Below are 67,051 nucleotides of genomic sequence, written 5' to 3'. Positions count from 1 at the left end.
GGAGGGGAAGAAGAAAATACGATTCGCCCTGACTGTCTGCCCACTTCCAGCATTCCTGGCATACTTTTTGCTGCCTTTTCCCCTCTGATGAGAGAGATACTTTTGCTAATGACACAACACGTTTGTCTAAAACCGATTATTTTGACTCTTTTTAAAAAAGGCCTGGCTTACACGTATGAGGATCCTAAAGAGGCTCCTGTCAACCTGAGGAGCTCACTGGCGCTGAGGTATCTGACTCACTGCGTCGGCCTTGTACTTTGTGTTCCTGGGATAAAGCAGTGTATAATGTGGATTTTGCTCTTGCCAGTATCTGTTTGTTTTGAGCGGGCCACGTGAGTTCAGTAAAAAATAGAGTTGGTCAGTTTTATGCCTTAAAGGACAGGGCTGGTTGTGTGGTAGTTGGTGAAACTAAAACGGGCGCATTTTTAGGACTATTAGGCAGTTAAACTGGTCAGAGTGCTCAAAAGATTTGGGTGAGGAAGCTGGACAGAAAAGGGTGTTGTCTATTAAGAAGGAAAAGCTAACCACTGCTAATATAAAACAATGCTAGCTATAGCTGTGAGTCCACATTTTAACATCGTTGTGGGTGACTAGAGAAATTTTCAATTCACTGCTCTTGGCCTACCTGAACGTTAGCACTCTAGCCTGCTATAACTTTCTATTCCAAGAACAAAAGAAAGACAGTACATTTACTTTAAAAAATAATGTGATCTGCCTCTATGCACTAGTCATCAATAGTCCTTTCGGTTTTGCCCTTTATTTTGTTTTCAATTTGCCAGATCTTAGAGAAGTGGAAAGGCCTGCTATCATGCAAGCAGGACCCTTGGGGAGCAAAATATTTAGAAGAGCTGAGGATTTGTTTGAGTGGCTGGAAGAAACAGAAGTGTGGGGAAAGTCACATTTCTCTTTCTGAGCAGGCCCCCAGAAACATGATAGTCAGTTGCTGGGATTCATTATACTCTAGCAAATAGTTGCAAGTTTCTGAGTAGTCTGTTCCTACGTAATTCTGTGTGAAACAGTTTTATTGGAAGTGGTAATCCTGTAAATCTAATTCATTTCAAAGTTGGATTTCCTTTTTTCCTCTTTTTCTTCATCTAATGATCTTTGCTGTTTATCTTAACACAAATCTAGTCAATGGGTTAACCAGTCTGGCAGCATGCACAACTAAAAGTTGAATGTCAAGTGCTGCAACTAGCATTCCAAATACGTGGACTAATATATTGAAAAGTCACCCATCTGGTATGGAAAGCCTAGCTTAAATTTTATAAAGCATATTGAAATAAATAACAACAACAAAAAAACCCTGGAGGTCGTCTTATTTGAAAAGAGCCCAGATTGGAAAGGACTGTCATGAAAGATCCATGTTCACAGATGCTAACATCTGTCAGAATGTTTTTTGTGGCTGACTTAAATCTGTTTACAGCATTCCATTTGTTTTTTGTGTTTTTTCAACAAAACATTTTAAATGGAATGGTCATAAATGCAAGTTTTTAAAAATTACATTATGTTTCTGGGATGTGATTTTTTCAAGTGGGAAATAAACAGGAAATAGGTAACTGAAGTGCAGTAGAGAGTACTCCATAAGCTAGAAGTTTTCTCTGATTTCCCCTTTTCAGATTCTTCTCAGAAGTGAAGATACGTGCTTTTAATATTCTTGCAAAGTAGTCTAATTGCTACTTGACAGACTTGTAATAGTTCTCCTAACAGCTGTGGTTCAAGGTCTAGTAACCTGCTTCTGCTTTGAAGTCTCTCTTTTTTTTTTTTTTTTTTTTATTCACGGTTAAGACTCCCTGACACTTGGATTATTCCCTTTTGCCTCCACCCTGCTCTATTTTAATTCTCAAACTGTAGCCACCAAAACAGAGAGTAAGGACAAAAGACTGTTGGAAAAACAGCTTTGGTATCACATTGTCCAGCTGAGACATTAAATTGTATTATATATTTAACACTGTAGCTTCCCCGTGCTGTTCCCCAGATAGCCCTTAAAGTCTGTTTTCCCTGTTGCTGATGCTGCAGACGGATAGATGGAACTTGGGCTTCTTCCAGTGCCACTGTAGTACAACAATTTGTTAATTTGACATTACCGTTTATTTTTCAGTGCTAAATATTTACATAATCTTATTCTGTCCAAGGGCAAGGTGAAAGCACTGTTATCTGATATACTCTGTACAAAGGAAAAAAAAGGACCCCTCAACATACACCACTGTTTTTCGGCCCTGTACCGGGAATAGGCGATTAAACAATTTGCCATTGTTCTAAAATATGTCAGGGCAGTGGGAAAAGCTGCTGATATAGAAAAGAGTCTCAAGAAGACAGTAGCCAGCATAGACCACACGTGTGACAGGGATTCAGTCTCTTTGGAAAGCAAATGGGCAGGAACAGAAACCAACTGTCAGATGGCCAACACCGTGTGTGCAGGCTCCTGTATGCGTCTAGCAAAAAGGAGACACTGGTGGCTAGCTTGTATTTCCTCCATGCTCAAGTGCTTAGACTGATCAGTAAAGTGCCCATATTTTCACAGAAGGTAGCCACACCCACCCCAAGCCTTTTGTTGGTCAAGAAGGAGGAGTAGCTCTACCTACTGATGTATTCCCCATGACAGAGAAATTGCAGACATATGTAAATAATATAGAGAGACAGACAAATGGTATGGAAGCATCATTATGTAGAGTTGTGTATTCACCACCGCTTACCTTGTAACCATACCTTTTCATACCCCCCACATCTGATGATTGCATACAGGGCTTTAGAAAGCTGGGGAAGCTTTATTGCACCTGAACACCTCATTTCCCACTGCTGTCTGTTTTATGGCTGTATCCACCCAATTGATTGTTTTTAAGGGAATATGTAAATGGGGGGAATGGGAAGAGCGATGTGGTCCCCTGTATGTTATCCTATAGTGGAGACCAATCCAGGGAGTAGAAAGTGAACAATTTGAAAAGGTAATTTTCCAGCCCTAGAGCCACAATCAAGGATTGTGCTATTGTACGTTGTCTGGTTTAAACCAGGAATAGTAATTTTCCAGCACCTGTTACTTGTCAAGAATTATTCTAAGATGTCCTATGTAAAAGGTATGGAATCTTTCCCTTGGTTTTGACCTTTCTTCCCCTTGACTTTTTGTATCTCTGAAAGTTATGTGGTTGACAGAACTGAGAGCAGAAATCCTCCATGTGTGTTTTACGCCTCTACCTTTCACTGACTACATGACTTCAGTCCTGACCTGCAGGAAGTGTTAAAGACGTGCTGGAGCTCTCTGAAACTTTTATGAAAGCCTGATTGTGTCTCTGGGATTTGTTTTCCTTCTACCACGGTACAGAAGGCAAGGTCCATGAGCAGTGATAAATGTTATAAATGCCTAGATGGACACACGCTGAGCTAACAGTTGGGAGAGAAATTTAACCAACCAAATCTTGCACGTAATTTCTGCACAACTTGGGCAGGTAAACATTCTTTGTACGCACAGCCTTAAGTATCTGCATAGATCAGCGGATGTGCAAAGAAACGTCAGCGTAGATTTAATACAATAGCAGGTTTCCGAAAAGGAAGATTCTTAGAAATAACTTTTTGTCAACAGCTTTGTAAAGCTTCTGTCTGGATATAACAAATCAATACTCCTTGGAAAGGTGTTATGAACATACTCTTACTCTTTTGGGAAGAAGGAGGTCTTTTGTCCCAAAGAGTACAGAGTCAAGAATGTACTGTCCTATGTGGTTTTAAAATTATGGGCACACTCTAGTAATTAAGACAAGACTTTGAAAGGGACAATATTGCTGGGACATTGGCCTATACATCTGTATCTTAAGCTTTTATACACTGTCTTTTATAGAATACAAAAGATTAAGATACAGCAAACAATACGAATAAAATAAAGCTCCTCAGAGAAGACAATCTTAATTAGTTCTTTCAGTAAGCATTGTGGTTTAAAATGGTTATGTAACTTATAAATGCACTTAACGAAGTTACCTTGTGCTCACGTGCCAGTCCTGACTGGCTGCAGTGCCTGCTGTTTTTGTTCCATTTCTCGCAGCCAAGAGCAGTCAGCAACATCATACAGGGTAGGGATCCGCTACAGGCTGTGCTAAAATCCTCAAACTCATTTCAGTTAATGCCTCAACCCCCTTTTTGACTGAAGGGGGCTTCACAGGGTTTGGAGAAGTACATACTCGTCAAACGAGAAAAGTGATGAGCAAAGGCCTGGGATGAACTTACTGTGTATTACACTTCACAGTATAAGGACTGGAGTGGAATGGTAGTTAAGAGAGATTTAGTTATTTTTGTAATTTTAGTCCTACAGTAAGAAAAAAGGAAATGATTCACCTGATACATACTGCCCGATATATGTTCGAAATGGTTTTATAACTCACTGAATTTAGATACTTTATTTGAGGCCTGTGTTTGGGTGCCATGTGAGGTCCTCTGGACAACCTGCTTTACAAGTGCTTAAGGCTAGGACTGAATGCACACTATATTTCAGAAAGGTTTTAACATTTAAATGGACCAAGAATGATGTCATGAAGCTGCAGAGTGTAATTTTTGGTCATGTTTGTGGGCTGTGTTTCATTCAATATCACATGATAATAGGATTTTATATACGTATTTTAAAAATTATTTCTCTGTATCAGTGGTTTCCTGACTCTGGCACTCTTACTTTTGGTGGTATGCCAGTCATTGAGAAGGATCTCACAGAAGCAGCTCCAGATCCTGCCCTTCTGAAGGTGCTAATCTGAGCCATCAGGCCGTTACCACTGGCCAACTGTAAATATCTTTGTGCAGCTGCTTACTCCAGCTCAGAGGCGCTTACTGATCTGTGCAACTAGAGGTGCAAGGGCTACATCTGAAAGCTGACTTCATATGGCCACCTGAGCGTGGGGTGAGGGTATTGATTGCTCCCAGTAGCCTTTCCTGTGTCTGCAGCAGTGGAAGGAAGGAGGCAAAGGTGGAAGCAAAAGCAGCAGGCAGGCTCTCCCTGGCTTTGTGCTGGGTCCTCTGCCCAGGAAGTTGTTGTCCGCTGTCTTTCACGTACACACGAGTGTAGATGGCAGGTAGGAGCAAAGTTCCAGTGCAAGACGCTGCGAAGTCTCTACAGTGTTTCCGCTTTCCGTGCGTTTGTGCTGCAATTTGACACTTGGAACTTGTGCTGTCACTGCATGATCTCATCTTGTCTTCTCCTGTACAGCAGCATCATCCTTACCTAGGAAGATGGCTTTAAGGATATTATTATAAAACTATAAAATTATTCCGTATTTCGCATTAGTTTCCCAACTATTCTAGATCAAGGGCAGCCACGTACTTAAAAGTGCCTGCCTGGCAGGTGGGGTATGGTCCCTTCCGCAGCTGTGCAGTCGTGGTCCCAATTCAGCACGTGCTGCAGGAACTCCACCAGCAAGGAGATATTCACTCCTGTTTCTGACTGAGTGATCAGGGGAACTGCAAAGAACGCACCATTAGTGAGGTGGGATAAGAGTTTGCACTGGAGTCCCAGCTTCACAGGGGTGGGAAGTGTAGTTGGGATCATGGAAGCAGAGTCCCAGGCGAGGGAGTGCATGGTAGGTTGTGGGAGAAGGAAGTAATGCGTGGAGCTGAGGTCCTCACATGAGGAATATGAGAGTGGTCATAAGGTATTAAAATACCATTTTGTGCAAGTTACCTTTCTGTCTGCCCATTAATTTCACTTGAGCCTATGTAGTTCCTGCTATGGATTTCCTCTCTGAGGCAGCAACTTTCCCCGCTATTGAACTCAAATGTGATCTAGTCATGACAGTTACAGATGTTCTTGTCTTTGTCCTGTAACGATGGGATTATGCATTTTCCCCTGCCTCTGAACAAATGCCAAAATTTGTAAATTCTGCTTGACATGAGGAAAAATGTGCAAGGAAATTAATTTGATTGGAACAACAAGTTATGTCACATCTTCTATATAGAGCTATAAATTAACTGACCATACTAACATAATGTAAATGGGAAGTGGAAGAACTTGTTAGCAAAAACATTCAGTGCCTAATCTTTGCAAAAGTGTTTTTAATTTCTTTGTTTCTATTTAATTGTAAGTGCGTATCTCCTTCGCAGGGGAGCTGAAAACTTTCTTGCAGCCTGGGCTGTGTAGTCATGATTAAAAATATCTGCGATAGGAGCTCATCTATACCTTGGTGCTTCTGTGTATCTGAGTCATCATCTGTGTTTGGACTGCCAGGGTTTGGGGGAGAATTGTAGCAATAACATCCCGAGAAAACAGGCATTTGAAGTCGATGCCTCAACAGTAAGGAAAGTCAGTGGCTCTCAGACTGTTTGCACTTCAGAAGTAAGTGGGCAGGGACTCTGCTAAGGTTATGGATTTGTAAGAAATGAGTTGGAAATGGGTTATACGCACCAAGTAGAAGGGGGAGAACTCAAAGCAAAAAGAGATGCCACCTCAGATTTGGAGGTTGTAACTTCAGTGAATCAACAAACTGCAATCGGCTAATTTGTTTTTAAATGCTTGCAAAAGGTTACACCATGTTGGATAACATCTGTATGTTAGATTTAGGAAACTCCTGCGCAGCCAAATAGATTATATTCTAACCGTTTGATCCCCGTTAAATACGTGGAAGCTGGATTGGGGGGTGACTGACATGGCTACGGTTGCTGTTTGGGTAGTGCAAATCAGGAAATTAAAAAAATAATGCATTGGACAAAATAATGAGAATGAAGAATCATGATACTTGGAAATAAGAATTTTTTTAAATGTACTTTTGAGTGTTTCTAAGCTTTTTGGGTGAAGAACCCAAAATTTCATCAGCCTCGTGTAAAGGATTTCCTCTATAAAAATGGAAAAGAAAAAAAGCTGGGTATGATTCTTACTTACTGGTGGGACTTCGGAAGCTGAGGTTTTAAGATACACATCCAGTATTTTGAAAAGGAAAATAAATCTGAAAACAGACAGTACTGTTATATGCTCTATATGCTTCTGAAAGAAGGCTCCCCTTTTTCCTGTAAGGTGGACTAATGTTCAGGCAACGCTGGCTTGCGACAATTGTTAGGACCAGCAAACACAGGTCTGGAAGGAATTGTGTTCAGCCTAGCGGAGTGGATAGCAAGCCAGCGTGCCTGGCCTCCCAGCAAAGACCTGAAGGGTTTATCTCTGTCTGAGGTCACCTGCTGAAGAAATGCATAGAAACAGACAGTGACAAAGTAACTGTTTTCAGGACAAAACTAACTATTTTAAAGTAGCGGATAAACAGTCCAATAGAATAAGAAAGAATGTGTGTGTGCGCAGCATGGTTGAATAAAAATTGGTGAGTGTTGTAGCACTTCAGTATCCTCATGTTTCTGTCTGAATTTGTAACCCTGGAGTTGCATGCATCCTCTTTTCCATTAAATAGATTTTTTTCCTTTTCTGTATGCATACTGGATAAACCTGAGTCTCTTTCTTTTTTCTGCAATTTTGTTTTATATTTGACACAATGAAAATATAAATCCTGTAGTACATTTTGAGAGCGCGCAGAACTCTAAAGGATGAAGTGTCATTTCTCTGCTCTGTGTATGTCACTGCATGCATTATTTATTATAACCGGATTCATAAAAGCAGTCCAGCAAAGCAAAGTAATATTACAGCAAAACACAGTAATATATTGTAAGAATCGGGCTGTGTTCAGCTTCAGCGCAGACTGACATTTTTATGTCCGTAGGTCAGTCCCTTGGTTAATAGATATTTCCTTCCTTTATCCAAGCCGTCACTAAAAGCCCAGGGCTCCGGGTTGCGGGAGGATTTGCTGGGCGAGCCCGGCAGCCACGTGGTTTGTCTCTCCCCCTGCGTCCCCCATGCTCAGTGTGTCCCTGCACACGCTGTTCGGTAAACAAACTTTGGAGAACCAGAGCGAGCTGGTTCAGAGCAGCCAGTTCATTCACACAGACCACTTGGAAAGTGATGCCTTTGCGCAGCCCTGACGTACGGGCTGAGGGAAGTGGAGAAGTTAGTATTTATGTTTTCATTAATGCTTTTTATAGCTGCGAGCCAGCTGTAGCTAGTTAGCATTAGCCTAGGACATCTATTAGTGTGCAGACCTCTTACGCAGGATAAAGGGCTTCTGATGGAAACAGAGTTGTTACTCACGGTACTCATGGCTGTGTGTTTACATGAAGGCTGTTTGTGCTGACATAGGATATATATTAGAACAGCATGCACCTTTTTAATGAACAAATTTTCCAGGATTCAAGAGGATTTTCTGTAAAAACTTTTAGCGTAGCAAATCATAAGATTTGCATCTTTAAATGGTTTATTGCTTGTTTAAAAGCTATTCTTTTTAAATAATGCTTTGCAGCTACACAGATACAAAAAGTATTTTCTGTTTAGCTCTTAGGATGAGTCGGGAATAAGCAGTATTCCTGCAAGTCTTGAACACACCAGTTTGGACTGCTAAATTTTTTGCTATGAATGATGTAAGTGGCTGGCAGTAGCACAGGATGAATTGGACCTAAGGGTTTGGCCCAGAGGAACTGATGGCTCAGCTATCCTTGTCTGGTTTCTCCCAGTTCTTGCTTTTTCTTTTTTTTTCCTTCTTCTTCTGGAAGATAGTTAGTCAGAAGGGTATTTAAAAATAAATAACAAAAGCAACTGCAAAACAGAGAATGAGGAAGGCACAAGAAGTGCTGTTTTTAGAGCTCCAGTATGACAAGCACCATGGTCTCTGGTATTTGCGTCAATACGACACTTTCCTTTCCTGGTCAGTCAGTGTTCCCCAAACAATTCTGACAGCTCCACTCGTCCAGGCAACGGCAGAGGCGCCTAAAGAAGAACTAGGAAATTTTGTCTATCCTCTGGTTTGCATTTCTGTAGAAGGTGTGAAATGAGCTTATTGCTTTCTCACACCTAATTTAGTCATTTAATAGTTAAAGCTTTGGAATGGAAAGTTTCAGGACTGGCTTCCCTCTCAAGTTTTTTTCTTCTGAGGAAGGTAAATTGCACTGAAGACCATCATTGCTATTCCTCTTCTTCCCAGGTCTTTTGCCTCTACTTGCAGTGTGTTTTACAGAGACCGGGGAAGATTCCTGAGCCATTGTAAAACGGTCTCAGCATGAATTTCCATTCCTCTTATCTTTGTCTCAGTCCCACCGATTGTCAGTGATGAACTCTTCAAGTCGAGGGGAATTCAAAAAGTTAATTGTAAAAAACTTTAGTTTGCCTTGTTAAGCCTAGCCTCCTCATGAAAACGTTGATTACATCAGCCATCATCATGTCAGAATTATACCTTTATGGTTCGCAAAGAGAAGCTTTATAATGCTATTCTTCTTCATGTGCACAACAGTATCTGTATGTGAAACTGCTGGGTAGCGCCAGATGCCAGTGTCAACTCACATGGTTGAACTATAGTCTTACCAAGACAAAAAGTCAGGTTATCTCCCAAAATTGAATCACTTCTAATCTCCTGTTCAGATAAATTTCCTCCACCCATCCATTTAGGTACACCACCCTTAATGATCCACTTGAAAAGAATGTGACAAGCTCTTGAAAGCCCTGTGAGACTGTGGAAGCACAGCTCATGAATTATGCGTGTTCAGTGCCTACAGCTGTACCCTCGAAATACAGGTGGGAAAACTTGTATCAGCAGTGTCTAGACTTCCCTACAGAGCTGTGTTCTGTGATTTGGCTCCATATTACCTTTACAAATGTGGGTCAAGGCTCAGTTCATTCCAATTTCGAAGTCAGCTAGTCTTTTGAGGGCCAGAAGAATAATTTCTTACTCAGGCAAATTCAAGCTTTGATGTGCTCACATTCTTCCTTTTAATGCAAACCAGCAAAATTGTGCTGGAATGTTTTGCACCATTTGGTAAATCTGCTGGAGACTTTTCTTCATTGTGATCTGATAGAAAACATTTTTGTTCGTATTTACCATTCTCCTAAATGTTTCATAAGCAGTTTTTATTATGTACATGGAAATGACCTATATGGTGTCATCACGTGCTGGCCCTTGGGCTTGTTTTGAATTGACTGTTCTGCCATTCAGGGTCCTTTCTCATTTGTTCCTCATGCTCTTGTGACTGAAATTAAAACCTCTGTGCAAGAACTTAGCTGGAGGAATGTGGAGAATTGGGAAAAGCAGTTTTATCCAACAGAATTTTCCCACAAAGATGGCTAGGACAATCAGCATTGTGCTGCTGGCTTTGGATATTGTGGACATAGATCAGTGTATCAGATAGTGTATTACAGGACCATGTAGCCTAAAAAGCAATGTCTTTCTCCTCCAAACATTTGGCAAAGGTGTTTTTAGTGTTTTCCCAAAGTCCATGCTTCTGTGACATCTAATTTAATACAGCCAAATTTAACATAGCCAGATCTTGACTGACCAATCCCTTCCCTGAGTCAGTTGTCTGTTCTCTTTAATTTATGGGTCTTGCTAGTTTTTCCAACATGCAAAGAACATGTGTTTGGAGGTAAGGAGACATTTTTGACTCTGGCAGGGCACCTGGTTACAGCATGGATTTTGCCATTCCTCAAATGCTGTGATAGTGTAGGACAGTACATAATTATGCTCTGCAACCAAGCAAAATCTTTTTGACCAAATCTGGCAGGAGTTTTTCCCTAATTTTTTTGATGGCTTTTTCTAATGGCTTGAGGATGGTCTTTTTCTTGTGCGTTCTGTCCATAGCATCCTAATGAGGCACATGATATGTGGGAGGCATGGATAGGAGAGAGATAAAGCTGCAGTTTCTGTCATCAGGCAGTACTAGGTTGACAACTACTAATTTTATCTAATCTATTCACCACATACCTTACTCCTTATTCTGAGTAATTGCCAGAAAACTCCCTTCTCTTGGCACCTTTGCAAAATAGCTTCATGCATCTTTTCTCTCTCTGTATATATATGTATTATGTTAGTATATTTCAATCTCAGAAATAATCGTGTTGCCTGCTTAAAAAAAAAAAGATGGTTGTCTTGGGGTACAGATGTACAAATGAAATAGATGCCGAAGAAGAGGGAGCTTTAAGGAGATACTGGAATCAGAGACCTTGTTGGTGTGGTTGGGAAAGCCATCCAATCACACTACAACATTAATAAAGATAAGAGACAGCAGAAAAAATTAACACTGATTTCTGTAGATTATTTACATGGCCTATTGTTCTTCCCCCCCTCCCCCCATTTGTTTCATCCATCTGTTAAAATTTACTAAAGCATGTGAGCAGTCTAAGCAAACTGCTGTGTATCTTGTGCCTAGTCTGGTGGGGCATGAACCTGATGAAGGTTTCTAGACATTTCTGTGATAATTAGCATGTGTACCTTATGGCACGAGAGTGAAAAAAAAATCTTTATTATTATTCATATGGTGCCATTTACCAATAACATTTTTTCATTTCTATTTCTATTTGGAAATGCTGATCTGAGTTAAGCTTCCAGACTAATCTGAATTGATGGTCTCTGCTAAAATGTAAGTTACAGTGTCTCTAAACAAATTGTCACTTCATGTTGAGCACTGAAAACTATCAAATGAATACAGTCTTTATATACCAGTGACTTTGACAATCTCTTAATTACTCCTTTTTCTCCCCGGTTATCAGTGACCTTTAACTACCAGTTTCCTCCACCAGTCAAGTCCCATTTTCTCAATCCCCACATTTAAAATCTAAAAACTCAGATGTTTTGTTCTCAGAAGTACCTCTTCTAGTGTATTTGAGTGTGTTCTTGCAATTAGTCAAACTCACAGGTTTTCTTTATCCTGTTGTGAAGAAAGTGTTGGCTGACCAGGCTTTTCTAAGTGGGGAAGGAGAAAGGAAGGTAAGATTGGAGGTGTGTTGCCATACTGGGCACTTTAGGTGAAGGATGAATGTACAGAAAGGTGTTGAAATCTTGGGAGAAGCTGCAGGCAGTAAGTGAGAGTGATGGTCTTGTTGGGCAGCTTCCCTGGGAGTTGGCAGGATGGTGATATGTGAAAGATGTGGTAGGGTTAATTCTTTTAATGAGCAAGTGCTCAGTTACGCTTCCAGTCACCAGTTCTTCTGGCTTGTGTCTGCTAAACTGTCCAGTAGGGGAGTGGGAAAATAAAAAAGAAATCCAAAGCAAGCTCTTTTTGTTATGAAATTATGTCAATTTTGGTTTTCAACATAATGAGTTGCTCTGAAAATTCAGAGCCTTCAACCCATGCCGTCCACTCCCTTCCTCCACTGCCCCAGCAATGCAGAAAAATGCAGATAATCATAGTTTCCCTCTTTGCTGAAGGCTTACCTGTATGCAGAATTCACAGGGAGATGAATGCGTGGGGTGCACATTTAAACTCTATTAATTTCCCACAGTAAAAAATATTTTGTTGTGCACATCTGAAGGGATTTTAGTATAGCTAAGAGTTAGTGCCAGAAAGTTGTTCAGCAATAGTTTGTCCAGTATTTTTCCCACTAAATGCTTCTTGAGTCACCTTCCATCTTCTGGGCTTGGTCTAGGGACTAAGAGTTCAGTATTCATCTTCATAGCAGCAGCGCTCAAACTGGGTATCACAGACTTCCTGCCAACCCCTCTGCTTCTGAGGGGCAGGAGAGAGGGAAGACCACTGGAGTGTGCTTGTGGAGGAGGCAGGGATGCCAATGCCTTAGAGGAGTGGAATGGAGGGTACGTTTAGGTGGCAGAGGCCAGGGTGGCCACGGGGGGACGTGACCCCATGGGAGACTGCTGCGCTTACAGGGTTGGGCGTATGCACAGGCGGAGAGCAGGAGCCCAGAAAACATGTGGCTCCTGCTGTTGCTAATCCCATCTGCCAATTCTCCATGGAGGCTTCTAGTATAGGTTCAGTAGCTCCTGACAGCCAAGGGCTCTCTGCATTGCTCCTTTGTCCTTTGGCTAGAGCTTGCGAAGTACAGCTCCATCAACAGCTTATCACATGCTCTGCTCTTCTCCCTGAAGCTCTCCAGTAGCACATGCCCTTTCTCCTTTCCCCTACTTTGTGCAGTGCTTAATTTGTGAACTGCTATTTCAGAACACCCTACAGTTTGCTTGGCTTCTTACCGTATGTAAGTGCATTCCCTTCCCAAAGAACTAAAAATGTATTATTTTTAAGACCTGACAATTAAGGCGATTACAAAATGGCTAGAGGGAGGATGAATTTGAGTTACATCACTGGGACCATGCAATATCTCAGCAAAGACTAGTTCAGCTCAAAATGAAGTGTATTTGCAAGCATGTGTAGTGTTGTTTGAGCTGGAAGCAACCTCTGCCTGTAGGTAGTCTGATATTTTCCATTATGAAAAATTCTTGTGACCTTTTATTTGCAAAGCTGTTTCAACTCCATTGTTTGCTGTAGACTTTTGATGTTCAAAGGGGAATGCCCTCAAGGTAGGAAAATTCCTTGTTTTCTTTGGCAGCAGCTACAGCTGGCTCTACCATGGAAACAGTTGGGGTTGGAAAGGGAGAAGGGGGAGAGAGATAAGAGGTAGACTTTCCTCCTCCAGCCCAAGAGGTTCATGCCAGCCGGGGCAGGAAATATTTCACGATGAGAGACAGAGAGCTGAAGTAAAGCTGTTCCTGAACCATCCTCCCAGTTAGGGCATAGACCACACTGGTCCAGCTACCTCTCGAGGGGCATCACATGATACTTTCCATATGTGTGAAGCAGCACCTTGGGTGGCACTTACCTATGCCCAGGACTCATAGCTTTCCTCTTACCCAGCAGTGGGACTCAAATGTCCCCTAATTCAAATGGTAACAGACTGTTCAAGCTACAGACCCTGCTAATACAAATAGATATTCTTTAACCATATGTTGAGAAGCGCAGGTGCAAAATACTCAAAAGAGATGTAATACCAGATTTCTTTCCTACAGTGCAGAATATGTATACTAAAAACTGAATGTGTCATCTGTTGATTTCAGAGTACTTAACCTTGCTACCTTCAGATTCCTAATGCAGGAAGGTTTAGTAAGTTTTATTTATATTTGCCTCATAGATTTAAAAAAAAAAAAGAATGTGTGGGTTTTATATGTATATTTATGTGTATGAATGATACATACAAGCTGTGTGTTTATCCTTTCTAGACCCGTGTTTTCTCCCAGAGCAGCACAGCCTCTTGCAGTTCTGATTTTTGGATCAGGCTGCTCTTTCCATTTTCTGCTGTTTTGTCAGCCATGGATTTCTGTTCTCACAGCACAAACTTGAGATTTCTATACTAGTTAGTTTGCAGTCAATATACTATTTATCCATGGATTTTAAAGTCTTATCTTTCTCTCTTTCTCTCCCCAGTTCAGTATTATACAATAGAAAGAGATGAATATTGCTAAATAGTCACTACTTGTTTGCAAAAATTGATGTGGCATGTAAAGCAAATAATTGCACATACAAATAGTACTGGTGCTCACAGCTATTTCTCTTACATACGCAAATAAGGGATTTACACACTTGTAAGGTCATATTTTGCTTACATAAATGATCTTATCTTCTTGCACCCTGTGTAGTGTGGTATTCCAAACATTGTGGAGAACATAAAAAATGTCAACACTATATACAAATCATTTTGGCATATGGCATACAGTATATACCGCTTACAAAGCACGTGGAATAGGGCAGTACAGTGATTAGAATTTTATTCAGGAATTTGTATTTCTTTTGACTGTTTCATGTTTAAAGCAGTTTGTTCATTCGGGGTGAATAAAAGTTTTCTCTGAACAAATGAACTGAACTGGGCTAAAGAGCTGCTTCTCTGAAAGGAGCTGAGAGATCAAAAAGAACCCCAAAAAGTAGCATTGGAGGAAGAAGGAGAGTCACGGGATGTTGGGCAATGTGGGACCACTTTTTGAGGAGTTCTGCTAGAACTGAAACACTGCAGCAGTCACTGACACTCTTCCAAAAGGTGAGAGCAGAATACTCTGTGCGGAGGGTAGGCTTGGGACCAGCATCTCCTATTCGCCCTATATCGAAAAGGTGTAGAGGACTCTCAAGTTCTTGGATCTGATACAGGAAAATAAATCCCAGACTGTTAATCTGGGGGGAGTGGAAAAGGGAGGAGGAGAAGGAGAATGTGGGGAAAGGAGAAGAGGAGATGAACATTCTTCTTTTTTTTGTTGTGGTTTGAAAGGTGTGCCTAGGATTAATTGATGGGGATTGGGTTAAGTGGTAATTGAGTAACAATTTATTAATCAGATAATCATTAATTCTGACCAGATAATGAGGGAGGGTAGGAGAAACTGTGTGTTTAAACAAGCCTGGTTTTGGTTGAGAGCAACTATCTATTACTTAGGGGGGCTGGAGGGAGGGGACTACTGGACATTGCAGTTTTGCTTTGTTTGTCAAGGAATTCTTCAAACCCCAATTTAGCCGTTTTTCACGGTGGATTGACCTGAGATTTGACCTTGCTTCCTTTTTGTCCCCTCATCTGCTCTCTCAGAGGTTGTGTGCACCTTCGTTCCTGTGTCTGTGGGTTGCTGGGATTTCCCCATTTGAAAAACACATCTCTCCATGTTGTTCTTTTAAGTTGATACAAACCACTGGCCAAGTATGAGTAATTCTTTATGAGTAACTGAAGAAACCCTCTTTTGAATAAAAGAATGCTTCTAAGCTTATATAGGTTTGTTATGATTCTAAGGGAAAGGAAAGGTGAAGTGACCCCTATGTGAAGATACTTTCCTCTTATTAAAAAAAAAAACAAAACAAACCCTTCATCACGTAGGGCTTTTAAAGTCTTGATTACATTGTCAGGGTCTTTTTACTTTCTTCATCTTTCCAGTTTTGTAATTCTGCTAACAATTCCTGATGTTACTGATAGAGTGACAAAATACAGGAATTGAGGTAATTGCATTAAGGAAACACTAAAAAAAAAAAAAAACCCTTATAATTCATTTTTCCCTGCCATAAAGACTTATAGCTACGTTCTTGCTTTAAACTAGCATAATGATAGTAATATTAAGCATTTCTGATGGTATTTAAAACTGTCTGGTGAATGTTTTAAACAGGTTAAGAAAAATTTCAGCTTGCCATTAGCTTGTTAGTATAGTCTTAGGTTGGCTATGTAAAAGAGGTTAGGTAAGAAACTGAGGAAAGATGTTGCTATTCAAATACTTGAAGTAATGATTCATTTCACGCTTTAAATAAATAAGGAATTTTTAACTAGCATACGTTTATTTAGGTCCAGATTATCATTTATGAGTTGCTTGACATTCCGAAAACCAGGGAACAAAAGACTCCTTATACATAATTTTAAAAGGTGTGGCAATCAGGTAGGATTATCTGTTTCACCGTGTCATAATATCTTGATGTTTTGTTAGGGCATTTTACCCTTTTATTGTTTCCTAGAAGAAATATAGTAAGTCACATGCAAATAAGTTTTCATTTTTTTTAAAAAGACTTCATTTTGGCTATATTTTAGATATATTTGGTAACAGTTAGCTGAGTTCTGAAATCCCCAGTAAGCTGGAGTGCAGCATTTTATCATTCATCAGTAAGAAGCTGCAATAATTGCACCAACTTTTTTAACAAATATGATTCATGTTTGAAGTTATGTGACTAATAATACCATCTAATTAATACTCCCAGTTTCCCTGAGAAGCAGGCAACAGTTTGACTAGTGGAACAGTCAAACAAGTTGAGAAGGATCAGTCATTTGGTATAGTTCAGTTCCCAGGAAAAAATAGTTTATTTTCCTTCTGTCAGTTCTGTTTTTTAATTACTTTGTGCTCTCCTCAAAGGCCAGGCTGTATGACATCTTTGCACATAGCTATGGTGGCACACCGTGCTGTGAAACTAATTCTGCCATACATTTCTTCTCTATTCTTTGGGAAGGTTAAATATTTGGCATATTGTTCCATTGGACATCTGAGGAGCAAAATTTGCTTTATTGTTACAGACTTTTCCTTTTCGGGTATGACACCATTATGGTGGTACCACAAAGAGAAATGTTCTAGGTGTTTGCCTAACATTTCAGGAAGACATACACCCTAGGTTTTGCTACACTGACGGTGCCCCGGAATTATTTTTGAGCTACATTGGGGAGTTTATAGGAAATTGCATCAAATATTGGAAGTACTAATAACACCTTGGCCCTACGACAATCATGATAAAATTCAGAAAAGCTGCCTTGTCTTTGCAGCCTGACTGGAAGGAGCTCCCAGGTTGCTCTCGGAGATTTGCCTGTTTACTTGCAAACTCTTTTGACTTCAGTCTTGACAAATAGAGAGAGATCAGGAGAGGAGCACCCTTCCTAAGGAGCCAGAGAAGAGCAATTATTATTTGCTGCTGGGGAAAGCAACGTACTCTCTGGTGTACCCATGCACTTTACATTCAGGAACCGCTCCTGGGTTAACTGCACGTTTGGAGTTGGTTGGTTTCGTGGAGGTCTTACCCTACAGTTGTTGAAGTCAGGAGGTGTAAATGGTGCAGGTCTAATCCTGGAATAATAATGTGAAAGCCATTAATTTAGTGATAATGCAATCCACCTGCATGCCCAGGAAAGCAGGACATGACATTTGGTCTCTCTTAGCTCAGGAGCCATTTGGCATGCATAATTTTGTAGATATAAGGAAGAGGAGGAGACGATCTTTTATTTTTTTTAATAGTTAAAAATCACATACACTTTAAAGTGCAGCAGGGGTGGTGTGCGTGCATTTGAATTTTCTGTAGAGAAAGTTTGTGTCTTAACTTTGGTCAGAGGAGGAAGAGAGCTTTGATATCCCCGATCCATATACAGTCAGGCCAACATGTTCCTGCTTGTAGTTAGAGTAGGGTTCTGCTCTCTGTACACACTGATTAAAACACATCTGATATATGTTCTTAGGTGTTCCTGTAGATTTCTCAAACTTACCTCAGACAAATGAGTGGTAGCGCCGAGGGCTAAAACCAGGAGAAAAACCTGTATTCTGCCTTTCGTTACAACTGTTCATATTGTCCTCTTGAGCCTCAGACCCATCTGCAGGATGACTTCTTTCACTGGGGTGAATAAACCGTGTTTTGTATTTGTTTAAAATTCTGACATCTTCTGCAAGCAGAACACGTTTCATATTTAGAGAGAAAACCTTCAGATGGGCTTCATCTTTGAAGAGTCTTTTGGAGTAAGAACATTTAAAACATTGTGTCATGAACTGAATTGCAACAAACAGCTCTCAAAGGCTACTGGAGTTCAGTGAGAGGTTTGGGAAGTGACCAGTAGTTATGTATTACATCAGGTGGTGTAATAAGTATCATTACCCTTGTAAGTATTTTCACTTCCTCTGTAATGGCTAAATCTAAGTGCAAGTGTACATAGGACCCAGATAATTACTATTATCTCCATATGATGGAGCAGCCTATTTGGTATGCATATTCACATATGGATAATGCTGTCCCTATCTGAAAATAAACATCATACGAGTTCGTGAAGGATAAACGGTGGAGGGAAGATTAGTCTCCCAATAATAAAAGCTCCAAGTGCCTGTCAGAAAGGAGCATAGATACCTCATCTGCCATGCTGAATTTTGATAGTTAAAGACCACCTTTAGCATTTTGTGGAGGGGTTGTTTTTGTTTTTATTTTGCCTGCTACCTTTGTGAAAGGAAATATTTAATAATTTTTTCCCATAAATGTTTATCCGTAGCTCTCCCGAATTAAGAATGTCTCACTCTACAGGAATGTGAACTAAAAACCAAATAAAGCTTGTAGGCTTCACAACACAGTCATTCGTGCCAATGCTCTGGCCTATGCTTAGTGATGACCCAGAGTCTGACAATTTATATCCATTTAGTTCTTTAAAAACAGCAAACATGATTTCTTTTCTTTTTTTCCTCCTTAAATCAGCAAGAAAGATGTTGCTGGTTTTGTCACTATCTCCTGATTGCAAAATGTTCAAATAGGTAGTATTTTGCTTATTATGAAAAAATAAAATAAAAATTTAACTGTCTGTAATTTTTGCAACTACAAAGTGATAAATTAAAGGAAACGGTGTTTGCAACAGTCGCATTTACCAGCTGACCTGCCTCCGTCTGAGAAAAGGAAATGCTACACTTAATACATTCATTTGAACACAATAATTTTTCACTCTAATATATCTCAACAGTTGCAGATATCACTAGAGGATTTTTAAACACATTTTTTATAAAATTGATTTATAAATAAATTAGAAAGTCAGTAAAGCAGACCATTAAATAGCATCCTAAATGAAGTTTTAGGTAAGTTGAACAAATTCAGTAAACTATACAGAAGATACATCAGAAGAAATACAAGTCAGAAGTATAGTGGCTGGCACTTGGACACAAATTGAAATTTGAGTTTGAAAGCCTGGACTTCACTTTTGAAGACTGTGTTTTAAATATTCAGTGTTAGTGAACTAATTCTGCTAGGGGAAATTAGGCTATGTGTTTGTGTGTTTTTGTAGTGTATAGCTGTAAATGCACATTGGCACACTGAAAAGATGAAATGAACTTTAAAATATGCAAAAAAGTAAACTTTTTGTAGGGTTTTTGACACGTTTTCCATTAGACTGGCTTTCAGTGCTTTTGAAGTGTTCCTGCTGTTCCTTTTAGGTAGCTTACACTTTTAAATTGGTCTGTCTCTTCTGCAGTTATAAAATTAAAATGTGATGTTGTTTCTAATGTTACGTTGTATGCTATCATTTATGTAAATATTTTGTGTAAAAATTATTCTTACCAGATGCAGGGATTCAGACCAACGTTTCCATCAAAACCAAGTCAAAGGACAAACACTTGAGGCAGGAGAGTAGTGAGGGACCTTTAGCCAGTGGCAGAAGGCCCATTTGTTTTTCTGCTTCATCTCGGGTATGGCTGAAGCTTTGACTGAAGTATGACCTTCCGTTGAGGAAGTCCGTGATAAATTATTCTCTCTCTCTCTAAACTGGCTTAAAGTTAGACTCACTCCACATCCATCTCCCCACCTCTCCTCGCCCTGGTGAGCTCTCTTGTCACCATTACGTGCTAGGGTGTCCATTCATTTGAGCTGGAACAGCTGTTTGTGATGCTAAGTCAGCAAACTGATGCAAAAGAAAAATAGAATCATAGAATGGTTTGGGTCAGAACAGACCCTTAAAGGTCATCTAGTCCAACCCTCCTGCTGTGAGCAGGGACATCTTCAACTAGATCAGGTTGCTCAGAGCCCCGTCCAACCTGACCTTGAATGTTTCCAGGAATGGGGCATCTACCACCTCTCTGGGCAACCTGTTCCAGTGTTTCACCACTCCCACTTCTTCCTTTTCTCTAGTCTAAATCTACCCTCTTTCAGTTTAAAACCATTACCCCTTGTCCTGTCACAACAGGCCCTGCTAAAAAGTTTGTCCCCATCTTTCTTATAAGCCCCCTCTATGTATTGAAGGACCTCAATAAGGTCTCCCTGGAGCCTTCTCTTCTCCAGGCTGAACAACCCCAACTCTCTCAGCCTTCCCTCATAGGAGAGGTGTTCTATCCTTTTCATCATTTTTGTGGCCCTCCTCTGGATCTACTCCAACCGGTCCATGTCTTTCTTGTACTGAGGACTCCAGAGCTGGATGTAGTACTCCAGGTAAATAACTTTATTTTTGCATCTGAGATTTGTTTGTTAAAGCCAAGTCAGTTCCCTGATCTGATTTTTTGTGCTGCCTCAGCCTGTTTTGCCATCACAGTTATGAGGGAGGAGGGGGGACAGTGTACTACAGTTTAGGAGTGGGGAATCAATTGTGTAGGGCAGATACACCTTCATCTGGTATCTCCACTGAATACTTCCTGATGTGAAACTGTTTTTTAGTTTGTGGATACTAAATTTGTGGAATTTTTAGTTTGTGGATGCTAAATGTTGATACTGCCTGACAAATAATATTTTTACTCTGCAGGTTTGATGTGGAGATATATATATGCATGGATGTGTGTATATATATACATTTGCATATGGAAAAAATGTTTAGTTTAAAACCTTGCTGTTCTTGCAGAGCATGAAAAATACAGAATTTTATGATTTGACAGAAAATCCTTCAGTGAATATGATTTCGAGTCATAGTTAAGAAGACACACTACAGAAAACACAAACGATCTTGAAATCTACAGAGCACTCAAATGCACGTCATGAGAAGCTGGACATTTTCCTAGCTGAATATGGTCATTAAAAAGTTTAGTTTGTGGGGAAGTGTAGGTGGAGATGTTAATATTTCTTTCATTACTCAACTAGAAATTTGAAAACAACGTAAAAAAAGACACAACGTTTGCTGTGTCCTGAGATTGCCTATGTTAAATTTCAGTCCAGAACTACTTTTAATATCACAAATCTTATACAAAGCAAGTTGAACATGGAAGGCAAATTTGTCTATTTCTAGGCAAACCAAGTATTCTGACCCTGCGCATTGCAAATTCTGATTTCTGTTTTGGTTGGGCAGTTTTACGTAGATTAATACAGCCTTATATCATCAGAGATAGTAGATGTCTAGTTCTTTTCACATGGCATTCTTCTGTGTCTTACCCACATACTGCAAACTGGCCTCATCACAGGTCATTGTATTTTGATTTTATTATACCGAGATGCTGGAAAGGATTTGAAAAGACAATGGAAAGGCATTCCTTGCCTTCTGCTGTCATGGTTGTATCTCGGGAAAACTTCTGACTAAAACAAGTGCAAAGCTTGTGTGGAAGTTTCTTCTCTACACTAAAATGCTGCTGCAGTGCTGAAAGATAATATTCTTGCTTTCTGGGAGTGTCGCTTTGTGAGCAGCCATGACAAGATTCTAAGTCATTCTTGTGTGATTTGTAAATATGTGGTACTTCATCTCTGCCCGGTGTAGGCTTCAGATAAATTATTTTGAAGTCTCGGTTTACGTGATGTAAGTTACGTGAGAGCTGGAACTGTAAGAAGTATTTCTGTAGTGGAACCATCTCTTTACCTGTATACCAACACACAAAGTAAGGAAAGCATGGAGATTGTTGTGATGAATTTTGGAAGTGATGGTCTGCTGGCAATGCACAGCTTTGTTGGCTACCCAATAACCATTCTTGTATAATTTTTATAAACCACAATTTACCATTTCTAATTTTTCCAGCTAGGTCGTACACATGTAGAACTATGTAATGAGGTAATTTAAATATATGCCAAATGATTTCTAGCAGATTTTATTTTAGGTATTTAAAGTATCAAAGGTAACCTTTAATGTCTTTGGAGATTTTATGGCCACTGAAGGAGAAGTAAATAGGTAAAGAACATCTCTTAAGATTCTGATGTAAATGCAGTCTATTTTAATATTAATTATTCCTCCCAAATTGTGCAGTCTGGTCCCTTTTTGCACAGTGGACTGGACAGATGAGATATAGTCCATTGGCACTTCAGTTGTTTTCCAACTTAATCTTAGTCAGGTGACCCTACAGGTGAAAAACCTAGAAAGGATGTAAAATCCAGACAATCCATTCCCCTTTACTCCATTTCACCCAGCATGATGCTGAAATCGTGCAACCCATTCCACAACTGCAAATAGCCAAAGTTTGAACCGCTTCATAACTCTTAACGCAGTAGTCAGGGTTAGGCAATTTTCTCTGGCAACTTCAATAAACTGAGTCAGTAGAACAAGAAGATCAGTGTGGTAATTATCATAATTTAACAGTTAAAACAGTAGCTTCCATTTGTGTGTTTCTAAACCTGAATAAATAACACCTTATAAGCGCTGTTGAAGTAGATGAATTGTCACCGTTGTTCTTCAGGTAGGCAAAAATACGGGTGGTGAGGACAGTGCTTCTCCCAAGTGTGTATCCTTCCAGGCCAGCATCAGCACCCTCTATGTAGGTGTTGAAGTAGTTGTTCAGAAGTGATAAGCTGTTCCTACGACCTCATTTTGGAATAACTGCAGACAGCGTTTCTCTCTGGCACCTGATGGCTGCTTGCTTTCTTACTGATGCTTATAAGCACTGATGCTAGAGCAGTTAACCAGAGTCCCAAGACAAATCTCTATTGATGCTTTAAGATTTCTAGTACTCTGCTTCTGACTCACACATGTAAAACAGCAATAAGTTCTGTTTGCTTTCAGGTTCTTCTCCTAGTCACCATAATCTTTTGTTAACTGGTGTATTTTAGCTAGAAAATTCCCCACTAGGGAAATATTACTGACTTCTACAAAACATTCTTCCCACTTCATCAATTAGATGATGTTAGTATAGCTGTATTTACAGAGTTGATTTGCCCCAGGTCCCTATCACGTAATAATAATAACTTAATTAAAAATTATAATATAAAATAGACAAAGAATACACTGTTTATATAAGTGCTGTAATACGTTAACATCCCAGCTGTAGCATTAAAACTAGTGTCCACACTATGGAATGAAAAAATGAGGAATACTGGGAATCTTTCATTGATAGCTAATATTGAAATTTGGGGTCAGTATGCACACAGAGGTCAGTATATACAGCACTGAAAAACACATGTAGTATGGCAGATTGGGGAGAAAGGGGAAATGGATGAGGGAAGACAGTATATACAGCACTGAAAAACACATGTATGTATGGCAGATTGCGGAGAAAGGGGAAATGGATGAGGGAAGGCAGGGAGAGTTATGAATTCAAGTTAAAAAACTGTAGCATGAAATTAAATGTTCTCGTCCCAAATCAGATGATATCACATTTGCTTGCCCTACAAGAACATAAATCTTTGTCTGTGCTGTAGAAAAATAACTTTTTGGAGTATAAAAATTTAATTCTTAAAAGAACATTGAATATGCAGTATACAATTTTCAGGATTGATTTGGCAGGCAACTGGGAAAGCGTTAGCCTTTCTACAGAAAGTCAGTTCTTCCTACTGTCTTATTCTGCTACCTTTCGATGCTTTCTCAATCTTCAAGCTTTTTCTTGGGCATCCTGTCTTGTCATATCAGGTCAAGCTAAGCTGGGAACGTACTCTTGAAGCAGAATGCTTTTTTGTGCCTTTGCAATTACATATTTGGTTTAACACTATATGAAAAAAATACATCTTTTTATACATGTATATTTGTTTACAACTAACTGTGCTTAAAGAAATGTCTTTCGGTAAAGAAAGGAAAGTTTGTGGTGAATTTCACTTCCGTGCAAATTTTAAAAAATCCAAAATCTAGTTCTATGTGTGGAACATTTTTATCATATTTTGTGGGACAGTCATTAAAAGAACCTATTTGGGTAACGGACTTAAAAAGAGCAGTGAAATACGGTTTATGCCTGTTGCTATTTCGGAATTAAAATTAGTGATAAAGACACATCCAAATGGGGTTAGGTACAGGTTGTAGTTATCACCTTTTCTCCAAGAAAATTCTCATGAGTGTTCCTCCCTTTTTTCTTTGGAAATGCACATAAACCACTTTTGAAATCCATAGGTGCAGTTAAACTGTAAAATCCAGATCAGATCCTGCAGTTGCTGTTGGGAGTCAGCACTGCTTCATGCCTGGCAGAGAGTCCGGGTAAGGTAAGGCAGTGGAGGAGGTTGGAATAAGCCCTTTTTCTTAGCGAGGTTCAGGATCCTCACGGGGCTTCTCCACCGGCTGCCCCCAAATACCCCAAGTTGCATTCAGGCAGGCTGCTTTCCCACACGGAGCCCAGGACCTTCGTTTCAGGTGCATCCAAAGTCTGTTCTCATGTTACTTTTTTTCAGGATCAGGGCCTGGGCCCAATCCTGGTAGCCCCCCAGGAGCACAGCCATAGCCACGTTGGACCTCCAGGGATGGCGCTGGCAGTCTCAACCTCTTGGTTTTCTGTAGAGGACCCAGGCTTTTTTATTTTTGCTTTCTAAATTTAAAAATTACCTTTTTTCCACTAGGCTTCTACTTTTCCTAAGCTTTAATAGGCTATTTTTAACAACCAGGAAGAGATGTAAGCACGGAAATGTACTTCTATTTTGTGTAAGTTCTGTAACTTAAAATTTGCACGCAAGAGTGGTTTTCTTCTAGCTTTCCCTATAGTTTTGCTTCTGCATGAAAAGAAGTTATATGTTCAAACATATTTCTACATCTATTGCGAGAGGAAGGGGGGGGCGAGAAATATATATTGCATTTCCATCTCTCACCATTCAGCATTGCTTCTATGTACAGCCATACTGGGTAATTATTCTTTGGTATTCTGGATAATTATGTTTTGTCAAAACAAAGCCTTGAAAATTAATGAATAGTTACTGCATTACAGTTTTGAAAAATATTTCTAGGAAAAATGGTTGGGAATTTTTCAAAGAAATAATTTTCTGTCAGATCATCTTGTAAAAAATGAAAACTTTCTTACGAAAAGCTTGTACAAGCAATTGAAAAATTGTGAAATTGCTGAAATGCTCTGTTTTGAAACAATGCCATTTTTCTACTCTAAAACCACTTGTTTAGAAATTCTATTTCAGTTATGATTTTTTAACTTAGTTTTTTATAATGGTAAAACAAAATGCTTAGATTGATCCAAGTGGGATTCACTTACTGTGTTTTCATTTATTGTATTTTTATCTTGTTGATATTTTCACACTTCTTGCAGTGGTGGAGTTGGGAAACGTGTTTGAAAAATGGCTGGTCAGAAAGCATTTTATCTCCTATTCATGAGAATGTCATTTTGGAGGCTTTGTCTGTATTTGTTTTAGAGTATTCCCATTTTTAAAATTTAGGCTCTTTTTATGCTTCACCTTAGGAGTACATGAGTTACGCGGTGTCATAAGAGCCAAAATCAAGGGTGTCTGACATTACCTGGCAGTGGAGATAACAGCATGAACAGTGTGTCCCATGACAACAAACAGTGCTTGAAAATGTGGTCTATATTTATGTAAAATATCATCGTTTCTATATGCTGGTGGTTCTCTGTGTCTTATATTACACGTCCAGTAGGAAGGAGCCCCCTTGAACCAACCTTCAGACCTCCCTCTGATGGTTCCTGAATGCTTTGTTCTGGAGATGGGGGTGAAGTTAGGCTGGAGGAGCAGTCTAGGAGCTTGCTTTGAGACCCTTCGATGCAAAGAGATCCTCCTTAGTGGAGAGGCTGAGAGGGAAAAATGCAACTGCTAAGATGCTGACAGTACCTGAAAATACAAATACTAGCCCTATTGCTTGTTGTCAAGAAGGATAAGCAGCAGCGACTGATGTTTAAATGGCTATGCCAGAACTTTGATCTGGTTTTGTGACACAGATACTCCCATGAGGATCAAGGCTTGTACCCTGTATCAGATGCTCTACAGGCATGCAGGAGTCATCCCTGTCCTAATGCTTCCTCAGTGCAGTTCAGTGAAGTCTCAATTAGAGAAGGTATGTGTGACAGGAAAAAGAGGATGAGACAAGTGTGACAATACAGAATACTATCAACAGGAAACTGCATGTTTTAAAGACAAAAGGTATCTTGTTATCTTGGCTGTGATGTTATATCTCCTGCTGGCCTGCAATGGGTGACAGCTCAGGAAAATCCAAACTGTGTTGAGCAGTGCCTCTCCCTTCAAGTCTCTGCTGAATCACATCAGAGGCTGTAACACCAGCATGGTGGTAGGAGAACAATGTGCTATTGTTGATATTCTTTTGGATAAGACACAAAACCAGAATCTTAACCACAGAATATTAAATCACCTCTTTTGGCATGAATAGATAGGTTTACTAAGGGCCTAATCCAGTTCTAATTTACATGATTATCTTTTGTCTCTCTAAACTCTTCCTGTAGATTTGGTCCTCTTTTTTTCTTTCCCTTGGAATATAAATAACGAGAACAGACTATGCTGTACTGATATTTGAACAGATTCTTACTTTCAGGACTGTTTTCTTTTTATAGGGGGAGGGAAAATCAGAATCAAGTATACCACAGATATAGTTTCTCAGTATTTAACCGGAGTTGTTATATTAAATCCAGTGTAATGACTGATTGTGTCATTACAATGAAATAGTATTCCACATGCATGAGATATAAAATAAAGACTATCATCTGTACAGAGTAATTGTGATTAAGATGTTGTAGTAGAGATTTTTTCTTTCAGGACACTTCCCACTAGCGCACATAATTTTTGAAATCTCCATATGCATCCGAAGATAACCAAAGTGATGACAGAAGTGAGAGATTTTCTATGCATGTCTTAAGATTACCCAATTAAATGCAAAAAAAAAAAAAAAAAAAAAATCAGAATATGGCAGATTTAAGATTCTTTTTTATGTACTGTGTGCTGTGTTCCAAGTAATTCTGGTCCTGCTAAAAATGATTCCTAGAAATTACAGGAAATTTTAAGTGTGATGTTTATAAAATTACTTCAGTTTATGATCCTTGATTAGTGTTCAGTTTAGATAGTTTTAAAAGGCGAAACATGGAATTTGCATGAATGATTGCATGAAATCAAGGTAGAGGAATGTTACTGGTGCTGCCCAGGTGTTTTCTCTACCTGCTATTCGGCATGAAGTGAAGCTCATTGAAATCAATGGAAATTGAGTGAGATTTGGATAACGGCTCAAACCTGCTGCTTACTTAAAAGTCATTTATGAAGCTTTACTTGACCTATAATGGAAAATGGGATTTCTCATTTTGGAAAGTTCGAATGGAAGCTTAAAAGGGTAACAAAACTTTGTTTTTTATTTTCAAACCAGAAAACTGCTGCTATCTGCACTTCCCTTTCAGCAGCGCTTGTTGTGTCCATAATTTCTGATATAAAAAATCCAAACATGTCTGGGGAAAGTTCTCCATCAATAATGCTCGTAGATCATCCACAGGGTTATACTAGTGTTGCCACAGACCGGCATTTTTTCTCCTAATCTCTAACTACCAGAGACATGGAGAACAGCAAGGTGTAAGAAAGGAAGTGGAAAAGAGGTAATATCAGGGAGCATTTCCTCCTGATCTTTGTTTTCTTCACCTTCCACATTTTCCTCCTGCTGTTGCTTCATCTCCTAACGATCTCCCATCGATTCACCTCTCATTGGCATTCCTCTCAGCTGATACATTCCCTCCTGACGTAGGGCGTGATGGTGGCCAGCCACCAGGGGCTCAAAACTCGGGGAGCCAAAGGGAGTCCTCTTTTGTACATGGATTATAACTGCACCCTAAATGATTTAGGTTTATTGCTTTTTTTCTCCTTTGCCCAGGAGTTTCTCCAACAAGCAGAGACTGTAGCACCACCACATTCTCCTCTGGCTTCCCGAGAGAGAGGTTTTACCAAAGTATATTGCTTCTTCCCTGCAGTCCTGCAGCTAATAACCGCTCTGCTCAGGGCTGCAGCACCTCGGCATAAGTTGGGTCCTTCATAGATAGCGCTGTGGACTGTCCCATCAATCTGGGGACAAATTTGGTGGGCCAAACCCACGATCATAAGAGAGCAACCATGCATTTCTTGTGCAGGTGCAGCACTGGGAGGGAGGGGGTTAGATGACAGGGTGCACTGTCATTTTAGCAAGATTAAGTGTTCACAGCAGACCTGTCCTGCCAACACTGGCTCTTCCAGTCTTGACTGGAGGCTGTGGTGGGCAAGGTGGTGGACTGGGGGGGATAGTCCTGAGGCCGCTCCTCTGGGGTTCTGGCCCTGGCCCGCTGATAGCTGCCTCCCCAGCCCAGTTTCTGTAACGGGAAATAGCGCTGCTTTGTCCTGCTCTGTCACTTTAGAGCTCGTGAGAGCAATGTAAATTCAGCAACTGCTGCAAAAGATTTAAAAATAAATGCAAAGTAAATTAAGATCTCAAGGCAGAAAAAGCATAAAAAATATAAAAGTTTTACATGTAAAATATTTTTAAAAAATGAAATCTGAAAATCATACTTTCATTCCCAGACCTGAACTTACATTTTTGCACTTGATGACATCGGTTGCACAGAAAACCCAGAATCTTAGAGCTTGCAAGATGACTAAAAATAAAACAGGGAAATATTTTCCTTCTCCTCTTTCAGTTTTGCAAATCATGTATTTTTATGATTATAAATAGCTAAATCAACAAACTTTTACTGACTGGGGATGTTAAGCACACTTTCGTTGTTGACTTTCAGAGCTATTTAAACTCCCGAGTGCTAAAAATTAGAATTCCCTTTGGAAAAGCTTGTAGCTTTCAGTGGACTCGGTTAGAGTCCCCAGTAAGAAGTAGTTAATAGGTAGGCTGTGGTGACTCCAGCAAAACAAGATAATCAATTCCATCTGCTTTTCTAATTAATCACCCTTAATATTGAAAGTCAGGGACATCATGAATTTGCGCACTAAGCATACATTTTGGAAAAGAGAATAATAGTTTGTTCCTTCATTTGCACTTGGTTAGTCTGACTCTCTTCACCTCCCAGAGAAAACCTGGGAACAGCCACCCCCCCGCTCAGTAGCTAATGTGTACTCCCCGGGCACCTTGTACTCAGGCTGCAGGGACACCACGCATCCTGATTTTTTTTGTTGTTTTAACCAGTTTTGCTTGTTCTTGTCAGAAAAGAAATCGTTAAAAGGGATGAATAGAACACTCTGTTTGGGGCTTCAGTTTTCCAAAATAAAGTATGTAAGTGAGGGAAAGGTTTCATTCAGTTTTGGCGTCGCTTTGTTAAGTCAGTTTAAGCCAAGGAAGATTGTTATTCCACGCTGTTTGACGATAGTAGAAAGTTTACATATCAAATTGATTTTTTTTTTTTCTTGAAGGAAGAGAAAATCAGTACGAATTTAAGGGACAGATCTCTTATTTGCTTTGCAGAAGAGATTGTTCTGTTAACAACTCATCAAGAAAGAAAGAAAAAAAAAAGATAAACAGGATTAACTGTTTACTTTAAGTGAGCCGAAGTCTGGTTGTTTTTCCGAAGAAGAACACAATGTACTGTTGTATCTGGTTTCCAGAGTGGTGTTTATCATAATTCCTCCTGCGGTGGTTGGTAGAGTGCTGGGAAGGCTCTCCGCCCACTCGCAGCTCGCTCCCTTTCCCTCTCCCATTGAGGCCTCCGGCCAGGACTGCGAGATGGAGCGAGCTGTCCTGTGTGATCTTTACTGCCTGACATGAGCTGACATTGACCCAGAATAAAATAACAGGGGCTGTTTCCTAGAACTCTCCGTGGACTGCTGAGAACTGCTACCATAACTCTTGTAAACACGCGACGTACACACACAAACACACTCCCTCTCCCTCATTTAGAAACACACCTAGGAAAGGCAGCCACTAAAGCAGAGTAAAGAAAAACAGCATGAGTGAAAAACAGAAACGGCGCACCAGAGCGGAATACTGCCTTTCTGCCAGGGAAGGAGCCCCAACATGATTTCACTTCTGCTTTTCTTCTTTGCTCTTTATTCTGCCTTTTATTTCAATGAATATTACATTTTTGTGCTAGTTCAGTGGGTTGATGTGGCATTGAAACAGCAGAATGTCTTATTGAATACAGACGCAGCTCCGTAAGAAATCCCGCAGTGTTATTATATTTCATTTACCTTTCACATGCACTTGGGAAGCGCATGTGCAGTGCTGTACTACCAAGAATGCATTTTAGGATGTTCTGTGCCTGCTGAAATGGGCAGTTATTTTTTCCAATACTCACTTCATGTTGGGTTTGTTTTTTGTTTTTTTAAATAAAATCTTCTAGGATCCCATTCATGGTCTATGTGGTTCAGAAGTAAATCTGGTGAACCCACAAGTAAAATGGTCTTGAAAGATAAGCGATCCCAGTACTGCTGCTACAGTGTTCTTGCTTCATTCCAGACGCTGTAATTCTGTAAAGCCCTCGTCGTGGGTTTTGCAGGGGGAGTTGAGAGTTCTCTAAGCCCTGTAGCGTGGAAGAAATGGGTTGATATTGCAAGGAAGCCCTCTCTCTATATATGTATACATACATGTATATAGCCTCCTCCCCCAACTGAAATGGCATCTAGCACACAGAATGGACCTGCCCTCCTAGGTACCGCCGTATTATTCAGCTATTGTTTTCAGATCACCCTTTGAAGACAGGGCTTTTATTCTGATTTTTACGTATAAGGAACTGAGGCGTGGAGGAAACATAGCGTGGCAAAGTTGATGTGAAATGTTTCCAGAACCAGCAACTGAATGCTGATTTTCTTGGAAAGGAGGGTGCTGAGCACCTTGCAGGAGAAGATCTTTTGGCAGCGCCTCGCCAACTGTTGGAATTCTTGGATGCCAAAACAATAATTACAAAGTCTTAAGATTAAAAAAATAAACAAAGAACCCCTCCTCAGATTCATAGATAAGTACTTTAAATGACTGAGTGGTAATTACACGTTATATTTGGAACATGATTTTTCTATTGGAGATCATCCATAAGAAAGACTTGCAGTTTTCATCTGAGTCTGTAAGTTTCTTAAATGTACATTTTTACTCTTGATTAGTAAATCATGACGTACAGGAAAATAATATTATTTTCTCTGAATTGTATACTGAAATAACCAAGGCATTGTAAGGGGATTCCATGCTGAAGTAATGGTACACTGAGGAGCCTGAGGAGTGTGTGCATCATTTTTTTTTTTACCAACTACAATTAACAGCATAGTGAGTCCGAAACAAGCTGGGATGATCTGATGTGCTTGCTTTTTTGTTACCACCCAAAATTGTTTTTGTTTATGTAACAAGCTGTATGCAATGGATCTTAGCAGAAGGACCATAAATTACGTGCAGTGGAGTGTTGTATGGGGGAGATGCCTGGGGGATCTGGAGGGGATCTGGTTTCTTGCGGCTGAACCTTTGTACAAACTTTTAGGCAGTACTTGGGAAGTTATTTTTCCTTACCTTTCTGTGTCTTCCAAACCAACCATCACCGTACATTTTTACTTCCATGGTATAATTACTTTGGATTTAAACTATTAATATAGAACAACTTCAATATTCTTTTATGAATCTGAGATAAGTGAAGCTATCGGCTGATGCTGAAAATATTTCTCAAATGCAACTCTGTAACTGTTTGAAATTATAGCTTAGGCTCCATATTGTGATTGAGTGGATGTCAGGAATGTCTTTTTATGGTTTTAAATGTTTTGTTTACTTTTGAGTAAAATTCTGTGTACAAATAAAACACACACATCAGCAGTTTAATTTGAAAGTGCACTTAGAGACAGTGTCAGATGGGGAGTTTAAAAAGCTCATTTGGTGCCGCATGAAAACTTCATAGAAGAAGTGGTTTATGCTGAAAAAATTGTCGCATGTGAAGCTGTGGTTGTCACTGCAAGTATGAAAAGCTGTCTGGTTCCCAAGAAGTTGTATGTAGTTCCCACCAGGAAGGCGATGTTCCATGTTTTGAGTGGGAACATACACAGTGCTGTGGAGCTCCATTCTCTACATGCATGTTCTGCATTAAAAAGCTAGCCCTGCTGATATATTTGGCTCGTACAGGTCTCTTCCTACGCAAAAAAGCCATTTCCCACAGAAGGGCTGCTTCTTCAGGTCATAGACAGAAAATAGTAGGTGGAAGGATTAACTTGAATGAAGAAATGGAAAAAGCAATCAGCAGGCGGGGGAAAGACCTTGTGGAAGTTGCATTTGAGTTTCCAGTTTGTATTGAAGTAAGTGACTATTCAAGGAAGTGAATAAAAATAAGCAAGTTACTTTATAACCTCCCTCATTCTTTTTCATTTTTTTTAACATATGCATAAAAATGTAAGGAAAACCAAGGAAAATCCAAAATGATGGGCTTGGTATAGTTACTGTAGTGAGTTATTTGCAAAGTGTATTATATAAATACTCTATTTCACACATGCTAAGAACTGCCTGCAAAGAAAAGATTCCTTTCCTGAGACCAGAGAGGCCTCTGCTACATATTTTCTATTTGAGATGCTGAGATAAGACTTGCTCATTGCTCTGGTGATACTCCTGTCACATGTGCAGTTTCCACCAATACTTCTGCAAGGACAGCCCGTCTCTTGCTGGAGGGAACTGGTGTTAACCGTGTGCGCTATTCCCGCTCTGCCAAGTCTGGCACTCCTGAGCTGCCTTCTCCTTTCTTTCCTTCTGGGTCCTTCCACAATTACCGAATAAAAATGTACGTGATCACAAACTCTGCTTTTCAGTAATTTTAAACCTCCAGTCTTCAAAGCAAATGATTGCTACTTTGGTCATCTCAGTGCTTCAAACCAGAGCACCAGCCTGGGTGCTAGAAATGGCTATACTTGGAGGGAGTTATAACCAGGATTCCCCTTATAAACTGGAAGCAGTGGTGCTTGTGTTTTCCTCTGTATCTGTGTACCTCTGCAGCCTATGCATAGAAGGGGCTAGTCATCATCATCATTAATTTTTATTTGTACCATTCAATCCATAGTTATGCTCTGTAGAGCCTCACTCACTATTTAGTGACAGCAAATGGCATGGATTTAAAGGAGAAAACTCTGAATCTTGTGTCTCCCTAAAGAAGGCTACAGTGGATAGGTACTTTTCAGAAGGGAACGTGAAGCAGTTTGTGATCAGGTGAATACAGTGCTTTTAAAAGGAAAATCCTACTGGTGTTATGAGGGGGTGGGGGAGATGGATGGTTTTCCCTGTGTTTAGACCTATGCCCTGAGCTTTGATTTTTCAGAGATAATATGGTATGGTGAATGCAAGGTGTGCGTAAGGTAGGGATAAATTAAATCCCGGTAGGGTGGTGTCCTGCAGGTTACAATTTGAATCTGAGCCATGTTAGCAGGAGTTAATCAGCTCCACCTTGAGACTTGACCAGACAAGTTGCTGAATTGGAGTTGTGTAGGTAGTGATGTGCCTCTGGTGATTAAGGGAGAGGGGGGTTTTGTTTATGTGTGTTTATGTACGTGTGCTTTATGCCTCTGCTAGGACCGCACCTCAAAGAGATAAGTCCTTCTGACAAACAAAGCAGCAGCAGCTGTCTCTTGGATGGTTAAGATAAATGAGCAAATATCAGAGCTAATACAATTCAATTAGTTTTCAGGCATTTCCCCATTCTCCCCTTTCCCTCCCTTCCAACAAAAGAGTAATTAATGAAGTCCCTGCTGAGCTCTGCGAAGGTGGTAGCATTTGCCTGGCTGTCTGCTCCTCATGCCGTACTGCACAGCTTAGCTATGCATGGAGAAAAGCTGCTGTGGGCCACATGGTTGTCCTCCTACCCTAGGGTAAAACAATTATTTGTTAGTTAAGATCTGTTCATGACAAATTTCTGCTGCTTGTTTTCACAAGACTCAGTAAAGGCAATATCTGTGTCATCAGTCAGTTCTGGCCTTCATGCACTCTCATCTCCTCCACAGGCAGATCTCCTTTTTCGTATTCTTTTCCACTAGCCGCTGAGGAGGCTGGAGGTGACCAAAGCTGAAGAATGTTTTTGTCACTATTACCTCTCCAGAAAGTCTGTTGCCCAATACAAAGCAGCAGTATGGAGAGATACGATTTTTCATACATAAAAAAGTAATAGTAAAAGAAGGCTTTACCCTTTACCCATGAGGAGTGACTAACTAGGAGAAGAGCATGGCAGAGTAATCCTGTAATCCTCTCCAGATTTCTACTGGGAGACATTTTGTCCTAAAGATCAGCACAGTTGTAGAAATAATGCAGAGTAATCAGTCTCATCTTCCCCCAGCCCCCATCCTTGCTCCTGGCTATTAGCAAATTAACAAAATCTTCCCAAGCTTTTGCATGAGACTTACTGTGTCATTACTTTAAAAAAAAAAAAAAAAAAAAAGGAAGGAAAAAAAGGCTAATCTCTGCCTCACTTCTTATCAGTCCCTATCTTCGCCCCCTTTGTTATTACCAATGAGTCATACTTCACCTTTTCCTTAGTCTGCATCTCCCACACTCACTCCTCTACTGGCTTTCCTGCCACCCCTCTGCTCCTTTGCATGAGAAATTTCAGTTTCCAAAACCATATTTTAAATTCAGGTCTTACACAGGGTTGCCTCCTATTGTCCCAAAAATAAAGCTGGTCCTTATTTCCTCCCTACATGAGCACCGCTGATAAAAATGGTGATCTTGCCCTTTTTTTTAACCGTTCACTACTATGCATTCTGACAAGGCATTGGTAAAGGTATGTTTTAGCTGATTAACTGATTCATTACAAACACTGCATTTTATGGAAAAAAAGTATTTGTGGTAGATATGCACAAAATATAAACGCTGAATTCCTGGGAGCAAATACTCATTTTGGATTTGCAGCTTGTCTCATAATTTAGATGTGGGTTTTCATCCTGGTAGTGAGCTTCAAAGGGGAGAAGAATCATGGGACAAGATGTTGCTTTAATCACAGTTAGACTTGCTGCTAAAACTTAATTTGCAAGAACATTTGCTGCAATATGAGAGCAATGCTGTAACATGGGAAAATAATATAAATGCACTTTACTGGGAATAAAGGGAAATCAAGGAAAAAAACAATGCTGGTGTGGAAGTTAAGGCCATGAATCAACAGCCTCTGAAAGCAATGAAACTACTGTTAGTGATGCTAATAGCATGTGCAAAATCCGTAAGAACAGAACCGGTTTCAGAGAACATGAAAATAGTTCTCCAAATGCATCTCTGAGTCTGTTGTGGGATTCAGCTGATTTCATGATAGTCGTTAAGTACGAAAATCAGTTGTCACTCATCATTAAATACCTATAGCATTACTTACTAAATCAGTGTGAGACAGATCAAATTATGTTGAGAATATTTCGAGTTTTTGTCATCATTCATTCATGCTGTTTTAAAAGTGTGCTGAAGCAGGGAACATGCGTTTGTGAAGTTCTCTTCATAGCGTTAGTTTGGGATATTTCTCTCTTTTAGTCTGAAATTGGGCATCTGAAGATTATTTCTGAAATTCTGTTTTCCAAGTGAGTGAATATATACATTTCATTTTAAATGCATGTTGCAGAGAAATCGTAACTACCTTTTGGATACCGTTAGAACAAGTGTAGTATAGTGGATGTCTGCTCACACGTACGGTCCTAATAGAGCAAGAGTACTTGGGGTCTGGTGCAAGAGGTTCTCCTGCTCTGTGTTTCTTCATGATGCCAATAATCATGAACGCGTTACTAGTCTGATTGGGAACATTAGTGATATAAGCCTCAAGTTACACAGTTCTTCCTTCTGTATATCGAGCTTGGTCATATGATGACCGTTCTCCCATCATATGACCTGGGATGTTGTGCTACATACACTAGACAGCTGGAGTGGGAGCTTTAGCCTCCTAATCCTGCCTGGAAAATACATCCTTGTCTAGAAGTAGTACTCCATGCAAATAGGAGTTTACTTGTACAGAGTTAATTTTCAAGGAGCTGATCTGATGACGGTGGTGATGATGATGATTATTTGGGTACAGCATTTGTTTTGGTCAGATCAGTTTCCTATCCTAGCCATTTATGCTGCCACCACAAAGGGATGGAAATATGCGGCCAGGGATGCGGAGAGTTGAAAGTCCCATGTCTGACAGCAGCCATCTCTTTGCTTGGCTTAAAAGGACTGGGAAAATGCACTTTTAGTGACTGATGTCTTCAGCACCAACCAAGCTAATTTTACTTGGGCAATTAACATGTCCCAGAGGACTTAATATGAGCCTGGTGCCAGCTAGTCTGAGACTTACTTGCGTTCAGTTATGTCTCACTAAAGATATGAGAAATTCCAGTGATCAGTTAAGAGACTGCTGAACTGATCAGATCTGAGACGCTAACTCTGTTGGCCCTTGCTTGCTCCAAGATATGGAGGCCTAATTTTTCACAATTAACAGTCACTGAATGTTTTGTTAACATAGACAAAACTGTTTGCTTTGTTTTTCTTGTTCCCCTCAATCTGATTTTCAGAAACGTCCAGAGCATATTAGCTCTGCTTTTCCAAACAAGACAATAGCATGAGGAGTTTCAGTCCAATCAGTTAAAACTCGGGAGAGTTTTTAACCAATTGCAAGGTCCTAACATGGAAAGTGACTGGCAACCATAGTTTTTCTGCTTCTGGGCTGTCATGTTCATAGCACATCAGTCTTTGTTCTGTTGAGTTGGAGATGATCTTGTGGTACAAATCCAGAAGGCATCTCACGGATTGTTTTACACAGAAAATTAAAAAAGTGACAGAGCTGTTGAAGACACGGGTTTGTATTGTTAGGACAGTCACCCGCCTTCTAGGCTGGCAACACCACTCATCCCAGAGATAAGGGTATGTATCTTTCCAGCCTACACGTCACAACAGCGTTTGGTTTCCTCCTATGTGTCGTTGCTCTGGGTAGAAGCAGTGTTTCGTGGCTCTAAAGGACTTCTTAACCTTGGCAGGCTGTGGAGGAATTGTACCTAAGCTTTCTTTGCCTGGTGAAGACTCTGTTTCAGTGGGACCCTTGTAGCTAGAGATACGGGGAAAATACGGGAGCCTTCATTTGTGTTCAGTCCTACCACTCCCTGCTCCTCAAAACCAGCACCAGAATCTGAAAAATGAGGACTCTCAGCTGATGCTTACACAGCTGCTGATGTCTGAAAGGCTTTGGAGTCATATCCTATGTCGAACATCGTATACAGCCCTCTCAAGGGTGTAAGCCAAAGTTAGACAGTTCATAATGAACAAGAAAACTGTGATTAATGATCTTCCATGTGCCTAAGCTTCCCTGCGAAGAAATACATGGATTTCTTCCAGAGAAATGTAGGAGCTCATTTCATTTAAAATGTGTTTTATAAAGATATAATGACTACTGTAGAATGTGTTCAGGATGCATATAAGATGTTGTATGATGTCCTCCAAAAGCAGTTGGAGTCAGCTTGCTGTGAACAATGGTACTGCTCTGGAGAAGGTAGTTTGGGCATGTACCTTTGAAATGAAGTGAATTCTGCTGCCTAGTGCACCCCTGAGTTTTATTTAGAAATAAAGAAGTGTGTGCTATCCTCAAAGGTAATTTTTGTCTCCCTTTGAAAAGTTTCCATGCTTAACTGTCTCTTTCTGGGGCAATTAAACCAATCTTGTAGACAGCAGCCTCCTTCCTCCAGCACTGCATGACTCATGCTATCGTGGCTGCTCATCTCAGGTGCAGAATCTTGTGAAATGCATTTTTGACTATCTAAATGTATGACATCCACTGATTTTGCCTTATCTGCTCTGACAGTAATATCTTCTCGAAATGCCAGCAAGTTGGTTAAGCAATCCTTCCCAGACCTACAGCCCCTACTTCCACAGATTACTTTAATCAAATTGTTTGTTTAGCAGGTTCTTTAATTACCTCCTTAAAATAGTTCCTGTGGGCTTCTTCATACCCAATATTGAAAGTACTAATCTGTAGTTTCATGTTGGATTTTTGTTTGTTTGTTTGTTTGTTTTAAAGAAAAATTGACATTTCACTTTTCTTTGCATCTTCAGGACTCTTAAAAAAAGTTATAGAAAATGTAATGCTTGCTTTGCCAGTTTCAATGTTGGTGATTATTACTTGTGAAATATGTTGCTTTGTTTACTTCTAAGCAGAATTTTTATATTTATACACACACACACATATACGTTTTCATCATTGCTCTGTCTGCACTGCAGAATTCACTTCAAGTTAGGCAAAAACTCAACCTTCTTTCTTTATAGGTACACAAACCACATAGTGCGTCACCATTAGTTGATCTAATCCCCAGAGCAAGCCCTTTACACTTTTTTTCAGTCATGCTTCTCTATTTCATGGCCCTGTTAGCTCCTGCAAAATATACATGAGAAAACCTTTAACAATAATGGTTTTGTTTATTGATACAGGTATTCGTTATTTGGTAGGAATTCTCAAGATATTGTAGAGGATAAGCCCTATTTTGAAGCTTGTAATGTAATTTTCAGAAATTTGCTAACTAGTTTGTTATGAACAGGAGCCAATGAGTAACAGAGGAATATTTTGCAGGTTATGCCTCCTTGTCCAGGATGCCTATGGTATGTTCAGTGAAGTGCAGTTGCAGTCTCTGAGTTCTGCAGATGACATTGAGCAGTACTGCAGGAGATGGGAAGGAAAATTCTGCTGCCTAGCTGGAATGAAAATTTTGCAAAGAACTACAAGAGGAAGGTGAGGACAATTCATGGGAGAATGTACTGCATGCTGTGGCAGGCAGAGATGATCTGCCTTTTTATTTCTGTGATCGATGTTCTTTGGAACAACTGAATCGGGCTTTGTTCAATTAAATGTCCTCATTGCCATTTTTGGGGTGTCCAATAGTACTTGAGCCAACCATACTCCAAAATGAGCATAAATAAACTAACACACAAATACACACTTAGCAGAGCCAAGGGATAGAGAAGAATTACTGTATGCAATGTTTCATAAAATATGAGTGTTTTCTTCCTCTTAAGTAGATTCAAAGACTTAAAAACATTAGTCCACCTCCCTTTCATTGCAGAACTGTTTATTACAGTATGTTTTTCTACAGTGCTGCCCAGCCTGGGTTGAAGATTCAAGCATAGACTTTCCCTTAGTATATGAGAGCTTAATTCAGTTAAGCCTATATGGTTTTGGAAGCACGGTTTAAGTTTCTTTAAAAAGAAAAAAACCTCACAAATCGTAAAGCCATTCTTATTTTGGAATAAGGTTTATAGAAAAATCCCCCCAGACAAGTAACAAATTGACGTATGGTACCTCTCAGATTTTGCTTATTCTGTGATTCCTTTTACATTCTTTGAATAAAATGAAATATCTTTAATCAAGAAAAAAAAACCTTTAAATAAATCCATTATCTTATGGAGTATCTTTCTAAGGAAAGTCGTATGGTGTTCACATGGGGACCTGTATAAATATAATTAGATTGGTTCAATTCTCAACATAATTTATGCGTACAAGCATCCGATCTAGATAAGCCTTTGGTATTAGAATGGCTATGATATTTCTGCTGACACTTTTTTTTCCTGTTGAAAAATGCTGTTTCATCAAAACCAGAATGTTTCATGGAAACATTATCTATTTTGGAGACAATTTTGTTGGGAAGATTTTTTCAGGTCCAGAGGGAGTGAATATTCTCTCTCTCATTCTCATTTCATGAAAACTTTCAGAAAGTCTCATTTTTGTTTCATATTGGAACAAAAACAAATTTCAAAGCCTTGAAATGTTTAGCAAAATGGAATTGTTGTTTTCCAGCCAGCACTATTCAGTATGCTTTTCTTTTTATGTACTTGCAGTGTTAATTTTGAGATCCTTTGGATTTCAAGCCTACTTGCATTTTTATGGTTCTTTAATAACAAACACGTCTTCTTATTTAATTATTTTGTTGGCCTTTTTTTCAAGTTACATTTTTTCCAAACAAATTAAATAATGGCGTTGGAATTCTGGATACAAATGAAGTTTTACAACTGGCTGCTGGTGTTTCCAGTACTCTGCCTGGCTAATAAGAGACAGACTTTTTCTGATGTAAATTGTGTTTCAAAGCAGCAGTAACTTACTTCTGGCTATTCTGAGGATGATTAGAAGACACACTGGTGAAAATGCTGGTGGCTCAGCTGGAGCTGTGCTGGTGGTAACCCTGCTAGGAAACATTAAAAGAAAAAGGCTAGTGTAGCTTCAGGGACAGTGCAGTGGTTAAAACGTGATTTCATTGTACAAGATGGGTGGGTGGGGGAATTGTTCAGGGATTTATTTTTTTCTTAATTGTTTTAGCCTAAGTTCTGCTTTATAACTTGTTATTACTTTTAAGTGTTGGGACACGTTTTGTGTCATTCTAGGTGTGATGGAAACCACAGTAAAGCCATAGCTGAGATTAATATAAGGGAGTACTTATTCACACAGAGCATAATTAGACTGTAGAACTCATTGCCACTGGATAAATGGGTTTCCAGAGCCAGCGGTATATCCGAGCACATGATGGGATATGCCTGTGAGTGCCCGACCTTGGCTTGCAGCACATGAGTGAATAAGAACTATGTGGTCTGCCCTGCAAGGAAGACTGCTGCCTTTTTTTTTTTTTTTGAGAATGCCAGTTACTTTTTAGAAGGAGATGGCTTTTAAACTGTTTGTTTCCTGGAGTCTGACAGTGGCTTTTAAAATGGATAAAAGGGAATAAAATGTAGGAAATACAAAGGAAAAGTCATGACTTTTTTTTTGTGCATTTGAAGCACATGATCTGGAGAAAGCCAGGAATGGCTAATAAGATCCTATACGTGCATGTTGTCCCACAGTCACATGGACTGTAATCTGTCTTATAGAGACAGAGTGCTTCTCCAGTCCCTCCGTGAGACAGAGGAGATTTTCATTTAACAGATAAAGAGGTTCTCAAGCTTTTTGCATAATGGACCACTTATTTTTCAAAAAATTTTCCAGGCCATCATCCATCTTCATCATCAAGTATTTAATTTAAAGTGCTATTTAACATCATTCCAGTAAATGCAATTTTAAAATCACTGTTGTAAGCTGAAGTTGCATTTCAAGGACTAAAAACCTGTAATAAAGGGTATTTTACATGCAGGCGAAAACCTGGCTGTAAACCTGATTTGATCTTTGGAACGGACCTGTACTGTAAGATGTGCTAAAGAAGCTAAACCCATTTCTTCTCCCAATGAGAAAACACTTGTGTTCCAAAAGAAAAGTGGGATAAGAACTTAGACAACCATGTCCCGTCTTGACCAAGATCAACCCTATGAAAAATTAGAATTATAGTAACCTTACATTGAGAGAAACCCTGTTAATGTTGAATGTTGTTTTTGAATACCCATATGCTTTAACAAGTACTAGGGTCTTGTACTAGGTCATTTGAAAGTTTTTCATTAATTTAGATGGTTTTCAGTGCAAGTCCCATACCCCACATAAAACATACTCCCCAAAAACATCCCTGCAAGAAATCCTTCCCATTGTAGTCCAGTAGAGGAAGTGGTGTTTCCCTCTGCAGTCCAGTTTCTGGCAATCCTGTAAGACAGATGGGCATGGTTGAGTCACGGCATGTTCAGTGATGGCTTGTTCAGTGTCTTATTTCCAGCAGTTCTTGTAGTCTGTTGAATTCACGAGGCTGTTGAATAAGATAGGAACCAGTATTGTAGCAGCTGAAGTAACAGCATGTATGTAGTTCAGTATCTGTTTCTTGACACCTTTTCTCTTCACCGTCTCATTCATACTTGTCTCCTAGCCTTTCCTACAACTGTTCCCTGAACTGCACGCTTAGCATCAGCAGAAAAGAAAGATATGGTGGTTTAAAGAGAGAAGACTGAAAAATGTTCATTGATCTGCCGCTGGTGGTGTTGGCTCCTTAGAGGTGTATGTTCTCTCTCTTGTCTTCCCACTACCTCATATGTCAGTCTTACAAATTCAGCCCCTTGCGAAAGAGGAAGTGAGATTTTGTCAGTGGTACTGCTAGGGGCAGAAATTTTGGTTAAGAATCTGTATGCAGTATAACTAAGATGTAACTCCCCTATTTTAATAGATCCGAGCATGTTTCAGGTACGTCCGGTATAACCAGTAACTAAATGGATGCAATTAGATGCAGGGACTGAGCTCTCACTAAAATGCCTCAGGAGTAAATAAGCTATAAATTGTCATAGTGTGCTGCTTCCTACCAGAAATTAATTTCAATAAGCTGGGATAAACTTTGCAGTTAGATATCTGTCTTTATCGAAAAAAATACCAATTTTATGGTTTTAGCCCTGACTGGAGTTCCACACAGAATAATAATTTGGATTTCAACAATTTGTGTCTTTTCACGTGATTTGCCAAGCACCGAGTTGTTTTACTGCTGAGGATAGCAGACCTACCTGCTTCTTCTCTTTATGGTTTCTTACAAGGTAGAAATATGAAGCGTTTCTGTTCAGCAGAACAGAAAGATGACACCAATTTAAAAACGGAGGGGGGAGGAAGAAATGCTTTAACGTAATACATAATTAACGCAGGGTGTCAGTACCGATTTTGTTCCTAAATTGAAAAAAATGCTTAACAAGTTTCAAAAGAAGATGCAACTGTTGCATGGATAGTGCTAAAATCCACACTTATGTTTGGATAGGGTAAAATATTTTGAAGGATACATCAATTCATAAGCTTTGGCACATGACCCAACCTTTAATTCATGGCAGGTTGTTCCATAATAGTTTGCTGTACTATCTGTTGCATTTTCCTCTCAAGTAAGTAGACTCTGAATATTGAGTTCATTAACCAGTGTTATGTTTCTCTGAGAAATTTCCGTATTTTCAAATAAAGTTGGCTTCTGTTGTTTGTCATTTTAAACTTCAAATGTTAGGCACTGAAATGTGAAATCTCCCTGTATTTGTCTGTAGTGTTGGTCACTATTGTTCCTGAGGGTTTTGTTTCTTCTTTTTTTGTTGTTTTTATTTAAGTCCCATACTTCTCTAGCCTCTCTCTCCTTTTTCCTCTAGTTTTCACTGTATACTTTCTCTTCTTTTTGGTTTACACTCAGAAGAGAGGACCACCACTAACTGCTATACAAGAAAATGTTTCAACTGCTAGACGTTGACAGGAAATGTAATAGTAAGAACCCTCCGTAGAGCAAGGAAGTCATAACTTCCTTCCTTTGGTTTTCCCTCCTCCAAAAAGGCTGCCATCTAAAAGAGCCACCCACGTCTCTGAGGTTTTGAGGTCCTGAAACACTTCGGTAATTGCTGTGGTTAAAAGTTGAGTTCCATTTAAAGCATAATTTCAGTAATCACATTGAAGTTTTGAATATTTGCATTACTTTTTTGTTATTTTTGATGACTGCTTATGTATCAGAAATTAACTTTTTTCCCTGAGCTTTCTTCTCTTTAATAAGCACGGACTGCTGCTTATATCTTCAGTGCTTCTGTCATGAATCTGTTCAGTAGCCAGCATTGGAGAATAACATAGGCAAATCCATATTGAATCAAAAGTATTTGATATTACAATTTCAGTGTTTTAATGTAGTATATGTAATTTCTAATGTACTATAGAAAATTGAGTTATTAAAGTATGTAAATAAATTATTCAACAAAATAATTTTGTATATCTAAACAAAACTTAGGGAAAAAGAGCCAGCAACTCTTCCTCCCTGTTTGTATTTTGACTGAGATGCTGGTTTAGTAGGCTCAGATTTTTACTTTATGATTTTGTTACTTTTATTACTCAAGTCTGAGAAAATACAGTGTTGCATCTTGTGCACTGCAAGATCTTAGTAGGTTAATTAAAGGAAGAGCTAGCCTACAGTATCAACTTTATATTTGGATTGCTTGTCTTTTGATAGTTGAAGCTTATGCCGTCTAGGTGATTATTACTGAATTTCTTTTCAGTTTTGAGTAAGATGTTTCACAGAGGGCTAGGAATTGCTTTATTTTTGAGTTCTATTAAGAACTGAGACTGGTACTGCCAAAAGAAAACTGATTCGTTTTAGACTAAACTTGGGAGAGTAGGAGAGGAGGAAGCAGAGAAGTGCCAAGTCTTGAGTCCCCAGAGCAAAGCTGTGGAAGATGTTGGAAGAGAATCCTAGCATCTTTCTTCCTGTTCCCTACTGTAAACCTTATATAGTCTTCCTTCTTTTCCTAGTTATGGGCATTGTTTTCCTTCTGCTTTCTTTGATATTGCTGATATTTTCTCCCAGTAATAATTTTCCCCTGTGCTATGATTATAAAAACTGAAAAATCCCCCAAACTATAAGCTGTAATGTTAAAAAGTTGAATCAGGCATGTCAGCATGTCACACACGAAGTTCTTTGACCAGAACTGTAGATGAAACTTCATGCTTGCAAGACAAAATCTTCTTAGTAAGTTATGAGATAAGTTGTCAGATCAGAGTCAGTGAAATACAGTTTCGAAAAATCAAAATTTGAAGTTGTTTGATTTTTGTAGTATAGCTTGTAGTATGAAATGAATGAAATTTCTAAAGGATCACAATAGATGTACTGAGACTGTAGATACTGGTTTATCAATTTACTGGGTCTAAATATAATTACAATGGCTTTTCTCTTTGATTTGTATGTTTTTATCAAAAATCATAGAGCAAACATGTATATGCATGTGTGCACATATGAATGTATGTCATTTGACTTTGCAGTGAAGGGCTAAACAAGCCAGGAAGGTTAGAAGCAGAAGGTGACTTCTGTCTCCTGCTGAGCTGTGAAACTGAGAAGGAAGGTGGTTAGGTGAGCAAATGAAAGCAGCTTCTTCTGTACAGGGCAGCACAGTCATCATCTATGACGAGAATTTTGGGGAGGGAGAAGTAAATGCTATTTTATTAGTATCACTCGCTGTCTTCCAGTTATTTTTCTATGGAGTAGTTTAAGAGAATTTGTTAAATGCACGCTGCATGTATATTTTGCATTTTCTCAGCCATGTTTAAGAATATGAAATCTTTAAAATTCTCTGACTACTGTCTGGGTACGCAGCAGGCAGTTTGCGTTTATGGATACACAGAAAAGACGTACCAAAGTTAAGCAAATAAAAAAATGTTATTCAAAATACTTTACATGTTCTTTTTTTATTCTTGAGCCTGTTTCTTCTCATTTCTTACTGTACTTTTCCTTTTTTAGCAGTCTGTCCTTTTGTGATCAAAATTAATTTAATTTTTTTTTAAATGGTGACTAGTAATTACACTCACGGAGCAAAATTTTAAAGTTTTTATTTTGTATTCTGTAGCCAGAAAGGCTGTTTGTGCACGTGGGGGCTAACCGTGCCCCTTCACTGTAGCAAAGAGCCAACTGTTCATCTTGTTCTGACTCTATAGCTGAAGAAGGATACACATATTGGATAAAATACACCCATTGTTCAAGTCAGACTGAAGTGAGATTTCAGTGTTACTTGGCCAATAAAGAGAATGAATTTTATGCTTTCTGTAAGGGTAATGATTTTCCACAGAGGATGACACAATGTCTTGCCATTTCTCCACTGTGATTGCCCCCACCTCATTCCCCCTTCTGCTAAGTCGAAGTCCGTAAGTGTAAAGAGAGAGTTAACTTTCTTGGAGGCATATAAATGGGTGGAGCAAGAGGGGAGCTCCTCACCAGGGGCACTGACAGATACAGTGACAGCTCCAGGAGAGAACATCCCCTTTGGGAGAGAACATCCCCTTTGGTAGAGAAGGATCCTGGCAGGATGTGATTTGGAACTTGCAAATCCTTCGGGTGGCCAGTGTCCCTGCCATTGGCCTGGCTGGTGTCAAAGAAAAGGATGGGGCTAAGATGTTCAGGAGACACTCTGAACGCAACACTGCCTCTCTGCCTGTTTGTAAACAAATACTGTCATTTACTAATAATTAAGTGCTCCTAGTCCTAGCAGTAGGTGACCTTCTCCAAAAGGACACAAGTAATTGAAGAAAATGTACTGTATGTCTTAGGTATTCTGATATGGGGTAGCAAGCTGGAAGAGAGCTAAAGAATAAGGGACAGCTTCATGTCCCTTGTGCAAATCTAAAAATACAAATGAGGGATCAATGTACAGTCTGTGTGGAGATGTGATTATACCTGCACTGCAACAACATAGCTTACTTGCTGTAAGTTGATAAATACGTGATCTCTGTATGCACACACACACATGCAGAGTTTGTGGTACGTTCATACCTGTGCTCTGCCCTTGCCCTTATGCTGCGTGTCGTGTGAGGAAGGCCACTTGTGTAACTGCCCGAGTTGTACGGAAGGCTGTGCTCTCATTTTGTAACTCTCCCTTTTCATGTCCCAGTTAGCAAGACCAGTTTGTTCCACTAGGCATTGGCCCTTCTGTGACTGTAGAGAGGATATTGTTCTGCATGATACAGGACAGAAAACGTTGCCCTGATCAAGGATTCAAGAAGTGGTCAATTTGCTGTAAAGTCTCTTTAATACCCAAGGAGTGTTGCTTTGTATGTTGTAATGTTCTCACTGTTAAAACACAAAACAAAAAAAACCCCAGCCTCTGAGCTCAGCCTTCTCCTTTTACAGACTTGGTGATGATGCCCTGTAAGCCAGGAAGTTCATTTCTATAAAAGAGCAGTACTTCGTGATTCTGGTCTGTTCATTAGTGTGGAGAACACGACTACACATAGCAACATCATCTCTTTCATCTGCCAGCTTGTTACCTGAATCGTGAACCACAAGCTTTATTCCACAAGATCCAGTCTGAGATTTACATTCATAAAACTTCTTACAGTGCTGGTCCAAAGGCATCACTATTAACACTGAATCATAGATGATACCCGGCGCTTTACAAAAAAACATGGGAAGAAGTTCACTGCCTATAGACACCCAAAGTCAAAGGGCTTAAGGATCTGGAGAAGGACTAGGGAAATACAGAAATAAATAAGCTTAAGCAGAAGTGAGCTAAAAGCAGAACTTTAAAGGAGAGTTTCTGTGACCCCTTGAAGAGAAGCAGCATATTGCAACGTGCTTCAGCCCTGTACCAGAGTATGCCTTTTCCTTCTCCTGAACAGTTGAGTTTAGAAGCTAATATTACTTTTAGCAATCATTTTTTAGCGCTGTTTCAGAAATAGTGGCTTCCTTAATTGGAGGAACAGACAACTCGATCTTGGAGACAATGTGGGGTTAAAATCCAGATCTCTCTGTTTCGACTAAACAGAACAGAGAACTAGGACAAGATAACTGAGAGCTTTAACTCAAAAATGCATGCCTCTTCAAGTTGGTTATCTGTAGCTATTTCCCCTCCCTTGGCTGTTTTCTTGGCCTCTCCCTCAGATGTTCCTGCCTGTCCTGCAAGGATGCTGTATCAACTGACAAGGCAGCCACTTTTTCAGCTTTGCATGCTAAAGCTGAAGAGTCTGCAGCGTCTTACCTTCATATGCTGGGCTGTTAATTTTATGTTTGTTTCTAACTTAAAAGTGGGTAACTTGCAAAATATGTAAACTAAATGTAACTAAATGAGCAGCTGTGTAGGAAGGAGACCGTCCTCTGCACGCGTACTTAAGATAACAAAATCTTGCCTGTTTCTTTATATCTGATAATTGCTGACTTTCCTGAAAGCAGTTCCAATCAGCTGTCAGAGAAAAGCAAGAAATTAAAATCTTAGAAGCAAAGCTTCTTTTTTTTTAATCTATCAGTTAAAATAGTTAAAGGCTATTTTTTAAAAGTTAAAGGACACTGATATCTGTGTCCTTCCCAAGCTAGCATTTACCCCAGTTCCCCTGAATTTTATCATGTAGCAGGCTGTTCGTGCTACAAGGGATTAAATATGACTTGCTTGTCACTGAATGTGATACATCCCTTCCCTCCCTATCCACCCTGCAGCAGAAATGATGGAGACTTAATTAGACCAAATCAAAACCAGCTTCCAGAAAACAAATATGATTTAAAATTGTTTTCATTATCATGCAATGGTTTAAATTGTATTTCTTAATGAATCTTTTCAATATAACATATAACACTGGAAAACATTTTAAACCTGATTTTATTGGTCTTTTTGAAGGGCATTAGGACTTTTTAGTCTGATAGACAGTCTGTGGCCTCCAGTAGTGCCTGTAAAAGTTCCTGGACAAAGTCAAGACTCTGAAATGGTAAGTCTTGTTATTATGGAAATGTATTTTTTCACTCACAACGACTATTTTTGTTGGTCGTGTAATCGTGTTTACTTTGGGAATCAGACTCTCTCCCTGTCTTTAGCTACTGAGTTTTGTTTCACTGGTTCTGGCATCCTCCTAGGCTAACCTGAAGCCCTCTGGATCAGCAGCATCTTTCCAAAATGATGCAATTAGCCCCTTATTAATCCTCTAGAGCTAGAATGGTAGGATGTCCAGACAAATTATTCCTCTGCTCTCCTTGCAGGAGGAAAGAGGTATTAGATAGCATGGAACCAGCTGAGAAATCTATATACAAGGATATTAACTCGTTCTTTGAAGCACTTTTCAGCCTTAAATTCAAAAGCACTTTTCTGAAGATTAAATTCTGTGATGACAGACTGACTGCTGGAATCAGGTCTCTTACTAGTTAGAATGGTTTTGACTGATATTTGTCTCATGTGAAGACAGTCAAAGGATGAACACAAAAATAATCTACTAAAAAGTAATGAATGTTTCTATGATTTTAGGGGGTGGGGAGTTATTAAAATGGATTTAAAGTATGTTACTATACATTTGCAAATCTAAAACTGCATCTTTAATTTTCCTTTAATTAGCTTTTGTATTTGAAAAAGAGTTCTGTCATATCAAGTGTCATTTTGGTGATACGAGGTCATTTGAGAAGCTTCTGGATAACCAAGTGCTTGTGATGTCCTGCTGTTCTTGTATAGCTGTTCTTTGGGGAAGAAGTTTGTAGTATTAAAAATGTATGTTATTGCCTAGGGGAGTCCATCAGGATGCAAATTCTAGAGAAGAAGAAAAAGCTGGAAATAAAAAAGTTTCAAAACCAGGGGACATTAAGGGTGGCTATTACTAGTTATTTCTAAAGTCTGAGAAGTTTGTTGCATTGTGCAGGGTTTTACGTTGAAGAATATAAAGTTCAGACCTTCGTTATATATAAAACTGAAGACTGAAACTGAGTGAAATGGCTGTTCTCTCCTTGACTCTCCCTTTCATCTAGACATTTCGGAAGTCTCAGAGGAATGGATTGTTTTGTGCATTAAAATACTGTGGACAACAGAATGGGAATATCCACGGATGGAGCAAAGCTCTTAAATGTTGTTTAGCATTGTTATGACTCTCATTTGTTCTTCATTTTCTCTATTTTATTAGCAATCTAAAAATGGAGGAAACTTTCCATAACCATGTAATTTACGCTTCTGTTACGGGTTTGAAATATTAATTAATTCCACAGAGGATCAAGACTTGCATTCTACTGCTGCAGGTTTTTGGCTGAGTGGAGTTTTTTCAGTTGAGATACATTTTTTCTTGATACAAACAGTATAGTTTTATGCACAGTTTTATGGAAGCAGTTTTATACATAGGTACGTAAATAACATTGCCAGCACACTGATAATATTGTAGGGAAGAGATCTGTGGAACTGATTTCTTTTGAGCCATATGTACATTCAAATACCTTCTTTAGTGCTGTTAGAGGCAAACAGCATTTGATTTGATGTCTTTTGCTTTTTTTTCCTCCTTATGCAGATTTTTTTTTAATGGGTGGGCAACTGTCTTTAATAGACTCATATTTCTTTTATTAAATGAAATGCTTCATTAACAACAAACATTGCTAGAAGAATATTTTACCATATCCGCAATAAAAATTATTTTCTAGCATTGTCTTTTTTTTTCCGGAGAAGCCTTTCTAGTTTTGGACCTCTTTAAGTGGTGATTGATAAAGTTGTTACGTCACGGTACTTTTTAAGGGGGAAAGAAAAATCTGGCATAACACAAAGAGAGCAGTTCTTGTAGCTGTTGCATTCCTGTTCTTCATTATCTCCTTGTGCTGTCCTGGATTTAATTTGGCAGCTTTAAAAGTTCGTCAGCTGTTTACTATCACAAAAACCCACCCACATGCAAAAGTCCCCAAATCTCAGAAAAGTTACGGATGTTAAAAAAAAAAAAAACAAACCAACAGGGCACTCCTACCATGTAATAAAAAAATGCAAAACCAACAACAAGCACCCTGAAATAGTCAAAGTGTTTGCCAAGTGTGCCAAATCATGAGATGTTTTTGTGATGAGGATCAATGTCAGATTATGGAAAGAATGATACGCACAAGCTGATTTCACTTATGACTTGTGAATGTCAGTTTATTAACTCAGCTTCTACTTCAGAGAGTCAGTGTTATTAACCATATAATTTTGTTTTCCCATCCCTCTTAAAATGTGAATTGTGTGGTTTGTTTCGGCTATTACTATAAAACCCGACTGGCCAAATTAAAGTGCCTTTTTTAAGGTCACATTTCTTTTCCTTACTTTTTAATAGATGACAACTAATATTCCTCCTCCCAGCTTCTGTTATATTCTTACTGTTCAGTCTGGTGAAATACATGTGGAAGTGGATGAGGAAGAACAGATTTCTAATTTGTATCATCCACCAGCTGTTCATGGTCTAAAGGAAATTCTTCAGGTAATCTGCTTTACAAGTCAGATAACAAATACTCTGTACCACTGAATTTCTGGTATCGTGTTTGTCTCATTCCCTGTTTTTGTACTATTTTCAGATCGATGGTTGTAATGAACGTTGTAGCTTTTGGGCGCGGGTGCTGTATCTAAGGCTGCAGGTAATCTTTTCACTTAGCAATGAATTCAACATAAAATCAACATCATGTTTATGTGAAGAAGCCACGATTTATCTTGTTTAGGGGAAAACTCAAAACCTTCCTGGATTATCTTCAAGAGTTGTATGAGCAGAATTATCACCAGGTCTAAAAGTTTGTGAATGGGTAAAATGAACTGCATCTCCAGTTTCAATACCATCCAGTCTAGAAAGTGAATTATTTCTGAATAAATTGCTATATAACCAGAGGTAAGGGAGCTTGCAGCAAGTTTGTTGAGACTCGGTTTATAGCTAAATGCTATTCTTGGATGCATAGCGAAAAGTTCCCAGTCAGTTGAGTGTCTGGGGATAGAATTTAACAGATGATGGTTATATAAAAATACAGTTTTGCTCTTTGCATGCAAGTGTGTGCACTATTTTTGTTGACTTAATAGAAGCCCCTCAGGCAAATTTGGCTTTTATGGTCCAGTAAGTAGAAAGGAGGAACTCTTAGGTAAATACATCTGCCATCCATACTGTGTTGGAAAGGTTATAATTATGTTTTATTTATTTGTTTCTGAATGACGCTGCAATTTTCTTTCAAAATGTTGCTAACTCCCTCAGTAGTTAAAGGAATTTTTTGTTGCTGATTTATTTATTTTTTCCTGGCGACTGGATCCTCAGTACAGCCAGCACTGAATTCTGGTGGAGAATAATTTGCAATTGTCCATCAGCTCCACAAGAAACAAAGTGTGAATCAAAGCATATGAACCAAAGACAAAGAAATTCCAGAATGGCCAGCAAAATAGCTGGACATCCTTCCCGCCAGTGTGAGACATAAATTTAATTTAGGTCTTGCCCTTCTGCTTCAAAAGCCAATGAGTTATGATTTGATTTTTAGGCAGGGAGTACTTTTAACTCCTAAGATGAGGGGTCTCTCTTGTGTTTTCTCCATGCTAAGTGAGAATTTAACAGAGCATTTGCAAACATGGAATTAGGGCTAGCTTGATGGGATCTTTGGGGTGCTAACAGAAAGATGGACACATACAGGCGTAATTTCTATTTCCAAGAAACCTGTTCTATTAAAAAATAAAATAAAATTACAGACTAGTGGTATCCTAGCCAAACATTTTTGTATTCAGGAATGTCTACATCTGAGATGCTGTGGGTCATCGGTATTCTTGTGTAGAAGCACTTCATCACTAAATTAGAGAAAAGATGAAGCATGCAGGAACAGATGTGATTTTGAAGAATGGAAGCTTGTCTAGAAAAAAAAATGTTTATGATTTCTTCTTGCTACGAGGAGGTTTATTAGCTGTTTTTTTAATGGCTATTCACTTATTGAACTGTAAGCACTATATTTTCATAAGTGAACAACATGAATGCTCGTAAATTTTTTGAAAGTAATTTTGGAAAAGCAATAGAAGATACTCTTCTTCAGCATAACTTCTGGATAACTGCTCTAGGAATGTAAAGGTATTTACCTGCTGTTAGTGTGTTGCTTGCCTATCCTCCCAGAAGAAGGTCATGAACAGCGGCTTGTTTACTGCAGTTGTCTTTGCCAAAAGGACATATCCTTCACACGCAAAATCATCGAGTTGTAATAGGTGGGGAAGGGACTATGATTTGGTTTATTCTGCAGATTTATTGTTATTAGATAATCTGCTACATGAACTAATTCAAAGGTACTTTAAAAAATAGTATTTACTCTATGTAGCTACAGTATTCTGAGATACTTCATTTGTGTGAAGGAGGAATGGAAATATGCTTTTATTATTACTCAGAATCTGTACTGTGGTACAGAAGGAATATGAGGAAATATATTCCATCTGTGGTTAAGGAGCTGTCCTTCCTTATAACTCAATCCTGCTGCTATTTGTCTGTTGTGTCCTCTCTGTTCAGAACAAATTGTCACACATAGCTAGATGATGATTTTATACTAACTTGTGATTTTTGCTGTTATTATTATTTAATTTTTGGATGATTCTTCTGAAAGCCAGCTTTTAATGTGTTAGTAATTCTCATGGGACAGCTGTAAAAATTCTTTCTTTGAAGCTGTCCTAATGCTATCTATGCAGAGGAGGAACTCGAATGTATGTAGTTACTAGGCAAAGAAACAACGTCAATGCAATAGGCACCATATATTGTATTAAGGCATAACCGTAATATCTGAGTTAAGAATTTTCCCAGTCATTATTTACAATTGCTACATTTGTTCTAAGAGCTGCTAGCATGAAAAAATCTAATTTTGGTGTGGTTAACGATCTCAAGGTTTGAATTCAACCGAAGACAAAAAGTTGGCTTCTCATTGCATTACCTTATGCTAGAGACATGCAACTTTGAGAATAAAATACTTACGTGATATGTGTCTCTCCAATCATTGCAGTATTTTAATTTCATTTAAATGTTTTAAGTATGAATTTTTAATCAGCAGACTAATTGAAAATAGTAACAAAAAATCTTAAATTAAGAAAGTAATCTCAGGTAAATATTTTAAAATATTAGAATCTTAAAAATTGCAAGTTGCTTGGACTGGTAAATGTGAAATATGCTTTGTTACTAAACCTATTTTTTCTAAAGCATGGGAAAATTTACATACACAAACAGATATTATAAAAGTTGTGTTTAAAAAAAAAAAGAAGAAAAGCATGAATCGTCAAATTGTAACCCATCTGATTTTGTTAGAGATCCTGGAAATAAGCACTGATGTGTATATAATGGCTGTCTAGTCTGTCTTGTTCATCATCCCAGTGTGAAAAATTTTTAAAACTCTATTAATTTTGTGATAATTATTTTCAGATATGAAGCCTGAGATGAAATGTAGGTATTTTGTTTGTGACATCAGTAGTTGTAATATACCTTAATTTAGGCACACTGGAATATTTTTATACCTTTCTTAGGTGGAAAACTTACATTGTCATTGTGGATTCCTATGTTTTTTACTTATGAGCTATCTACTTTCCTCTTTCTATGCATCATTCAAATATTTAGAGATGTTTGTTCAACAGAAAGAAAAACCTCCGGCTTTGTAGCTTACAGTAGCTATTAGCCAAGGACTGGACAGTAACTATTAGCCAACGACTGGTGCTCTTGGGAGTCAGATGGAGTACATGGAAAATTTGCTCACACAGAAATAATATTAGTAGTAGTGTTAGCCTTTCTTTTTTTTAAGGCAAAAATTATATAAGTCTTTGTTCATAGAAACAGCCAATTAACTTTATATATATGTATATATAAAAGTATATATGATATAATTTTTTAATATAAAATATATTTTCAAATCCCTAGTACAGTCCAGGTGAGTTATGATAAGGCATGATAGTTGATAGAGGTAAAGCCAAGATTCCAGTAAGTCAACCTCGGAAAGTTAATTTAAGGTAGAGGTGTTTGTATCTGCAGTAAGGAATAATGAAAAATTCCAATAAAGCTTTGATTCATTGTCCTATATGAGCCCTAAATGTAATAATTTCTGACAGTTTTATTAGTTATAATATGAGGGTGTTATTGTAGTCTTTCCTTCTACTAAAAATTAACAACTGCATTCCAAATTGTATCTTTTTTTTTTTTTTTTTAATAATAGACAAAACACAGTGTTCCTATAAATCAAAGAGAGATTTGGTTGTTTGTGACTGACTCCACATTGCAAAATGTGGGTCATATAATTCAAAAAGTTGTTGCTGTGTCAGTCGCTGCATCATGTGTTCTCAGTACAGAAGTCACAGAAGCCCTCAGTGTTGCCTCACGACTTGTCTTCTTCAAGGATGCGCTGTGGGGAAATGGTAAGCTTTACGTATGGTTTTGAAGCAGTTGGAATCAAACTGAAATAGCATCCTAATCTCTGACACTGCAATACATGACCTACAGAGACTTTCATTCTCAGATGAAGATGAGACATTGCAAGTTTGGGATAAGAAAGTTGAAAGCGGTTGTAGTTAGAGCTTTCCCATAAGGTTTCTTTTTAATATTTTTTGGCTTGATCTCCCAAGTAAATGAGAAATTCAGTGATCTTGCTGTATGTCCGCCAATATTTCTGTCAGTCTTCCCTGATGGCTGTGGAATCTAATGACCAGTGTCAATCAAATTTGCTAGCTGACAGAAGACTCAAAAATATTAAGAAACTTGGTTTCATTTGTTTTGATATTCTTGCAGAAACTTGTTTTATTGGCCATAACTACTTCTAAAAGGAGCAAGAGGGTGAGTCTAGAGACATGTGTGTCCCTAGGTAGAGAAATTTTACACACTCTCCTACACCATCTTAGCTGTGAGCCTTCGCCACCATACAGATCATGTAATGATGGTAGTTCACTTTACATTCATTTTTAGTCGCTCTTTTTTGAGGTTCAGGTATGGTTCTGTATGGTACCTGCATGTGTAATTCACATCTCATGCCTTCAGTCACTTCCAAAATGCAAGTGGACTGGAAGCACCAACCTGGGTAAATGGCTGCGTGTCCCAAAGCAAAAAATCTCTTCTTTGGAGAATAAAGCATTGCATGCACCTATTCTTTGTAATCTTTGAAACAAAGTAAAACCACCTGAAGGGGGGTGCCCAAGCTTACTACCAGGGAATAGACAGTAACATTGTGTTTGCAGGGAGTGTGGTGCGATGCAGTCAGAGTGGAATTGGACTCTCTTCTGCCATGTTAGAATTTTTAAAACATCTTTTTTCCCTGGGAGCTGCAAAGTGTAACGAGAGCATGATGCATGTGTTGCTGAAAGCAAAATATTTTGTCATTGAGAAAACCTGATGGAGTCTATCCATCTGTTTAGTAGCTGGCAGAGATCGTTGTCTTTATTGGCCATGACAATTAACATGGTCACCTTTTTCCTTGTTACTGTACTGAATTGAAATGTCTTTGTTGGCAGGTAGGATTATTTGTGTTGAACGTACTGTTCTCTTATTACAAAAGCCTCTTTTGTACTCGGCTGCCGGTGCTGACCTCAGTGAGCTGACTGGCCCTGTCAGACTCGATGAGCTGGATTCTACAACACAGGCCAACTCCATTTGTGTTTTAAGAGGTTTGTATGGCCTTTCCTGAAATGAATGCTGTTAATTATTTGTGCTCACTTTAATCTTTTAGGTCCTCATGTTGATCTCCTGCACAAACAGCATGGAGGGATAAAAAAACACAGTATTGCTGTGGGTCATTAGGATATTTTAAGTTTTTATACTTCTTTGTGGGCTCTGTTTGCCTTTTGCTGGCCAAGCTCTGCTCCCACTCACTCATACCCCAGAATAAATGTTTGATGCACAATCTGTTTTATTATATTCCTTCCTTTGCTGTCTTCTTTCAGGAGCCTTCTGTTCACACCAGCCTTGTTGATGTTGGCAACAATAAAGTATACCAATACTTTTTAGGCAGATGGATAAGATATGTTAGCCAGATCCTGAATGGTAGGGGTTAGTGTCTGATTTCCCTGGAGCTTTGCTGCAATGGGGCAATTTAATATTTCACCATAGTCATCTAGCATAACTTGGCCAATATTTGCTCACCAGCCACTTTGGATCATTGCTTTGTCTAATATTTCAGTCCTACCACTAACCATGCAGAAAAATTTCTTACAATGTATTTTCTAACATTTCCTAATCATGCGGAAACATTTCCTACTGTGTATTTTCTAATGCTTTGTCCAGTCAGCTTCTTAAACCTCCTAGTTGTATAGTGCCTATAGGGAAAAGTCCTTAAAAGCCCAATAACTCTTGGCTTTTAAAGACAATTTCCTTTCTTAATTTAACTCTTAATGATTCCAGTAGCCCTTGTAGAAAATTCTTGGTACTGTTTTACATTTACACCTTCAAGTATTCACTGGAGCATTTTAAATGAGCTTTAAAATAATAGCAAATAATGGCTACAAATAAATCCTTCCAGCTGTAACGTGATGCACTGAAAAGACAGTTTGAAACCACGCAAAGCTGTTACTAAACATACTTTCTTTTATGGTATAGCCACGAGTTAGCAATGTCTCTGTCATTAATAAATGAGCACCTTGCAGTGACAAATCTTGAACTCTAACAACGCATAATGAAAAACAAGCACAACTAGAGGCACTTCACTCAAAGCCTGGGTTGTTATGTACATCTCACATCGATATTGTGAGTTACTTGAAAGATATTTCTGTCACTGGGTGTGAAATACTTTGTAGCTTTTTTTTTTAACCTCTCCAATAGTTACGCTAAGAATTATCACTTCTCCACTCTTAATTTTATAACTAAGTATGAGAAGTGCCTGTCTTCTTTTGTCCCATAGACAGTGTACATAGTAGGATAAAGCAAACATTTCTCTGTCCTTTCTTTTTCCAGTAGAACAAAGAAAATGCAGCTTTGTGATCTATTGTGTAAACAAGCACTTACTTTACACACATGCGAGGTGTCACGCTTTCCCTGTTCTGTATTACAGATGGAAGAATGACAGGGAAATTAATTCTACAACCTTGTCTTGCTTCATCTGAAATTTGTCCAGTGTAGCTGTTATCAGAGTGTTCCCACACATTTGTACCGATGTAGAATATAAAGTGTCTTCTTTATACCTATGCTAATGCTATATATAGATGATAACTCTCACTTTTATGTGTAACTAAAATTATTTAATTTTCGCATTTAAGATATATATCCAGTGTTTTGGAATTCGGTTAGTTATTGCCTACATATTTTTACTGAAGAAGTGAAACGAATAGCACTAACCCTACTTTGTTGGTGGGAGCATATGTATTTGATGGAGTAACCCATGAAGGAAAATTTATCATCTCTAAAATTCAGTCACTCTTAATTTGCTCTGTCTCTTAACCCAGAGAGTTGTTAGTCTGGCTTTCAATGAGAAGCAGTATTACCTCGTTCATTCTTTTTCTTTGTGCCCTCCTTTCACTTCCTGTACTTTTGGTCACCTACGTATGCTGTACGTGGGCCTCCTCTCACCTAACACTCAAAAAGGCTGCAAAGGCTTTCCTCTCCCCCTTCTTGAAGTAGTGCTCCTTCTGCTCCTTTGCAGTCATGGCTGCTACTCATGGCTGTCAGGGATTCAGCAGGCTCAACCTTCCCTAGAAAAACTTCTTTTTAACCAGTGAAAAATGCAAGTGGTCATTCAAGTCCCCACCCAGAGATGCAGCAATTGGTCACAGAGCTTCGAGGAGTGCCGGGGTTGGGGAGGGGCACAGGCCATGCTGCCTGCTGGGTTTTAGGTAGATCGGTCGTTTTTTGGAAGGTGTATAAATAGGATAAGTTAGGTTGGAAGGAACCTCTGAAGTTCCTCCAGTCCTACCTCCTGCTCAAAGCTGCGCCCTGAGCAACCTGGTACAACTCTATAACTGGCCCAGCTTTAAAAGGACAATGTTGCAATCCAAGCTGATCCACTAAGTTTGTCAGAAATCCTTGTTTCAGAGAGGTCCAGTCATATCAGCTCTGGAATGGAATGTGTTGCTCTTTAACAGAGGAGTGAAAACCTGTGGTTGCTTTCTACTGGATAGTTTATTCTTCTTTTAAAGATGAGTCTGTGGTTCTCACCTGTGAGCTCAGGGTTAATAGATTTATTTTCTTATCACTACGCATTGCAAAGTAATTTCTAACCTCTTTTTGCTGTATAGTAGCAGTCAGGATGACTTAAATGTTGGCAGTTCATACCACACAGAACTGGTTTTCCTCTTAACCGTGCTTATGAGCAAATTCTAGTTAGTCCGTATGACATATGTTATGTGGGAATATTACTTGATTAATGATATTTGCTAATATATGACTCACCACCAGTGATTGAATTTTGACATTGGATATTTTCATACTCAACACCCTTACTCAGGGGTGGTTTTTTTTTCCGTTTCCCTCTTAACAGTGTGAAATGCGGTCAATCAACTTACCTAGGTTTCTCTTTTTGATCGAACTTTTCCCCTTCCTGTCCATTAATCAGGGTAACTGATTGGAAAAAAAAAGATACATATTCATTTTTTGAACGTTTCAACCAGATTGTTACTTGTAATCCTCAGCCCTTTTCTGCATTCCTCACCAGAGACCTGTTTTTCCAGGTGTTGTCCTATTACCAGTCTCTTCTTAATGATGTCAGCCACAACCCATAAAAATAGACTAGAGGTAAAAATAAAATTTTGGCTATGTGCATTTCCATTTTAAAAAAGGATCTCGGGGAAACATCCAGAAGGTTTGTGAACGTCAAGCAAAATCTAGTCTTGACAAAGATGTGCAGCAGTTCAGCAGCTTAAACTTAGAAATCACTTTGCATGCAGGATGCACAAGACTGTTCCTAGATTATTAGATCTGTTGCCGCCTTCAGTTGTGTTTGTTCTGACTTCAGTGATCTCTGGTGGTTTTCTTGAGGGAACTCTGTGTTGTCATCAAAATAAACGTCTCCATTAGACATAATCTCGTCAGTATGATCCCGATTCATTTTCTTCACATGTACGTGTATTACTTGTGCACCGGCATCCTGCAGTTGCAACATGGCACACAATTGGGGGAAGTTAAAAGGCTTAGAGAGAAACAGATCTGTTAGGAAAGGGGATTTTGTTTTGTTTGGTTTTTTTTAAATGAGTTTTTAATGAAAAAGGAAACCTATCCAGAAAACTAATCGGTAGCTTTTCTTTTCCATGAACAAGAGAAACGTGCCCATGCTGTGGCAGAAAGCATCCTACCTTGTAGTAGCAAGTGCTGATGGAAACTCCCAGTTTATCACAAAAACTGAAGAATCAAAATTATTCCTGTAACAGTCCAAGGGGTTAAATGCACAGAATTGCTTATTCTGTCAGTCAAATCCATGTTGTTTCGTTATATGCATAGAAATTGGGTCATAAATGTTGTATTTGAGAAGTACCTTTCCTGATCTTCAGACTTGCTGTCCTTTGAATTCCCAGAGAAAATTACGGGTTTGTTGTTTATGTGTAGCTGTCTCCTTCCTGTCAGTCCTTGTCCCAGGAGAGCCAGGAAAGCAAGGGATTAATGCCCTGTCTTACAGACCAGACAGTGTAAATGCTCCCTAGTCTCCAAGGGTTTCTTTTGTTGAATGTGGTATAAAACTGTGAGATTCTTGCTCAATGGGAGCTGGAATTTTTAGTCTATACTTCTGTTGAAGCAGTGAGGGTTTATTTTAGTGCAATTTCATTCTTACAGGCGATCCACTTTGTGTGCTTCAAAATACTTAGAAGTATTTTCTCCATAAATAATGCTCATAATTTCAGCATATTACCATAAAACATAATACACTCTTTATTGGCTTCTCATAAAATTCTGAATATATTTTTTCTTGCCAAAACTAGCAAGGCCCTTTATATTAGTCCAAAGTATCTTTGGCATTCCCTTCTTAGACACACACTTAAATCTGTGGCCCAGATCTAATCTCTGTTAAATCGGTATAAATGAAGAATAACTCCATTGTTAATGGAGTTTAACCTGTATCGTTGTTTTCGAAAGGGATTGGGTCTTCTCATTGGTTTGTGTTTCCTAAATATCGCTATCAAGATATCTGACCTGATGATTTTTATAGCTATTTATTGCCAAGGAAACATCAGAGGACCAGAAAGAAAACAAAGTAAAACAATAAAAACAATAAAAAACAGAAAACCAATAAAACCCAAACCAAAAGAACGGAACCTGTTTGGAAAGTTAATTATCAATTATCTACCTTCTGGTAGTTTTAGAATGTAACACACTTAGCCATACTGCCATCCCTTGTTGGAGGGACGAAGGAGAAAGGAAGTGAGACTGTTGGAAGAACTGATGCTTGCTCCGACGAGTCTTATTCTTAAGCTGAGAGTCAGAATGGATCAAACCTGCTGTGAAGCCAGGAGTGACTGTGTTTGCTAGCTTACCGTTAGTATTTTGTAAGAATTTCACCTTCTGCAGGTACTGTTGTTGGAGTTAATGAGAGCACTGCTTTCTCCTGGCCTACATGCGACAGATGTGGCAATGGAAAGTTGGAACTGTGTCCCCAGGACAGGTGAGAGTCAGCATGCTCCGGAGCACTCCAGGTGTTTTGCAGATGTAGCCATAACAGCAATAGGTGATGCAATGATTCCTGCAGGCACAGGCTGCGCTTTGTTCCTTCCTAGAACTAAGACGTAGTATTTTTATTGCTGATGAACTGATAAAACCTGCAAGGTTAGATTAATTTATTAAGAAAGATACAAGTAGATATGAAATGGTTTGAATTTGCAGTTATCACATTTTTTTTCAAACTAATCTTAAAGTTTTGCTTATAGAGATTTCATAGCCCACTGCATTATAATATTAGTTTTAATAAACATCCACATAAATCACAGGTCTAATTTTAAGCTCCTTCAAAAGTAGCTTCTTGTCTTTGTCTACCCTACCTTCTTACCCTGTGTACCACCAATTCATCTCATTTTTATACTGAACTGTGATCTTTGCTGTAATTTACGTACGTGTGAAAGAGTTGCGTTTCAGACCTATTAAATTTATAACCTTTCTAAAAAGGATGTTGAATAATTCTGGGAGTACGACTGTCCCAAATGTGAAGACTGATCCTACAGGACCTGTTACCACCTGAAATGCTAAACCTGCATGCTCTTGGAAAGCCTCCCCTTCAGCTGCTTAGCCAGCTTGCTCTTGCAGAGTCTGAGATACGTGATGGAATAAAACCACGAGAAAATAAGAGAATAGTCAGAGTGTAAAAAGAAGGAAAGGGGGGTTCTTTCTACTGGAGAAGCTTACAAAAAGCATAAGGAGAAGTTGGGTGGGTTTGATCCCATTGAAATAGATAACTTTTTCCTAAATATGAGAAGCTTTACTGCTTACACTTTGTTATGTATAGCCTCCAGGGGAAAAGGGCTGAAAATAAAAAAAAAGTTGTCCTATATTATACTATCATGCAAAAAAAAAGGATGTGTGTACGTTCACATAATGGTGCAGTTCAATAAAAAAAAAAAAATCTCTACTATGAAGGACACTTTTGCTTCATTTGGAGAACAATGTAGCATCGATATTTCTTTAAGACATTATTCCAACAAGCACTTATAGCTGAGCTTAATTTTATGCATATGACTTAAGTGTGTGCTGAAAATGTTGAACGTTTGCTGAATGAGGGCCTAAATCAATAAGTTGCTTGGGCCAAATCTAAACTACAAATTCTCTTTTGCCATAACTTCTAGAAGGTTATGAGGTTAGTATTTGCTTAAGTGGGGTGACTATAAATAGCAACCTCCCCCCATGTTGCCAAAACTTATAAAAGGAAGATCCTTTTGCTAGAAGGGTTTAGGTCCTCCAAGAGAGTTACTTAGTTCTACCAACAGAAGAGCTCTATTTGCTATTATCAACTGAATGTCTACCAGGGCTTTCCTACTAGAAGTCTACCAGCAACGTATTTTAGAGAATAAGCTAACTGTTTTTTTGTGTGCTTTGATTTACAACTGATAGCTTTTCAATTTCTCTCTGTTTTTCCATCATCATTTGCGTGTTTCAGAGAATTGCTATACTGCAGCCAGTGCTCTGAAGTTGTCATTTCACCAGTTTTGAAAATGCAGCTGGAAGTCTTCTTGAGCTGTCCATCCCGATCTCAAAGTACAGTAAAAGTAAAGGTATGGCACGAAATGAGCTTCAGTGTATGGAGTATAGTGAGGCTAGATACGTAGACATGTAGGTACTCAAGGCCACACTTTCATAAACAGCTCTGTCAGAAGAAAAATCAAAAGATGTAGAGTATCCCATAATTTAAACTGATATTAAACTTGTGTTTCATTGGACTAAGAACCCAGTTCCCAGATCTTACTCAAATAGTACAGTCAGTAAGTTCACCCTGAGGTTTGCAAACTGTTTTATGGTCCAGCTGAAGGGCTTTGTTGGGTTGGGCCTTGGGAAACCTCAGTCTCCACAGCCTAAAAGGAACGTGTATTTTCAGACTCCCATTCTGAACATCTTTTGTGTCAGCCTTCCTCTGTTTTCTTGGCCAGAGAAATAAAACCAGTCTATATTAAAATGATAAATCTTTGTTCAACGTGACTGTTTTAAGCTGCGAACAGAACGTCCTTGCATACGTAAGATTTTTGTTATGAACGAACCCTGTTAATTTTCTCATTCCAGCTGTTACAAAGGACAATCTCTTCTCTCCTGATGTCCTCCGCCAGTGAGGATGGGGTAAGTATAATGAATGTTGACGAAAAAAAATTAAACTACATAACTTACTTGTAGAGGCAGAGTACAGGAGACGTGAATCAGGTGGGAAGATACGCGAATCATAGAAATGGAAGGGACTCCTGGAGGTCATCGTCCAACCTACCGCTCATACTGGGCTATTGGCAATGCATGGGCAGGTCAGCCGTGACTTTGGCTGGCAGGGTCTTGAAAAGCTCCAGGGATGGAGATTCTGCCTTTCCAGGCAGCTTGTTTCAGAACTGCACTAGAAGCGGAGGAGATTTCACTAGAAAGAATGAATTTTTTTCTCGTGTCCAGCCTGGGATTTGAGTGGGCTGGACCCTTTGGCAAGCCCACTTTCCACCTGCTGATGCCCTGCTATTGCGTGACTATCATCAGGCTGACACCCTCCTTTTTAGAAGAGGGATGCTGCAGATGGGATGTGTAGACAGCTTTAGCTCAGCTGCGGAACTGCAGAGCTATCTGCAAATAGCAGTATGTCCAGACATTCAGAGCGGCGACGAGCAGTGCTCGGCTTTACTCCATTTTCTGGCTGAGGATCCAAAGGCAGTAAAGATACAGTCCAAACATCCCACCTTTTCGGGATGGTCTTCTAAACCCTATAAACCACAACTACTTTCTAATAGCGCAACCATGAAATTACTGGCAGGCAGTAATAGTAGAGAAATTTGCAAAACGCGTGCAAGATAATATTTATCATTGTATGAATGAAACATGTGTAAGCCACGGGGATCCATGGGCTAAAGTACAGTTTATGTAATCGTGAAGTAGTTATTCCTTTAATCTGAGATATCAGAAGAACCCTGACATTTGGCACAGTGACCCAGATTTATCGCAGGTGAGGGAGGCACCTGGGTAGGTGCCTGGCTGGCATTGGCTGTTGGATGGTCAGCAGTGAAGGAGCGGCACCTTCAGAGGGTGATTAAGTCCAATTAGGATCCCGAGATCCCCCCCTCTCCATTGCACGTGGAAGGGAGCAAAGGTCAGCTCGTTGTCTTGTTTAATCATCCCAGTTAAGTATCTTCAGTTAGGTGACACGTATTGGGGTCATTTTGCTTTCCCTATCTTATACAGTCTTCTAGCATTTTGCTATTACATGCTCCATGGTTTTAATGGGATTTATGGATAATTTTTAAAGTGGAACACTTCTCTGAAATTGTAAATTACTTTTCTTATGCTGGAGGGTGTATATTTCATTTAAACAGAGAGAGACAAGAAATGTCCAAAATACGTTTGCTCTTTTAATAGCAGTTAAGTCCTGCTAAGTTTTACAGGATGTTACAGACTGACAAAACGTAGTTCTTTTTTGAGTTACTAGAATTCAAACAACTTCTTTTTCGTGTTTTAATTTTTATAATGCTAGTATTTAGAAGTCTGGCAACTTAGAAGCATTTATTTTCCCTAGCTGAAATGCAGGGATAATTTTTTCTTTTTTTTCACAAGCATTTCTTCTCTGAACTGCTGCATTTTAAAAAGCAGCACATCTCAACAAAGATTAATCACAAGAAGTACCACTTGAGGTGACATTTTTTTGCCAGTGCTGCTGAAGTTTCTAAGGGTGTAGCTTTGTCATCACTCCTTTTGGCAGGGAGGTTGGTTTTAGCCGTCACTGGCCATGGCCACTTGTTCCTTACCTTGTGGCAGCCCTTCTGTTACACCAGTATAGCTGTTTGTGCAGCTGCATGGTGAATTGGACTGCAGAACCGGTCTGGGGTAAAAATAATCTAGGAAAAAAAAGGAAAAGAGTTGTTTATACCTTGAACCAGGCCATAGACGTGGGTATCCCATACCTGTACAAATGCACAGCCCAGGTGAAAGCAGGGGGCATGGTCAGAGGCTGGTCGCAGGCAAGTCCCATTGAGGAAAGAAATGGATGTAAACCTGCCATCTGAGACACCCTCTCAAGCGAGGTATCAGCTGTCGGTGCTACCAGTTCTTCTGTTAACATGCTGTCTCCTCTTAGAGAAATCATCCCGGCCTCGCATCCCTCTCCTCCATGCAGAATACAGTCTCTACAAATCTGCTCAGGTACAACTCATGTGGGTAAACTGCCAGTCGGATCATTAAACAGAAGGGACTGTGTAGGTGCTGGTGATCGTAAAAGATGCATGATACAACACAAAGTTAAAAGGGGGGAGAGGGGTAAAAAGAATTACAAAGTATTTTTTCCTTTAGTGGATCTTAGTTAGCTAAGGTAATCGATACATAGTACGTATATACACACTGCTAGCACATGTGAAATCCTACAAGTGTCAGAAATCTAAAGGGAGCACATGTAGGTTATGCTTCAGCAAAACTGAGTTGAAAGTCACGGTAGCTTTCTTTTTTTTTTTTTAAAACAGCTTATTTTTAAAAGCCTGGTAGGGAAGCAGCACTTTAAGCGGGAGTGAGATCTAATTATTGAAAATCTAACATATTCATTCTTTCCGTCAGTTCTAATGCACCTTTCTTTTTGGGTCCTTAAAAAAATTGTCTGTTGGAAGAGGACCTTACACCCTGCATCTTCCCAGCCGAATGCTGCTTAGAACAGAATGTCCAGGACTGTTTGTTTTAATCAACATGCTTTTATCACTGCAGAGTTATGAGGTGCAGAGCGTGCTGGGAAGGGAGGTGGGGTTATTGAACTGCTACGTCCACTCCGTCACCAGCCACCCCAACTGCGTTGCACTGGAGGAAATTGTTCTTCTGGAAGCAGCTGAACTGAGCTGAACTCTAGTCAGCTACTATAGTATCTGTGGACTTTGTAATGTGGTTATCTGTTAACTAGTGCCACAGATAATGTATAATGCAAGTGTGATAAGTATTAAGATAGTTTATTAAAACTGTGGTTTACAAAGCACTTTGTGCTAACGCTGAAAAAATACCTGTATAAAAAAATCTGTTCAACTTTCTGAACTCTTCTTTTTGGGATCAGTTCAGAATTTAAGAATACAGTTCTCTGGCATGTTTGCTGTTTATGTATGTAAAACATCTTGTTCTGGAAGTTTTGAATGGTTGTGAATTTTTTTTATAGTACTGTATTTATTATGTGTCGATGGAAAATATTTTGCTGATATTTTTGAAATAAATACCTTGCTATAGGCAGTGAACATTGGTCTAAGCTGAGTTTTATCAGCGGATTCCAGATGTACCACCAGCTGCAAAACACCGTGTTGTGTGCGAATTCTTAGTTGTAACGTTTGTTATTACCTTGCCATAAATGTTATAAAGACGGAGATTTGAACAAAGCTTATATTTTGAAGCGTCAAGCATATATAAAGTTAATGTTTTACAGCTAATTCTCTAAGCGTAGAAGTACCGTGTTATCTGTAGCTTCCCGCAAAGCGGGTGTTTCATTATACAGTTTCTGTTATGGGTAACGAGCAAACTGCTTTGTAGGCCACATAACTATCCTCAGCCTGACTGTACAGAGACATGGATTACAGATCAGATAAATAATATCAAAATCTTCCTATGTGTGCATTGTTTGAGATGCAAGAATTAATGTAAGAGTTTAGTCGGAGATTAGATGTTTTCCCCTTCCCCTTTCACAGTAGTTAAAAAACCAGTATAGGTCAGAGGAGGAGGAATGAATGGTTTTGTGCAGGTCCAGTGTGTGATTACCCAGCAGAAAAGGAACAGCAAACTCGTTGCTACACTGATCGTTCCTGTGGCCGAGGCCGATAGCGGAAGGTCTTATATATGTCACGATTACTAAAGGAATGACCCAGCTTTTGAACCCCCCTTTTTCCCCCCTCCTCCACGTCTTTCAGTCTCTTACCTGCCTCCCTGTAAGGAAGAAGGGACGTCAGCCCGTTCCTGCGTGGAGGATACAGCCCTGTACCGACCAGGGTCGCCCCTTCGAAACCAGCCAGACTTCCCTCTCTCCAAAAGCGCTGGCTGTTGGAGGTGCTCGTGTAGTGCCAGGCCGTTTTTCTGCCGGTGCCCTACGGATGCTGTCATCTTTGTGCCTGCGGTATCAAAACTCAGGCAAGAGGCCTAACCTTTCGTCATGTATTCGTTGTTGCCTGCTCTCACTTTCACTAGCAGTGATCGCCATCAGTGAAAGTGGCCAGCTGCCGCACCGCGGTAGCCTACAGCGGGCTGAAGGGCATGTGGGCAGCATCTCCTTCGGGGCTACGGCTGGCTCAGGCCGGGGAGCCCAGCGCAGGTTAGTGCAGGTGCAGCTTTGCACCGCCTGGGGTGGAAACCGCTTCGAGGTTTTTTAACAGGAATTTTAACGGTGTTCTTGTGTTCATGTATGCTTTTTTTTTTTTTAATAAGACTATGCTTCTGGAAGAGTCCTGGCCGAGGAGCAGCCCCTCTTGCTGGGCAGCCGCTGCTCGGCC

At 39.3% G+C, this 67,051-nt stretch overlaps 1 protein-coding gene across 1 annotated transcript; it reads left to right on the top strand.

Moving 5' to 3' along the window:
- Nucleotides 1-38,490: 38,490 nt before the first annotated feature.
- On the top strand, nucleotides 38,491-65,432 carry SPIDR (scaffolding protein involved in DNA repair). The gene is made up of 10 exons (XM_009574114.1): nucleotides 38,491-38,675; nucleotides 47,930-48,017; nucleotides 50,349-50,492; nucleotides 50,587-50,646; nucleotides 54,202-54,400; nucleotides 55,487-55,639; nucleotides 60,459-60,552; nucleotides 62,035-62,149; nucleotides 62,652-62,705; nucleotides 65,301-65,432. Exons 1-10 carry the CDS (start codon nucleotides 38,491-38,493, stop codon nucleotides 65,430-65,432), a joined length of 1,224 nt encoding a protein of 407 aa, XP_009572409.1.
- Nucleotides 65,433-67,051: the final 1,619 nt, after the last annotated feature.

This window comes from Fulmarus glacialis, unplaced genomic scaffold, assembly GCF_000690835.1.
Source record: "Fulmarus glacialis isolate BGI_N327 unplaced genomic scaffold, ASM69083v1 scaffold303, whole genome shotgun sequence".
Taxonomy (NCBI): domain Eukaryota; kingdom Metazoa; phylum Chordata; class Aves; order Procellariiformes; family Procellariidae; genus Fulmarus; species Fulmarus glacialis.
The sequence above is the reverse complement of the archived record's forward strand: the minus strand, read 5'-3'. Positions and strand labels throughout refer to the sequence as shown.

Coding starts and splice junctions, on each gene's coding strand:
- SPIDR (XM_009574114.1), top strand. CDS start 38,491: ATGAGTAACAGAGGAATATTTTGCAGGTTATGCCTCCTTGTCCAGGAT. Junction 50,647..54,201: donor TGCTGTATCTAAGGCTGCAG/GTAATCTTTTCA, acceptor TTTTAATAATAG/ACAAAACACAGTGTTCCTAT. Junction 54,401..55,486: donor GGATGCGCTGTGGGGAAATG/GTAAGCTTTACG, acceptor CTTTGTTGGCAG/GTAGGATTATTTGTGTTGAA.